Source organism: Lepisosteus platostomus, chromosome 16, assembly GCF_059453375.1.
Source record: "Lepisosteus platostomus isolate fLepPlt1 chromosome 16, fLepPlt1.hap1, whole genome shotgun sequence".
NCBI lineage: Eukaryota > Metazoa > Chordata > Actinopteri > Semionotiformes > Lepisosteidae > Lepisosteus > Lepisosteus platostomus.
The window spans coordinates 14,228,499-14,292,250 of NC_142626.1; the positions used below are offsets into that span (position 1 = coordinate 14,228,499).

Consider the following 63,752-nt stretch of genomic DNA (forward strand, 5'->3'; position numbering starts at 1 on the left):
GACTTTTATATTTCTAAATATCACAACATGTTCGAATCCAAGTCATTTTTAATAACAATGGGTAAACTGGGTAAACTACCACAAAGCTTTAGAGAACTTAACATTTTTATTATCAACAAATTGTAAATACGACGTTTACATTGGCTTAATTAATTTTTCACTTGAGTGTATGGAGGATTGTCACTGAGAGCAGACCCCCCCTCTTAGGCTGGGCAAATGATTGTTTACATTTTTATTAAGAAATGGAGGCTGTATGTGTCACAATATAAACATTTACTTTCAAACTTTAAATCAACAATTGATTTAAAGACGATCTGTCAAAGTGCAATGAAATACAATTTAAACTGTATTACAGCAGCACAATGTGCTTTTTCATCGTGTGTCTCTCTCTGGTCGGGGCGCGGGAGAGCTCGCTGGCAGGTGGTGACGGAAAGAAATAAAATAAAGGCAGCTTTTAACTCCACAAGTCACACACCAATACTCCATTTCTCCCTAAACATTTTAAACACCAAAGTCTTTCATGTGTTTTTCATCACTCTCTGCAGGAGTGCTGGCTGTGACCAATTAAACCGGTTTCACAGGTATTTTCAAGTGGTCCAGTCTTCAGCGGGAGGGGGGAACAAGCTGCCCAGCGGTGTGGAATGCTACAGAACCCTAAACAGACAATACACACTAGCCAAATATTTGACCAAGATATCCAGACACAGCTGTATGAGCTTCACCAGTAAAACTCAAAGTATTACGCTGATCCACACTATTTGCAACCGCTGGTCCACACTATTCGCAACAGACTTTATTTTTTCATCGACAAAAAGTAACACCCACCACAGCATTTTGTTGATCTAACTAACAAGGATGGGACATTAGCTAGCCAATATGATAAAGGAATAACTTTTTTATTTCTTTAGCACATTTATTTGAACATTTCCATCAATTGTACAAGCACTGAAAAACTGTTCAATCCCTAGTTCGTCGGGCATTTTCTTTAACTATAACAGATAGAAAAACTCCCTTGGTTTTAACAGAGCGTTTCATAATTTCTAACAACGAAAATTATTTAAACTGCGACACTTTTATCATTCAACGAGAGCTCAAAATATCACAAGGATCCTCAAGAGATCAACAAAGACAATAGAAAAAGATATGTGTATAAGATACTGTCCATGGGAGTCCAAGCTTTTTTATCTGTGCTAAGTAGTCTTTCATATTTCTTCTTTACACAGTCAAGTCAAAATTCCGGGATGTGCCTATATTAGTACACTGGGCAAACGTTCTGAGGTCAAATTCTTCCAGCACGGGGGTACCTTTAAAGCGGAGACGACGGCACCGAAAATTGGTTTACATAAAACACATTTTTACAAGAAAGTTTCGCCTTTGTCACTAATGAAACCACTAAATAAAGACATAAATATATAAATCTTAAGATTTTAAAAATACATGACTTTGCTAAAATGTATTTAAAAATAAAAATGATTACAAACGCCAGGGAAGCGAGAGAGTGCTTACTTTGTCAGCACCCAGACAAAAATACAATGCTTTTATTCATTCTTAATCAGATGGTGAGAGTAAAGGGGGAGCGATAAGGTTGAAGGTGAGGAAAAAGATTCCCTTCCCCCCATGGAAAGACAGACACATGTTTTCACAGTTTAGAAGTCCCCTAGATAAAACATCAACTTTATTTAAACTCCAATGAAAGTATTAATGGTTTTTAATTACCGTACTCTTATGGAACATGTCACCAGCCATCTGCATGAAAATTAATTAAAAGTCTAAACAGTATCAGCTTATTTATGGGTTGTAATTTAAAAAAAAAGACCAAAACCAAGAGGAGACACCCAAATTAATAATGTAACATGCTACTGTTTGTGCATGAACATAGTTACTGTATACTGTTATTTCTTTAGATACGGGATTCCATGTTTTTTTTTTTTAATCCCTGGCGGGACCGGGAGTCCATAAGAATAGAGTAATAGGTTTCATTTTGTGGTGTTGCGGTCGCTCCGTGGGGCAGTTCTCCAAGCGGTGCACTGCCAGCCAGAAGCCGCCAAGCAGTGACCTCGCCGCTGTAGGGCACCTGCCACCCCCGGCGCAGCACCCTGTGTTGGACACCAGGCCTGGCAGGGTGATGGTCGAACCGGTGTCGACGAGGGCTTGGCAGGGTCTGCCCTCGATGAGGCAGGGAAGAAATAAGCCCCGGCTGTGGCCAACCCTTCCCACGGCAGCAGGCGGGGTGAAGCTCTCCTTCTGGCTTTCCGGAGTGCGGGTAGCGTCACTCAAGGGCGGCCTTCTCCCCTTTAGGCCGCCCTGCTCCTGTTTCCCGTCGACCTCCGGAGTCCCTGGGGCTCCAGCGCCCGGCACTCCCATGCAATGTGCCCCCTCTCCCCAAAGCGGTGGCAGATGACCAGCCATCGTTGTTCCCCCAGCATCGCCGTGCTGGCCCTCTCCTCCTCCCCATCTGATTCCCTGTGCACCCTTCCGTTGGTGCCCACCGGTCTCCTCGAATACGGCATCAGCCTGCTCAGCCAGAGCCAGGACCTGCTCCAAGGGGACTGGCATAGCCAGCATCAAGTGGCGCTGCACCTCAGTCGGCGCCAGGGCCCAGAGGAACGCCTGGAGCGTTATCTCCCGGTGGGCCTCCTCCGGGAGAGTAGGGTAATCCTGGCGGGCTAAGTAGGCCATCTGCGGCTGTTACCTTCACTGTTACCTGGATACCTCTTTATTTAGAACTCACTCTTCCCCCTGCCTGTCTGGCTTCTTTTAATCCTTCTGTGCCTGGATTGCAGTGGGTAAGATGTTTTTCCAAGAAAAAAAGAGAAATTAAAAACCAGAGCCTTCTTCTCGAGTCTAATTTTTAGTTTAGAAGGATTCAAACAGGATTTTAGATGAAAGGCAGTGTCCTTAATCAAGCCCAAATCATAACTGAACCCATTCAGAGCCTACATTGCATTTTAGCGTTTAATTCTGAGCAGAAGACCGTCACACCTGAAGAAGGCTTGCGTTTTACCATCTTACTGGTTTCTTTTTTACTGTCCTGGTGGTAGATTTCGAAGATCGTTTCGCCCGTGCGGTGATTTCCTGAAGAACAGGCTACGAATAAATATTTATAATCTAATGTAAAATTCAAAACGGCAATAATACCTTGTAATATGCGCTATAATCGTGTATTTCAGATGAAGCCTGCTGTATTTGCTTACCCTTCACTCTTTGGAAGCTGGGCCTGCAGAAGCACATGTCTCTTCAAGTAAAAGGTCTTGGTCTCCATACTGTACTGTGGTCGCTGTAGTGCAGGCTCGCAGTTTTTTTTGTGATGGGAACTCACCCAATCCTTGGTGTATTTATGCTATATTCTCATGTACGGCTAGAATGTGTTCATTGTCTTCCAATGAAAGGCAGGTTCCTTTTGCTGAAGTCGGGAGACATTAGAGGCTTGCCACACCCGGACTGTTAAACCAACGCATTAGGACGTCAAAGCCCATTGAGGAGCCGAGCGCAATAATTGTTTTGTTCCTTGATTTTCTGATCTGCATTAATTACAGAAATCAAGTTCCTGCTCCATGCAGACGACCTGGTCCTGCTGTTGCCCACAGAACAGAGGCCGCGGCAGAACGTGGCACTTCTGGAGCAGCACTGTCAGACCTGGGTGCTGACAGTCAATCTGGACAAGACCAGAGTTGTGGTTTTCCAGAAAAAAAGCCAGACCTCAGGGAAACAGGTACAAATTCACACTTAACAACAACACATTAACACTTAACAATTGGTGCAGGGCTGAATTAGGCCAGTACCCACTATTGTTAAACATACAGAAAAGAATATTAAATTACTGGCTTTAATATTAGCCGTACAGAACATTAAAGTGCCTCTTTCCATTCAGCGGGTCTCTGAGCCGCTGTGTCCTATCTTCTGACAGTCGCTGTTGTGAATGTCTGTAGAGTGTATCTTATTTTTAGTACTATATTTTTATATTATATTCCCTATTAATCAAACTCTAAGAGTATGTATCGGCTTGTCCCCCCCCTCCCGCCCCTCTCTGTGTACAGTAGAGCCTCCTGTCCTGGATGGTGGAGCCCTTACAGCTGTGTCTGGAGAGAATCCAGGGTATCAGCTTCAACCACACAGCTGTGCAGCTTGTTCCCCCCTCCCGCCCCTCTCTGTGTACAGTAGAGCCTCCTGTCCAGCCAGCACAGGAGGCTCTACTGTACACAGAGAGGGGCGGGAGGGGGGAACAAGCTGTCCAGCCCTGTGGAATGCTACAGAACCCTAAACAGACAATACACACTAGCGGCATAATTGAGAGACCCTCTCCAGGTTCCTAGCACAGACTGTAGCCATGCACCAATGCCCCAATCATCTGGATTATAATTGTGATATATATTTTTCAAAGATGTGCTTTGCTAAGTCATTAATTTGCTAATAATTGTCTAGAATACAAGTACTGTTTAGTCTTTGCTTACCTAAACAGCTGTCTATCACCCTAATAGAGATAGGCCTAAAACTGTGATTATAGCGAGGAGCATACAGTTATTTCCATTTTAATAGATCTGAGTTACACTCAGACTAAAAGCAGGGCTATTTACCCATGCCAATAAACCTAAATAATCACCTCTATCAAAGGGGATTACTCCCATGAGCATCCTTTATAGCAATACAATCCCAACATGAGCTCTGATTATTATTTGTGGCTGACTGATAAAGTATTGATTCCATATCCCCATTTTATCAAAGTAAAACTCATTACACTTAACAGGTACACTGTCGCCCCCCCTCAGGAAGCTCAACAAACACAGAAACAGTTACAGTATAATAATTAATGTTCACTCAGTCTCTGGTGCAGTGGTTCGGTGTCGGCGCAATGCGTAGATCCAGCGATCTCGTCCTGTCACTCAGATGGCAGAGTCGGTAGTCAGTTGCACTTGATATGGTCCTTCCCAGCAGGGTTGCAACATCTGGCAGGGTATATCTTCCTCACCATACCCACTCGCCAGGTATCAGGTCGTGTCTTCCCTCTACTGGAGGTCTCCAAGTGTCCAGCACCTGTTCACCAGCCCCATGCACCACTTCAGTTAACAACCTACAATACTACAATAGAGAATTAGCAAATTCAACAATCCATTAGCCACATTCATCCCTCCAGGAAGTTTTGTTGATTGGCATGTGATGATATCAAACAGGCTCTATTACACAGTTCTGTTTGATCCAGCCCGCATTCCATGGCGTTCCTTCAGTCTGATGTCTAGTCGATCTTTTAGAGTTCTGTTCCTTCATTCCACTGTTCCAGCAGACTGAGGGTGATCTCAGTCCATCTCACCCCGAATAATCCAGCCACAGCCTGTCCCTTGATCATAATACAAGCGGTAGGTCAGTGCCTACCGAGGGCTTATCTCCATCATCAAGTGTTTGGTAGACACAGAGGCAGTGACAGCAACCCACTGGGAAAACAGATTATAAGAGCCAAGGTTTCCCTTTACAAATGTAAATTGTAAACATTTGCTACTGCATGAAAGGTTTCTCAGGAGCAGGCCTTTTGAGCTGTAGCACCTGCACCTGAACTGTAGTTGAGTTCCTTTGATAAGCATCACATTGAGATACCACATAAGTGGCTACTGCTTCAAACACGGTCCCCACCCAGGTGTCCGACAGAGTGCATTTGTCGAGCTATAAAGGGCATTAGGCTGTGAGGGCATGCAGAGCGTCCAGTGTGCTGGCAGCACCACACTCTTTTCTAACCATGTCCTTTTCTCTGCTTTAGAGGCCTCAGCCTGAATATCCTGTAGCTGTCCCCTTTTCACCAACAGAGGTCTCACAGGGGTCTCAGACTCCTGTTCTACAAGTACTGCTCACCTGACAGCTACATCTGCAAAGTTGTTCCCTCGAGTTACTGGAAACATTTATTATGTGATTTACACTTTACCACAGCTACTTCAGTCAGCAGCTGCAAAGCTTCTAACAGTTCAGAGACAAACCCAGCATTCTTAACTGGAGTCCCTGCCATGTTGGGGAAATCCCTATTCCTTCACTGCCATCCAAAATTGTGGCATACACCAAATGTATATATACAGTCTATATAAATTGCTACAATTTTCCATTTAGCATATTTACAAGTTTCAATTAAATCTTTTCATTCGGTCTGCTAGTTCTACACCAGATTATTCACAGTTTATACAGCCAGGCAGGTAGCCTGCACAACACATAAACACGGCCCCTTGACCACCGCATCAAGGGGTCCTGAATAATGATAACCCACCAGACGATGCCTATCTCCATGCCTCCTGCACCAGCACAACAGCTCACGATCCATTTCTTTCACTTACACACAGATTACATACAGATGATCCGTCTGAGGGAATCCAGTCCAGGGCCAGTGCCTGCAAGAAAGCTTGTTTCAAAACATCAAAAAACGGTTTCTGCTGCAGGGGTCAAGGCAATTTTGTCTTTAGACTGCACTACCCCCCTCAAACCAGTACGTCACTAGACAAGCTCGTTCTGAGAAGGCATTCACCCTGGCTTTATCATGTAGTTGGTTTTATACTCCTTTTTCTTCCTCTCAAGATCCAATACTTGGAGTAGCCCGGCCTTATGGATTCCCTCATTAGGTAAAACAATCACAATATCACATAACTCTATTGAGTTAGTTTACATAAATGCTATTTCATGCAGTAATTCCTTATAAAATGCTGCAGTCTGGGCCTAAAATAGGTCTGGGGTGTCCCCCACCCACATCAGTAGTTGAAACTGTACATCTTTACCCAAGCAGACTGTGACAGCTTATATTTGCTTTAAACACAACCCTTGCACTCCTTCTCCTGTAGCCTCCTGTTACCCGTTAGACAACTTTATATCACATCTTTATGCTGTTTTAGTCTAAAAACAGGACAGCTGTGCTCCTGTGCCCCACAGTTACTGCACACTGTAAGATTATTTCACTTTTATTTAAATCCTGAGATAAATTTAGGAAGGCTACAGAGGGGTTTACTAGATTAAAACTGTTAGTTCACACACGGCTCTCGTTTCAGCTTCTGACGTGTTCTTTAATTGTGAAATCAAGCGTCTTTCTTACAATTTCTCCAAAAAACACATTTTTTTAGTAACTGCACACCAGCTTATTAGTAGTTTTGTCTTTGAGGTTTTATATCTCGGTATAACATTCAAGTCGCACAATAATTTCGACAAACTGGCGGCTCCCTTTTCTCCTCCTTGGGAGTCTTTTTACCACCCATTTGCAGCGCTCGCACTTCTGCATGCATGCTTCGCGAGTTATTAAATCACATCTGTCTCTGTTTGTAATATCAGGAAAGCATAGTTGCACATTCTTGGCAACATCAGGTTTTAACCCACTCAAGTAAATTTGTTTTATTACTGTGGAAGTATCTTCATTCACTTCCTTCTCATCGGCTAACCCCGAGTATACTATCCATAAAGCTATAAACCTTTCTGTAAAATCTGAAAACATCCTCACTTCCTTCTGCTGACATGCTGTTACTTTTCTCTAATCAGTTTTCGGTGGGTAATGCTCTTTCAAAAATCTCCACACTAATTCCCACCCTTCTCCCAGATTCTCTCTTAAGGCGTTCTATTTCTTCTTTTGCTTTTTCTTTTTCTACATATACAACTTCGTTTCGTTCAGCCATTGCTTTTAGCTTTTCCATCAGGGATTTTTCCGTCTTATCTATGATATTCTGTTGAATTCTCATATATTCCTCTAAATATTTTTATCCAAAGGTTCATACACTTTTCTACATTCCTGTTCAGCCTAAATTCCGTCTGACAGTCAATATTTCTTTTAAGTTTCACTTTGGATTAATCAAACTTTTTTTTCCCTTCACACCAAACCATTTTCACGTCTCCCACGCGCCCCGCGGAATCCCCCAGTCGAGACAAACTGACGAACTATCACAATTCGGGAACACGGACCAGGTTCCAAATCCTGGCTTTAAACACACAGTTGAATCGAGTTACCATTTTCGGCTCTTCTGCGAGTACAGTTCTAGTTACTACCTTCAGCCGTACTGCAGTCGTGTACCAGGATGCAACACCTGGATTTTTTCGCACGGGCAGGGTGAGATGCTATTCCTTCAGCAATCCCTCCTTTTCTACCCCACCTTCACAAAACAGGCATCTAAAACACATACACCATTAACTCATTTTTCTGTTGTACTCGCTTCAGCTTCAGGAAAACCCTGAACCCACCACAGCAACATGGAGAGGACAAGGGACTTTTTAGAAAAGAGGAGTCCTTACCTCCTTTTAGAAGCGGCCGCCTAACTTTTCCTCTCCATGTCCGTGTGGTTTAATTTAGATGGATACTTCTTCATCATTTGGGTCACGTATCCGCCAATCTGCCTCCTCCTTTTTAGAGGACGTTGTAAACCTTTAGGAACAATATGATCTAGCAACAAGGTTATGTCACTGTAATTAGGCTTAAGACAATCAAGAACAAGGCGCTTGCCTTTCTTCTAAATTCTTTACGATCATCAGGCAATTAAGGAAAAGACTTAACTAATGCAAATAATTCACTAGGAGACCAATGTCAATGTACTGTACATATGCTGGAGTTCCTTCTGGACCTGGAAAAGTGCACATTGGTATTTCACAAACAAGTGGCTCCGGACCGCTTTCTAATTTCGGTGGAGACTTTTTCTTTTTAGTACGCATGGCCATGACTTTAGCTGCAGTTTGCTGTTCTTTAGTTTCAAGACTAGTCTTTTTTTAAGCTTCCCATTATTTCTGTGATTCCTCTTTCCATTAAATAAGTTTTCCAATTCATTTTCTTTCATTTCTTCTCCTTCTCTTCTAAGTTTCCCCTTCTTCAGGAAACTTCTTTTTCCTAATTCAACTTTCCTCTGTCCATTCTGATTCACTTACAAAGATCCTTCATAGTTATGGGCCCCTAATTATCATATATAAATTATGTGCAAGTTCCCTTACACCTTTTACCCTAGCTTTACAGTTCATGAACATAATTTTTTTCCCTAACCCAGGCTATAATTGTTTCTCCGAATTTGTCGTACATGTACTTTTGCTGGACTGCTCAGTCCCATTTTCGTCTTTGAATTTTAATTTCCCATTTTTACCGATCGGTGCCTTACTTAGAACCTTATCACATTAACTACTCAGCAGAGCAAAAACCACACGTCTGTGTTAAGATAAGTTCTTTATATGAGTCCCAGACTCATCAAACCCGCGTGAGAACACCCCTGTGGCTCGCTTCTCAAACTATTAATTTTTAAGGATCACTTACTGACGTCAGACAGCTGCCAATTCTCCAGACGCGTCTCTGGAAGGATAAACAGTTTATCCTCCGAGGTTCGTCCAATTTGCTAAAATTGTCCGGGTCCGGATGGAGTTTCAGCAGCCGTTCGCGTTCAGGTTTGTGATCCCGGACGAGCCCCCAAACTGTCATGGAAATATAACTATCAAGGAAGCCACAAGAGAGAGTTCTCACCTGAGTAAGGTCTTTATTTCAATATTGCAATATTGGAAGCCCTGCTGCCACTTCGCCAAGTGCAACCAGACACTCAATTTGTTACAAGCAGTACAGGGTTTTTATAAGACGTTGCGCTGTAAAAAAGTTCAGCACTTGGTCCCTTCTAAAACTTCCCCTTTCTCTAAAAGAAAACAAATTACATCATAGAGCGAGAGAAAAACACTAGATTTGTTATTCAAAGTTTATCAGTTACTTTCAGCTAATTCTAATGACCCAGACAGCATATATTGTTTTGGTACATTGTCTTCTAAACTAACCTAAACAGTGTACTTTGTTGACGAACTGTTTTCTAAAATTCTGCACGTACTGTAGCATAGCAGTTATATCCTTGAAATATTATCTAAAAGCACCAATATATTTTTTTGCAAAGCTCTCTACATTTTTAAGAATCAATTAACTCATTAGATTTCCACTACACAAGCAATGCAACCAATGTCGGGCAATGTGTTCTTTTTAATCCAACATTGACAGCCACATCTTAAATCTTGTCAGCCAGCTCTTTTTTCTCTATTTGAATTGTGGCGATTCAAACAACTTGGGATAACAAGTGGTCTCAAAGTCACTGAGCTCACAGAGCTTCAACAACAGATGACAATTCCCTTAGTCCTTCCTTAGTCTTCCTGAAATTGTCAGATTATGAGTGAATAAAAGTATTTTATTAAAAACACGTTTGCTTTTGTTTGGGAGCTATATTATGTATTTTTCATATGTAAGATATAATGATGTGTTCCTGCTTACACATCGCACGACTTTAAAAGTTAGAAAAACAGGTTTCGATTCACATTATCTGGCAAGCCTTGTTTTGTCTAAGGACAGCACATACAAGGGTTAATTGCACAATGGACCGCACAAAGAAATTTAAAATAGTCTTCTTTAGGTATAAGGGCAGGAGTGGATCGCAGCAGGCATAATCGGCAAATTAGGAAAACAGAGAACAGGACAGGTGAGACGTGTATCCAGAGAGCGAGTGATCAGAAAAAGGAACAGCTGTTACACCCAGGTTTTCGACGCAATTGTTTTAACTTGCTAATGCATCAGACACATTTCCTGGCGTATTGTGTTTTAAATAAAATAGGAGTGCCTTTCCCTGGTATTAGCTCATCGGTATGGTGTAAATTTTATCTGTACCATACTATACAGTATATTGGTACAGACTACAAGCTGCACCACTGTATCGGTTTGGTAAGGAGACGGACTATGGCCAAAATCACGAAGACTCTCTCACACCAAATAATGAAGATGAAAAAACACAGGAAGTCAACACGGGACATTGTACAGCATTTGGCTCCGATGGACATCTTCGTTTGTGAAAGCACAGTGAGATGACATTATATAGGGGAGAGGAGGCAAAGAAAATCTAAACTGAGGACGATTCAAAGGTAAATAACTTTCTAAAAATAATTTTCTTGCATGTAAATACAAGAAAATTACGCACATTATTTTTAAAAACTAACTGTTGATCTCTTTTTTTTCAAGTCCTATTGTGCGAGCTATCGACAGACTGATTGATGAAAATGATGAGCTACCGCCGATGCAAGTCCAAAGACGGCTATGGGCTGACCTCGGTGCGAGCGTTAGTCCGACATCGATAAGAAGAGTGCGCAGGAGGCTTGGATGGAGATACAGAAAAACCAACACATGCCCCATGATAAGGCTAAAAAACAAAGAGGAAAGATTCATACAAGCGCTCCAATGGATTGAACAGGGGGAGGCATTTCATGATGTACTTCTCACTGACGAAACAAATGTGGCTCTGGAACAGTTTGCAACAATGTCATTTTGCAAAAAGGGGAGATATGTGGACAAGCCAAAGCCCAAACATCCACTGAAGGTTCATGTCTGGGGGGTATATCTAGAAGAGGCCCGGGACCACTTCTTATTTTCGAAGGAATTATGGATCGTGAATTCTTCGAGGAAGTTGTGGTCAAACAGCATGCCGCCCCATATATCAGGGAGCACTTTGGATCAAGGCACCGTCTCTTTCAAAACAACGATCCGAAAAACACAGCAGTAAGGGCGAGGCTTATAGCAGAAGGAGTGAACTGGGTGAAAACTCCAGCCGAATCCCCAGATTTAAATCCGACAGAGATGGTTTGGCATTCGCTGAAAGACTATGTTTGGAAAACTTCTAAACCCAGCACAAAGCAAGAACTGTTCAATGCGATCTGCAAATTATGGGAGGAAGAACTGACCGAACAAAATTGCAACAATTTTATTAACAGGCTGTTTGGTGTTCTTCCTAGGATTGTTGAGCGGGGCGGGGGACATTGGGGAATGTGAGTCTGATTAAGAATGAATAAAAACATTTTATTAAAAACCCATTTGCGTTTGTCTGGGTGCTTACAAAGTAAAAAAACAATTACTTTTTGACAATGAAAAACTGTGTGTCTTTCTGTCTCTCTGCTGGCGTTTGTAATCGTTTTTATTTTAAAATACATTTTAGCAAAGTCATGTACCATAAAAGTATGGTAATTAAAAACCATTAATACTTTTGCTGTAGTTTAAATAAAGCCGATGTTTTCTCTTTTCTCTTTTTTGGCTAGACTTAACTATCTAGCCCTGAGATTAACAATAGTTTGTCATTAAACAACCTTATGTTTATTAATCTTCCTTGTTATTCACAGTGAGAATGATAATGTAATGAGAATTAATTTAATCAGAGTGCTCATAAATTGTGCTAGGAAGAAAAAAGATAGGTGTTGTGAAAGGTCACATATAAACAGGTTTTCGATGGACAGAATGAAAACACAAAAACTCAGACTTGAGGAGTTAAAAGCTGCCTTTATTTTCTTCTCCGTCACCCACCGCCTGCCTGCCGGCTCTCCCGCTCCCCAACCAGAGACATCTCTTTGATTAAATTAATTCCCATTACATTACCATTCCCACAGTGCATAACAAGGAAGATTAATAAACATAAGGTTGTTTAATGACAATCTATTGTATATCTCATGGCACAAAAGTCAAGTCTACCCTAAAAAAAGTCAAGTCTACTAATGTAACATGCTACTGTTTGTGCATGAACATAGTTATACTGTTATTTCTTTAGATACGCGATTGCATGTTTTTTTTAATCCCTGGCGGGACCGGGCGTCCATAAGAATCAAGTTATAGGTTTCATTGCGCTTTGACATAAACCAAATTTCCCAAATTTAATATGTGCTTTTTTATATTTATTGTCAATTCATTGTCCATAATATTGCTATTCTATTTTTTCAAAGAAATGTTTGTTAAAAAAAAAGGTCATGGCTCCAGCTAGATTTCAACACCCAACCTGTGATTTATAAATCGGGAACAGTAAAGACATTAAATACAGTACAGTTAGCATACAGTAATATGTTTATGTTCCTAAATCAATATATTTTATGAGCATGTGAAAGGCATGGTGAATCGGAGATTCTAAAAAATTACTGTACTTTGCATGATTGGAAACAAATGCGTGATTGGATCAACGAAATGCTGTGGTGTTACTCTTACAAAGACGGTCAATGAAAAAAAGAATGTGGACCAGGGCAATACTTTGAGTTTACAGTGTAAGAAAACCGGCTCAGGGACGCCAAATATGTAACGTTGCCATAGCAAAATTAAATGTAGTGGCTCTCTGAAGGCACCAGTTCTGTAGGGTTTGGGCATTTACTGAGACAATTATTAATTGTAGCAGTAAATCACAAAGTTGATTCTTTTGATGGCTTTAGAGTCCAACCATGCGACATAACTCAAACAACGCACACACACAGGTACTAATACACGAGGATACTGTCATGGAAATTTAACTATCAAGAAAGCCACAAGAGAGAGTTCTCACCTGAGTAAGGTCTTTATTTCAATATTGCAATATTGGGAGCCCTGCTGCCACTTCGCCAAGTGCAACCAGAGACTCAATTTGTTACAAGCAGTACAGGGTTTTTATAAGACGTTGCGCTGTAAAAAAGTTCAGCACTTGGTCCCTTCTAAAACTTCCCCTTTCTCTAAGAGAAAACAGATTACATCATAGAGCGAGAGAAGAAAAACTAGATTTGTTATTCAAAGCTTATCAGTTACTTTCAGCTAATTCTAATGACCCAGACAGCATATATTATTTTGGTACATTGTCTTCTAAACTAACCTAAACAGTGTACTTTGTTGACGAACTGTTTTCTAAAATTCTGCACGTACTGTAGCATAGCAGTTATATCCTTGAAATATTATCTAAAAGCACCAATATATTTTTTTGTAAAGCTCTCTACATTTTTAAGAATCAATTAACTCATTAGATTTCCACTACAATTCCCTCCTTTTTATTCTTGAAAATGATTAAAAGTTAGATTCTTCATATGGACTCCCAGGAGGCTCCCATACTTCGGATTCTTGCGTTCTTACCAGAACATACTGATGCGCAAACATATTCATTACCATATTTCAAAGCATTGGAATAATATATTTTGTACAGCAACACAAAAACAGAAAGACAATTATCACAGCTACTATAATCGGTGTTAGTAACTTAAAGGAAAACATTCCCCCTGGCCCAAACAGTGATTCTAACCAGGAGAGAAATGGGTGAGGCTGTAGAATGAGGCATTAAAGCACATACATAACAAGATGCATTAAATTTCTTTAACTTTACAGTATGATTTATAAATTTGTACCACAAATTACTCATATCTCCCTCATTATCAGTTTCATTCAGCCAGTTTGTATACAAAGAGGCTTCGCGTTTAGATTATTCCTCTTTCTGGGCTTCTGGGTGACAGGCTTCCACATAAAAAGGAAAAAGGCTGTGCACATCAGTCCCAAGCATGTGATCCCCATCTATCCCTGTGGAGACATCACTCCTGCCCTTTGCTCAGTTCGTTTGTGACCTTTTTACAGTGGGAAGCATGAATTCAGGGCACCTGGCACGACCCCCTCCACCTGAGCGAACACCACCTCTTTTTCCTGTCTTTCACCAGAATCCAGTCTCCTTATTCACGCATTAGTTCTTACAGCACAGGTAAATTCCTGTGGGCTGGAGCCCAGCATTTTTCTTAGGGTTTTTTTTTCACAAGATTGGTCAACAGCTGGGTAATAACTCTTAGAAAAATCTACACATTGTTCCACTGCCTCAGCTGTGCCGTTTTGCAGAACAATTCTAGCTGAAGTTGTAAAATTTCTCTTTGGTCCGTTCCTGCAAAACATCTTATTATAAACAAACAAACCATAATAATAATGTGCATCTATGGGAATCACTCCCAAGGGTAACTCCCCTTAAAACTATATTGTTCTACCCATCAAGTTCTGCCACTAGATAGGAGAACCTTTCTCTACATTTTTTTTTACCTTCATGATCCCTTCAGGGCGTACAATTAGCACAGAAGCAGCAGCTTTAGTCCACATGTTTTTCAAGCAGGATATTAACAGTATGATCATAACGAATAATACCAGACACACAAATATGTATTGAACCAGAGACCCTCTCCAGGTTCCTAGCACAGACTGTAGCCATGCACCAATGCTCCAATCATCTGGATTATAATTGTGATATATATTTTTCTTCATCATAGATGTGCTTTGCTAAGTCATTAATTTGCTAATAATTGTCTAGAATACAAGTACTGTTTAGTCTTTGCTCACCTAAACAGCTGTCTATCACCCCAATAGAGAATGGCCTAAAACTGTGATTATAGCGAGGAGCATACAGTTATTTCCATTTTAATATATCTGAGTTACACTCAGACTAAAAGCAGGGCTATTTACCCATGCCAATAAACCTAAATAATCACCTCTATCAAAGGGGATTACTCCCATGAGCATCTTTTATAGCAATACAATCCCAACATGAGCTCTGATTATTATTTGTGGCTGACTGATAAAGTATTGATTCCATATCCCCATTTTATCAAAGTAAAACTCATTACACTTAACAGGTACACTGTCGCCCCCCCTCAGGAAGCTCAACAAACACAGAAACAGTGACAATATAATAATTAATGTTCACTCAGTCTCTGGTGCAGTGGTTCGGTGTCGGCGCAATGCGTAGATCCAGCGATCTCGTCCTGTCACTCAGATGGCAGAGTCGGTAGTCAGTTGCACTTGATATGGTCCTTCCCAGCAGGGTTGCAACATCTGGCAGGGTATATCTTCCTCACCACACCCACTCGCCAGGTATCAGGTCATGTCTTCCCTCTACTGGAGGTCTCCAAGTGTCCAGCACCTGTTCACCAGCCCCATGCACCACTTCAATTAACAACCTACAATACTACAATAGAGAATTAGCAAATTCAACAATCCATTAGCCAAATTCATCCCTCCAGGAAGTTTTGTTGATTGGCTTGTGATGATATCAAACAGGCTCTATTACACAGTTCTGTTTGATCCAGCCCGCATTCCATGGCGTTCCTTCAGTCTGCTGTCTAGTCGATCTTTTAGAGTTCTGTTCCTTCATTCCACTGTTCCAGCAGACTGAGGGTGATCTCAGTCCATCTCACCCCGAATAATCCAGCCACAGCCTGTCCCTTGATCATAATACAAGCGGTAGGTCAGTGCCCACCGAGGGCTTATCTCCATCATCAAGTGTGTGGTAGACACAGAGGCAGTGACAGCAACCCACAGGGAAAACAGATTATAAGAGCCAAGGTTTCCCTTTACAAATGTAAATTGTAAACATTTGCTACTGCATGAAAGGTTTCTCAGGAGCAGGCCTTTTGAGCTGTAGCAACTGCACCTGAACTGTAGTTGAGTTCCTTTGATAAGCATCACATTGAGATACCACATAAGTGGCTACTGCTTCAAACACGGTCCCCACCCAGGTGTCCGACAGAGTGCATTTGTCGAGCTATAAAGGGCATTAAGCTGTGAGGGCATGCAGAGCGTCCAGTGTGCTGGCAGCACCACACTCTTTTCTAACCATGTCCTTTTCTCTGCTTTAGAGGCCTCAGCCTGAATATCCTGTAGCTGTCCCCTTTTCACCAACAGAGGTCTCACAGGGGTCTCAGACTGCTGTTCTACAAGTACTGCTCACCTGACAGCTACATCTGCAAAGTTGTTCCCTCGAGTTCCTGGAAACATTTCTTTATTATGTGATTTACACTTTACCACAGCTACTTCAGTCAGCAGCTGCAAAGCTTCTAACAGTTCAGAGACAAAGCCAGCATTCTTAACTGGAGTCCCTGCCATGTTGGGGAAATCCCTATTCCTTCACTGCCATCCAAAATTGTGGCATACACCAAATGTATATATACAGTCTATATAAATTGCTACAATTTTCCATTTAGCATATTTACACGTTTCAATTCAATCTTTTCATTCGGTCTGCTGGTTCTACACCAGATTATTCACAGTTTATACAGCCAGGCAGGTAGCCTGCACAACACATAAACACGGCCCCTTGGCCACCGCATCAAGGGGTCCTGAATAATAATAACCCACCAGACAATGCCTATCTCCATGCCTCCTGCACCAGCACAACAGCTCACAATCCATTTCTTTCACTTACAGTACACACAGATTACATACAGATGATCCATCTGAGGGAATCCTGTCCAGGGCCAGTGTCTGCAAGAAAGCTTGTTTCAAAACATCAAAAACAGTTTCTGCTGCAGGGGTCAAGGCAATTTTGTCTTTAGACTGCACTACCCCCCTTAAACCAATACGTCACTAGACAAGCTCGTTCTGAGAAGGCATTCACCCTGGCTTTATCATGTAGATGGTTTTATACTCCTTTTTCTTCCTCTCAAGATCCAATACTTGGAGTAGCCCGGCCTTATGGATTCCCTCATTAGGTAAAACAATCACAATATCACATAACTCTTTCGAGGTAGTTCACATAAATGCTATTTCATACAGAAATTCCTTATAAAATGCTGCAGTCTGGGCCTAAAATAGGTCTGGGGTGTCCCCCACCCACATCAGTAGTTGAAACTGTACATATTTTCCCAAGCAGACTGTGACAGCTTATATTTGCTTTAAACACAACCCTTACACCCCTTCTCCTGTAGCCTCCTGTTACCCGTTAGAAAACGTTATATCACATCTTTATGCTGTTTTAGTCTAAAAACAGGACAGCTGTGCTCCTGTGTCCCCCAGTTACTGCACACTGTAAGATTATTTCACTTTTATTTAAATCCTGAGATAAATTTAGGAAGGCTACAGAGGGGTTTACTAGATTAAAACTGTTAGTTCACACACGGCTCTCGTTTCAGCTTCTGACAAGTTCTTTAATTGTGAAATCAAGCCTCTTTCTTACAATTTCTCCAAAAAACACATTTTTTAGTAACTGCACACCAGCTTATTAGTAGTTTTGTCTTTGAGGTTTTATATCTCGGTATAACATTAAAGTCGCACAATAATTTCGACAAACTGGCGGCTCCCTTTTCTCCTCCTTGGGAGTCTTTTTACCACCCATTTGCAGCGCTCGCACTTCTGCATGCATGCTTCGCGAGTTATTAAATCACATCTGTCTCCGCTGTCCGTAATATCAGGAAAGCATAGTTGCACTATAGTTGGCAACATCAGGTTTTAACCCACTCAAGTAAATTTGTTTTATTACTGTGGAAGTATCTTCATTCACTCCCTTCTCATCGGCTAACCCCGAGTATACTATCCATAAAGCTATAAACCTTTCTGTAAAATCTGAAAACATCCTCACTTCCTTCTGCTGACATGCTGTTACTTTTCTCTAATCAGTTTTCGGTGGGTAATGCTCTTTCAAAAATCTCCACACTTATTCCCACCCTTCTCCCAGATTCTCTCTTAAGGCGTTCTATTTCTTCTTTTGCTTTTTCTTTTTCTACATATACAACTTCGTTTCGTTCAGCCATTGCTTTTAGCTTTTCCATCAGGGATTTTTGCGTCTCATCTATGATATTCTGTTGAATTCTCAAATATTCCTCTAAATATTTTTATCCAAAGGTTCATACACTTTTCTACATTCCTGTTCAGCCTAAAGTCCGTCTGACAGTCAATATTTCTTTTAAATTTCACTTTGGATTAATCAAACTTTTTTTTCCCTTCACACCAAACCATTTTCACGTCTCCCACGCGCCCCGCGGAATCCCCCAGTCGAGACAAACTGACGAACTATCACAATAAGGGAACACGGACCAGGTTCCAAATCCTGGCTTTAAACACACAGTTGAATCCAGTTACCATTTTCGGCTCTTCTGCGAGTACAGTTCTAGTTACTACCTTCAGCCGTACTGCAGTCGTGTACCAGGATGCAACACCTGGATTTTTCGCACGGGCAGGGCGAGATGCTATTCCTTCAGCAATCCCTCCTTTTCTACCCCACCTTCACAAAACAGGCATCTAAAACACATACACCATTAACTCATTTTCCTGTTGTACTCGCTTCAGCTTCAGGAAAACCCTGAACCCACCACAGCAACATGGAGAGGACAAGGGACTTTTTAGAAAAGAGGAGTCCTTACCTCTTTTTAGAAGCGGCCGCCTAACTTTTCCTCTCCATGTCCGTGTGGTTTAATTTAGATGGATACTTCTTCATCATTTGGGTCACGTATCCGCCAATCTGCCTCCTCCTTTTTAGAGGACGTTGTAAACCTTTAGGAACAATATGATCTAGCAACAAGGTTATGTCACTGTAATTAGGCTTAAGACAATCAAGAACAAGGCGCTTGCCTTTCTTCTAAATTCTTTACGATCATCAGGCAATTAAGGAAAAGACTTAACTAATGCAAATAATTCACTAGGAGACCAATGTCAATGTACTGTACAAATGCTGGAGTTCCTTCTGGACCTGGAAAAGTGCACATTGGTATTTCACAGACAAGTGGCTCCGGACCGCTTTCTAATTTCGGTGGAGACTTTTTCTTTTTAGTACACATGGCCATGACTTTAGCTGCAGCTTGCTGTTCTTTAGTTTCAAGACTAGTCTTTTTTTAAGCTTCCCATTATTTCTGTGATTCCTCTTTCCATTAAATAAGTTTTCCAATTCATTTTCTTTCATTTCTTCTCCTTCTCTTCTAAGTTTCCCGTTCTTCAGGAAACTTCTTTTTCCTAATTCAACTTTCCTCTGTCCATTCTGATTCACTTACAAAGATCCTTCATAGTTATGGGCCCCTAATTATCATATATAAATTATGTGCAAGTTCCCTTACACCTATTACCCTAGCTTTACAGTTCATGAACATAATTTTTTTCCCTAACCCAGGCTATAATTGTTTCTCCGAATTTGTCGTACATGTACTTTTGCTGGACTGCTCGGTCCCATTTTCGTCTTTGAATTTTAATTTCCCATTTTTACCGATCGGTTCCTTACTTAGAACCTTATCACATTAACTACTCCGCAGAGCAAAAACCACACGTCTGTGTTAAGATAAGTTCTTTATATGAGTCCCAGACTCATCAAACCCGCGTGAGAACACCCCTGTGGCTCGCTTCTCAAACTATTAATTTTAAAGGATCACTTACTGACGTCAGACAGCTGCCAATTCTCCAGACGCGTCTCTGGAAGGATAAACAGTTTATCCTCCGAGGTTCGTCCAATTTGCTAAAATTGTCCGGGTCCGGATGGAGTTTCAGCAGCCGTTCGCGTTCAGGTTTGTGATCCCGGACGAGCCCCCAAACTGTCATGGAAATTTAACTATCAAGAAAGCCACAAGAGAGAGTTCTCACCTGAGTAAGGTCTTTATTTCAATATTGCAATATTGGGAGCCCTGCTGCCACTTTGCCAAGTGCAACCAGAGACTCAATTTGTTACAAGCAGTACAGGGTTTTTATAAGACGTTGCGCTGTAAAAAAGTTCAGCACTTGGTCCCTTCTAAAACTTCCCCTTTCTCTAAGAGAAAACAGATTACATCATAGAGCGAGAGAAGAAAAACTAGATTTGTCATTCAAAGCTTATCAGTTACTTTCAGCTAATTCTAATGACCCAGACAGCATATATTATTTTGGTACATTGTCTTCTAAACTAACCTAAACAGTGTACTTTGTTGACGAACTGTTTTCTAAAATTCTGCACGTACTGTAGCATAGCAGTTATATCCTTGAAATATTATCTAAAAGCACCAATATATTTTTTTGTAAAGCTCTCTACATTTTTAAGAATCAATTAACTCATTAGATTTCCACTACAATTCATTTATTAATACATAAAATATGCATGTAAACCTAACAGATCTTATCGAGAGGGTTATCAGAATACAAAAAGTATATATTCAGTCAGTTACAAAGTGTTACACATATCAAGAGGACATACGTTCAGTATATCATTCATTAAGACCGTTTCGTAACTGAACTTGGTTATAACTTCTACATTAGATACTCAAAACAAGTATATAACTCTTAGGAATTAAATTGATATCGACTGGTTGGGATAACAATTGAATTCTCGAGCTGTAATGCATTGAAGTTGAATACTCATCCAATCTCTGGGGATTCAGATCTCCTGCGGGCACAAAGAAACAGTTGCAGGCTGTTGCTGTCCAATCCGCGCTCTCTGGCTGTGTGCCAGGCTGTGCTGTGCGGCTTGCGACGGTGCGCTGCTGATGCTCACTGTCCGGCTAGTTACTGTTGGCTTTAACTAGTAAAGTTTGTGCACAGGAGAAAAGATGACTGTGGGTCCCAGCAAGTCAGGAAGAGGACCGGTTTGTTCCTGGTGAAGAGCTAGTTCTGAATAGTGATTCAGCTGTCCACAGTTCCGACCTGTCCACGAGGCCTGCTGCTGGTTACTCCTCGGGTGGATCCTCTGGTTACTCTCTGGCACCCTCCGCTCTAGACTCTTAGAACAAAGCAAAGTTCTGGCACTCGGACACACTGGCCGTTCCGTGGTTGTCCGGGCTGAGTCTCAGGATGGTCAGGAGGCGCTCTGCGAGAATGTCCTGCCCTTGGGAGCCTTCTGCTCCTGAGCCGTCCTGCCCTGGAATTCTCCTTTGAATTCCCTTTAGGAAAAGTCCACAGAATTCTCCACTGAATCTTACTGAATCTCTCTGAATCTCTCAGGCTCTCTGTGTTGCCTGTTTTTACCTGGAGGAACTTCAGCTCATTGATTGGCTGAAAGTTCCATGGGCATCAGAGTCCCACGTGGGTTACTCGGCCCTACCAGTCCCTGATTGGTTGATCAAGGTGAGATATGAGTCACTTACTCCTGACACTTAGGAATGCAGTCCAGATGTCCATCTGGCACTCCCTAGACAAATAGGCGCAAATGGATGACCATTGATCATGATAGCCAGGCTTAGCTAAGTGCATCCCCCTTTGGGAGCTGTCCTTATCAGGAACCTTAAATCAGCCTGCATGAATAGTTTCTCTGTGGCTGCACCACAGAGATGAACAGAGAAATGGGGCCTCATTTGGGAAGGCTCAGAACACTTAATTCTTTCTTATTAATAAGCCTCGCCGCTACAACAGCTTGTCCAAGGTCATTCATTATAAATACTACTAGTAATTATCTTCGGTAAAGACTTAGATGGCGACAGCTCAAACATGAGAGGTTGAGCTTTATTAACTCCACCTTGCGGAAATTCCGGATACTATCATTTTACCTGCGGTAAAGACATTTAAATCTTTCTATGACTGACCAACGCACCACTAGTGCCCCTGTCGGTCAACCAATCACGTACCGCGGCGTGATGACGTAGCCAATTACCCGCGGTACGTGTCTGTGCCGCGCACTTTGAATGGCTGCATCTGTATGTAACACAATAATATATATTTTCCTGAATAGAATCAGATTTCACAGCATATATCATGTAAAATAATGAAATTCAATCTCTAGTTTTTTCTATTCTTCAAATGTATTTATTTTTTTCCAACATACCTGCACCTGCCACACAGGGCATGTTCTTAAGAACTATTTCATAATCTGCATTCTTTCACTGTTTAAAAACATTTCTGTGGAATAAGGAAACAATTTCCAGTTATTTATCGACATGCCTGCAGTTTTAAGAGCAATGAACAATGAACCCAAAACACATTTTCTCTTCTCTTCATGTTATGCTCAGCTACTAAATTTTCCCTACTAAATTAGTTGTAAAATTCCCCAGAAATATTCAATACTAAGTAGATTAAAACATGCACAGTAAAGAGATTCAATGATTAAATCTTTTCACTAACAACCAATGCACCACAAGTGCCCCTGTCGGTCGTTTTGGCCAGCCAATCAAGTACCGTAGTACAACGCAGTGACTTGTGGGTAATTGCATGCAGTTCGGGTTTCTACTATGCATTTTGAATGGCTGAATCTGTACCTTTCCAACAATGCTCAGGAGGGACATTCCTCGATAGCTACTGCAGTCACTACGGTCTCCTTTCTTCTCATACGGGGTGATTATGTTGGTGACGCACATGTCTTGTGGGACCATCCTTCTTCCCAACACTGGCACAGGAGTTTGTGGAGATGCTTTAACTGTCCGTTAACCTGCCTTTATGACCTCAGGTGGGATGCCATCCTTTCTTGGGGCTTTGTCGTAGGAATGGGAGACAATGACCTTACCAATCTCGTCTACTGTTGGTAGGCCATCAAGGTCTTCCATGATAGACAGGTTCTCAATGCTTTTGATTGCTTCCTCTGTCAGTATTTTCTCCTGGTCATAGAGTGATTGATAGTTCTCAGCCCATCTAGCCATTTGTTTATTCCTATCTGAGATGGGTTCACCAGTAGATGACTTCAGTGGTGCCATCTTAAATTTTGAAGGGCCCCAATGCTGCCTTGATTCCGTGGTGAATGCCATGGATGTTTCCACTGTCTGTGCACAACTGAATGTTCTCGGAGAGCTTCAGCCAATAGTCGTTGGCACAGCGCCTAGCAGTAGGTTGAGCTTTGATCTGTGTTTTCCTGCTGTGAGGGTCCCTCTTGTTGTTGACGAGGGCTGTCCACTTTGCCTCAATAACTGGTTTCAGCTCAGCAAATCCAGCTTCGAACCAGTCTGGACTTCCGTCACGGATGTTGTTCCATCTCTTCTCGGTTTCGTCTATAGTGCAATTCTGAAGTGCTTTTTCGATGGAGTCTGCAAAACTTCAGGGATTGCTGTCTTTGCAGTATTGGTGCAAGGGCGACCTTTCTACTTTGAGGCTGGGCTGGGGTTGCATCTTACAGCAAACCAGGGAATGGTCAGTGTCACAGTCAGCGCTGTGGTAAATGCAAGTGTTTAGGATGTTGTTTAGTGATGTCTTCCTTGTAATGACCATGTCCAACTGGTGCCAGTGACCAGACCTGGGATGTCTCCAGGACACTCTGTTTTGCGGCTTGTTGGAGAATGTGTTCGTTATGCAGAGGTTGTGGTAAGAACATAGTTTCAGAAGCCTTTGCCCAATCTCATTCATGTTGCCCATGCCAAAATGCCCAATGCTGGTGGCCCAGGAGTCCTGGTTGGATCCTACTAGGGGGTTGAAGTCACCAAGTAGGTACAGCTGCTCCATGACAGATACATCTCTGATTACAGTGTCAAGCTCCTCGTAAAACTGGTCCTTGGCCCCAGCAGGGGAGCAAAGTGTTGGTGCATAGACGCTCAGGATGTTCACTGGGCCTTGAGAGCTTGAAAGACGAAGCGAGAGGATGCGTTCTTAGCCTCTAGTTGGAAGGATAGAGTTTTTCACTGCAAACCCGACACCATGCTGTCGTGGTTCATATGGGCCCCTTCCCTGCCAGTAGAAAGTGTAGTCCTATTCCCTGAGGTTGCCATCTGAAGGGAACCTAGTCTCCTGGAGGGCAGCAATGTTAATACTCAGCCTCTTGAGTTCTAGGTTGATAATGGCTGTCTTTCTAGAGTCGTTGATTTGACCTTGGGCATCAGAAAGGCCTGGACACATGGTCCTGATGTTCCAATTGCTAAGCGCAAGACTGGTGATCATTTAGTGCTTCTGTGTTTGCTTGGTGCAGTGTTTTCAGTCTGCTTGTCAAGTTGATTCTCTAAGCTCCATGCACCCAATGAAGCAAACAGACTGTGGCAGGTCAACACCTTACTAGGTGGGGGCTGCCCAGCTTCAGATGGGCGGTAGCTGACCAGTGGGATACGATGATCCCTCCCACCGGTGGAGGCAACCCGTAACGTCATTTGCTACGCCAATTGTTGTGGGCTTATCACTTGTAACTGCTGCCTACCATGTTGTTCTGTCGCTGTCATCAGAGTCCCCCTCTTGTCCTCGTCAGTGTGGTTCAAAGGAGTGCAGAGCATAACATTTTCCATACTTTTTTGTTCTTAATAAATAACTGTATCTTGAGAGGCCAACAAGAGTAATGTCCTACTGCATATACAAGAGTTCTACCCAAGACTAAATATCCCTTCCTACAACAAAGATGCCCAAAAGTGCATGAGTATCTATCCACCTATTCAAAAAATACATCCCCAAATTAGGAGAGTACATTTTTAGCTTGAGGATTCCGCAATAAATGAAATAATAATTTCCTAAAATAAATAGAATAGCACTTTCTGACTAATCATGTTCAATTTATTTAGCCAGAATGAATCTGGTCTGTAAGACTGATCAGAGAAAGGTCCTCTTGCACTACCAAACCAAAGGAAGAAAAGGCTGATACTTTTATTTCTTCTCTCTGTGTCTTCTGTTTCTGTGTTTCCTTCTGTGTCACACCTCTCTGTTTTTTTCTGTGTTTTTGTGCGTCCTCTCATTCACTCAGAGAGATGTTAATTACCAGAAAATCCCCTTTGATCATCTGTGTTTACTTGTCTCTCTTGCAGACAGACATCTCAAATGAAAAATATTTATCCCAGACTCTTTATTTAGGACTAGAGTAGTGCGACACAATATTATATATACTGTACAGTATATGTTTATTTATGCAAAGGAACAAGCAATAGGTTTATTCCATGCTGAAAAAAAGAAGAAAGAGAACACAACGTTTCGGCCGTGGAGCCTTTTCGGCTGTGTGAGAGAGACAGGGCAGTAGGCAAAGGTAAAGTAGCGGGAGAACAAAGGTTGGGAGGGAGGAGGAGTGAGAGGCGGGAGCAGGGGACAGAAAGAGAGGCCAATCAAGAGGTGTGAAGTCAGAATGGGTGCAGAGAGGTGTGAAATGAAACTTCCAATGAATGGAGAAAATTTAAAAGAACAGTAGTCTGTCGTTAAGGGAAGGGAGAATGTGTGATCCTAGCTGCAGAATAATTTTAGTTTCGGTGGTCTTTCTGATGTATGAGTTTGGAAAACCGTCTTTGAGAACACAGACGGAGAGATTAGAGTGGTCGTGGCCGTCAGAGGTGAAATGAGAAACAATGGGCTTGGAGAGATCTTTAATCTTCACAGCCCTGACGTGTTCTCTGAAGCGGTCTCCGAGTCTCCTTCCTGTTTCTCCAATGTAGATGGCTGGGCATTTACTGCAAGAGATACAGTAAATAAGGTTGCTGGAGGTATAAGATGCTGTCTGGGTGATCCAGAATTGTCCTGAGGGGCCTTGAATGAGTGTGGTGGTGGCTGTGTATTTGCAGGTGATACAGCGAGCTCTGTTGCAAGGGAAAGTGCCTGGTGTGGATGGTTTTTGAGGGCGGTCAAGGGAGCTGTGAACAAGTAGGTTACGCAGATTAGGTGGTCGGCGATATGAGATGATAGGGCGTTCAGAAAAGAGGGCCCTAATGGAGGGATCATCCTGTAGGATGGAAAAGTTGTGGTTAATGGTCCTGGGGATAGGATGTGTGTTAGGGTGGTAAGGAAGCACCAAAGGAATGCGGTTGTTACGGTGGGAGTTCCTGATCGGGTTGATGGTCCGGGGGGTGTTTTTGGCTCGGGCAAGGGCCCTGTCAATCACACTGCTGGGGTATCCTCTGTTGATGAAAAATGAGTACATTTCGAGGGCTTGGTTCTCGAAGTCGATGTCGTCGCTGCATAATCGTCGTAACCTAAGGAACTGTGAAAAAGGAAGAGAGTTTTTAGTGTGGTTGGGGTGAAATGAGCTGTACAGGAGGTAGCTGTGTGAGTCCGTGGGTTTGTAATAAACTGAAGTGGACAGTCGGGGGTAGTTGATAGAGAAGTTGATGTCTAGAAACGGAAGAGTAGTGGAAGATATGTTAACCGTATATTTGAGGGACGGGTGGAAGTTGGTGAAATGGTGCAGGAAGAACTCAAGCTGATCGTTGGAGCATGTGGCGGCACCGATGCAGTCATCAAGATATCGTTTGTAGAGGTCAGGGACATAGCCAGTGTAGGAAGCGAAGAAGCGTGTTTATTTATAAATTTATATATAAACATATATACTTATATGTTTATTTATGTTCTATAACAAGTGTACAGATATTGATGAGCCACAAAATTAGTTTAATGATCTCTCCCTGTGTGCAGTAATAATGTCTCATATGATTTCAGAATACACTATTGCCTCAAACCCCTACAGTGCATAAACTAGTTATCACCATCATTACTGTCAAGCATGGTGGTGACAACACAATGTTAAGGATCTGCTTCTGATCACCAGGGATGGTTGTCAAAATTGAATGGGAAATGAAAAGTACAAGGGTGGCAAGCTAGCACAATGGTTAACATTGCTGCCTCAGAGAGCTGGGGCGTTTAATTCAATTTCTGGGATGCAATATTCATGGATGTCTAAAGACATGCTGGGAGGCTATGGGAAAATTGGCTCTGGAGTATGTGTGTCTGTGTTTGTGTCTGCGTGTGCCCTGTGAAGGAATGGTGTCCCATACAGGGTGATTCCAACCTTGCTCCCGGTGCTTCCTGGGATAGTCTCCAAGCCACCATGCCCCTGAATTAGTAAGAGGTTACTGAAAATGAGTGAATGAATGGTACATAGTATTGACAAATCATAAAGAAAAACCCTTTTCAGGTTTTTAGCTGATTACCTAAAACTGGGATGAAAAGTCACCTTTTAGAAGGAGAATGCCTTAAAAGACACAGGAAAACACTGGAGTGATTTAAGAATAAGAAAGTATATGTCTTTGAGTGACCTAGACCCTGAGTTTGAATGAAAATTGGTGGCAAGAACTGATAATTTTAGTTGAATAACTTGACAGAGCTAAAATTCAGTAAGTTAATAAATAAGAATGCATTCTTTCACTCTTGCAGACCTCTTCCATGGAATAAGGAAACATTTTTCAATCATGTCTCCCCATGCTGCCTTTGTAGTTTGCTTCTGATTTATTCTGGGAATAGGTGTGTACAGGCGAAATAATTTCAAAAATGGAAGACATGTTTTCTCATGAGCAAAACATATTTGGCAGGAACAGGAAAAATGGGTGAAAATTGCATTATCCCATTGAACAAAGCTGGTAGGCACTTATCCAAACCAGATAACAGTAGTAACTGTGGCTAAAGGTGTTTCCACCAAATATTGATTCAGGATGCTGAATACATATGCACAACATATTTTCACTTTTGCAGAATTTGTCAGTTTGAGTATTCATGGTTTGTTTAAATATATTCACTTTAAAAATGTGTACACATTATCTGTAATTGAACAAAACAGGACATTATAGGAAAGAGATGAATGTTATTTTAAGACACTGCATGCTAGGTTTTCTTAGTCACCAACAAGTAAAAGCTCAGTTCTGACAGGTGTACAGTTGCTCTTCACCGCCTCCATTAAGATTCAATCATGATGGCTTGTGGTTCTGGGAACCACACAGTGCTGCTTCTTACACAAACTCCCCTATGCTAAAGACTGTGTCTCTTCCTGTGGGAGAATTCTACTCTGTCTAGATTTCACACAGAATGCTGACTTTCTGTAACATGTATAATGTCACGGAGCCCTGTCACACAATTAAGGGATTTAGTGTGTTTCTCTCGTAGCTGTCATGTCCTATATTCTAAAAACTAGGCGTGGGGTGGAGGGAATGTTTTGTTGCCTAAAGTTCCATAAAGTAAAGCTGTAGGATTATATTTTTATTTATATTTGTATTTTTATACTATAGTTCTGGTTAATAGTATAGTCTGCCACATCTTTTTTAGGTATATTGCATATTAAAATGTTGACATGTGTTGACATTTCTGGTATAAGACATTTTTACAGGAAGAACAGCCAGCTAGACCTTATGTGCTCCTGTGGCACAGCAAAGCATAATTTTGTTTTTCTCTTAAAGTTCTGCTGTAAGCCCAATGTTATTTTCCTTTTTTCTATCCTTTCACGGCTGCGCGAGACTGCAATTTCGGCTCCTCTATAAGAATTCTTCATGCTGCCACAAGGTGTACATTCGCCCAACCTCACTAAGAGCTCCAGAGCTAAGGCACATTTTTCTCTGCTCTCTCAAAGCGCCTGTAATTCAAATACTCCAAGCGTGCATTTTTGTTTCTTCTCTCCCTTTGCTTTGGAGCACATTTAAAAGAAGCCCTTTCAAAATTGCCAAGCTGATCTCACACCACTTCCTCTGTTCTCCTCTCAAGGGCATTGACTCAAGCCGCTGTTCATATTTCTTTTTAAAGAAAACATAACCTGTAAGTGAGATCAAAGAGCAAACAGCTCTTATTTGCCCTGAGGACATTTATCTTTTGGAATTTTAATTATTCTTCCTGGGAAGTACTGTAGCTCTTTAGCAGTTAGTATTGTTACAAATGGGGAGTTACGAAACTGGTGAAAATCAGCAATTGACCGAGCAGTTTAGTCAATCAGTGAAATAATTATTCATAACCCCTGACTTTTAAGTGATTTCTAGCAATAAACCCAAGTGGCTGGTATAATTAGAGGCACATGAATTATTTGTTCTCCAGCACACCTTTGTTCAGAGGAGTGATAATCCCTGCACACTTGGTTAAAAAAAAAATATTTATTATAATTGCAAAATACAAGCTACACTACACAGAACATACAACAAACAAAGTTACTTTATGTAGAGTATTTACAAACAAGGCGTTTCAGAGGCCTAACATTCTGGTCACCCAGAAAACCCCAGACTGTTACTATGCATTAAGCAAAAGAGAATCTTCTAATTTTCTTTAAAAATATATTAATTTCAGCATTCTTTGCATTTTTTATTTACAAAAAGGGTAACTAGAGTAGACTGTTAAGATTAAAAAACACAAAGTCCAATGCATCATGATTTCAATCTTGGACAAAACAAAATGCACAGACATTGCATTAGGATGAATCATTTTGCAAGGCAAATTTGTGCTACAAATAGAAACTACTTGAAGATAAATATTAAAGTTACACACTTATAAATACTATGTTATATAATATATACTACGTTATATTATATATTTAAATGGTTGTTTGAAAATAAATTATACATAAAATCCATTTCTGGATGCACATCCATACTAACAATAAACATCTGCAGAGTTCATTTGGTGTTCTATGTATCTGTGCTTCAGCTAAAAATGGAAAGAAATAAACTGAATAACACTACAGATTTACCTACAATACTATCTATTCTATAGCAGTGTTAGGAAATGTTTACACTATGAGTTGGTTAAGGTGCTCTTTCAATAACTTTTAACCCTACCAGTATGGAATCATTAATGAACTGGAAATGTATTACCAAAGTAGGAGAGAACATTGTTAGCCTGAGGACCCCACAATAAACAAATTCAAAATTTTCTAAAATAAATAGGGGACAGGCAGCACTTTGAGTGATGATGTTTCACTGACTTTACTGCCCGGCTTTGGGGTACTGTCTGGGGTCACTACTGAACTACTGTGTATAACTAGTCTGACTTAACTCCATCTGCTTATTGAGCACCAGTCCTTATTGAGGATGCCATTTGAGTGTTTACTGAGGAATCCTGGTCACAGCTGGTAATGACACAACTGATCAAGGTCTGAGGAAGTGATATGAGGGGTACAGGGCTCAGTTTGTGCTTTGACAAAATGCCTTTAGAGTTTCAGCAGTTAAATCTTAAACACATAACAAAATTTTATTTCTTTTTATATTGCTGATATTCAGTGAAACTGCCACTGCTGTGATTCTTGTATCTGCAGCAGAAGACCATGAACACTGTGGAACCCCTATGCTATTTGTTGTCATCCTGTTTGTGAGCCCTAAAGAGACCCAGACAGCTAATTATCAGAGGGTGAAGTGGCTCTGAACAGGCTCTCAGGTGTTTGGGACATTGCAGTGGTCACAGTTGTGTGGACAGCTGAGGACACCACTGGACAGTTTGGAGCTGAAAACATGGCTATTGGTTCGGCCAGTTTTAATCGTATATTGTTTTAATTAGCTAACTGCTGTCACAATCAAGATACTGGCAACTTTTTACTGATATGAACAAAGGTTGGGGAAATGTGGTCCAAGTCAGAAGACTCAGACTTAATTCCTTTAAAACCTACTGAGTTCTATTTTTTTGTGCCACCTGGGCTCTCAGTTACATATTTGGACTGTTTAATCAACAGCATCATTGTAATCCCTATGTGTACAATTAGGTTGTGTTCTGTTTTATCAGTAACTGTACCTTTAATTAAGTTAATATTTAGAAGAATCATCTGTAAAAGATTTTTAAAATACATATTTATCTGGGATAACAATGAGGTTAATCTTTAATTGACAGTTTGGAACAGAGAAAAATAAAAGACTGCAGGAAACTGTGATGATAAGGACTGTTCAGGTAGATGAAACAGGAAATACTTCTCAAACTAGGCTTGTCTTTTTTGTCACATATTTCGGTGGAATCAAGGTTATGTTTCAAATGAAATGCTGGCTTCCAGCCACGGACCTTGGCCTTTTATCTTGCCATCAACTGTAGACGTGAGCATTGTATGTAAATGTGGAGAGCACTGCAGCCTCCAGATGTATAAATACTCTGTGTGGAACAGTTGGACTACTGTACATCTCCACACTGAGGTACATCTGAGACAGGTGAGTATGTACAGGACACATTATGGTAAACTGCTAGTGTAAAAGGCCTAAATATGAACTTACTTTAGCAATATTATTGACGTTCTAGTATGTACTAGTATGCACTGTGGCTAAGGATCTGTCCCTGTGGCTGGAAGGTTGCTGGTTCAAATCCACAGTTGGCAGAGAAATCCTACTCTGTTGGGCCCCTGAGCAAGGCCCTTAACCCCAACTACTCCAGGGGTGCTGTACTGTACAATGGCTAACCTGGTGCTCTAACCCCAAGTTTCTCTCCCTGTCTGTGTTTCATGGAGAGCAAGCTGGGGTATGCAAGAAGATGAATTCCTAATGCAGGAAATTGTATATGGCCAATAAAGTGATCTTATCTTATCTATCACTGTATTTGATAATATACACAACTAGACTATCTATACTTATTCTATAAACTTGTGCATGAAATCTTTTATAAATAATGTTCTGGGATAAATATAATGCTCAACACTGTCTGTATTTTTTTGCATATTGCAATTTTTAATATCAGTTACTGTGTTGCATGCAATCGTAATAGAGAATTATAAAAATATTCCTTTGTTTAACCCTTGGATCACATTTCTTCCAGTATTGCACAGGATTTTAGGGAAGTCGATTTAGAAGAAATCTTTAAGGTGAGGCACACATTGCTTTAAAACAGAACAAAAAAATAATGTCTTTAAATATACTAATAATAAATTTAAATGATAGAATTGTTAACAAAATTGTTAATTTCAGGAAGACATTCCCTTCTGTCATTTCTGTGTTATTTTAGATCCAGGTATCGGTTGTGGGAAAATAATCTTTTTACAATCTGACTCAGGAAATTAAGCAGTACCTGTACTGTATATTCCAAAAGTGAATGCATCTGGCGATTTTACATAGTAGTTTTTCGTTATCTGATAATTACACTTTAGAGACATAAAATAATGTCAGTTTTTCATGTGAAAGTAAAAGACTCAGGCTGCCAGAAGACACTTTTCCTGCTCCAGTGAGCCATCTTGAATGAAAGTTAAAGGACATGACAGGGAAGCCCATCTTGTAAATAACTGGTCCTTGCTCATTTCAGGTGATATGTCAGGATAAATTGGGAACTATGTGGCTGAGAATCACTCTCAGGAGGCCTGTGCCTCTCTTTAGTCTGGACTAGTACAACCTATTCTTGGATGTCTTCTTAATGTGAAGAGTTTTCTTCTGACATATTGTTTCTTTGACAGATCCACTGAAGCAAGTGAATTCTTCACAAAAAAGACAGCATGAACCCCCACAAGGTAGATGAATGCTTATCATCTTAATACTGATAAGGCTTAGAAGGTGATAATTAAATTATGACTTGCAGCTTCTGCCTTACACTGGTATATGTTTTACTAGTAATCTCCAGCAGTGCTCTTTAATTATGTGTTGCACTCATGTGTTATTTGTTTCTGAAAATTGAGTATTACGACACAGTTCAAGCCTGCAGGTAGATCAGTGTGTGTAAGTACTCCATCAGAGGACTTTTTATTCTTGGAGAGTTCAGTAAAAGCAAACACGCAAGCAATTCTGAAAAGCAGAACACTACATTCCTAAAACACTCAGACACTGTATTGGGTAGCAGTTTGACAGAACATAGGTACCTGTATTCTCATCAGAAGAACATAAAGTTTGAAACAGAGAGGAGTCCATTCAGCCATTCAACATGTTAATGTCTTTTTATGCAGTCATGTTAATAAGTCTTGTCAATGTTTATTTATTGATGTACCTTTACAGCCAAAGAGAAGGAGAACTGAGGAAACTGAAAAGTAAGTTTCTTTAAATCTCTTTATTAAGATATGGGAAACTGTTTCCTGGGAATAAGGCACTGTTCCTAAACTTCTTTATTGACACAGTGAACATTGGTATGTCAGGAGGGCTCTCTCTAAATACCTCTACTGAGACCCAGAGAAGTTTTGCCTCTCAGGACAGCTCACTTCAAACATCTATGACATAGATATTTAAAGAGAGCTCTAAATCACACATCGTTATTTAAGGAGTGTTCAAAATCTATGTCTAAATATCTGTGAGATATACATTTTTATTTTTTGACAAACTGTAGATTATCTGGCTGATAGGTGAGCACTGTATCTAAATACCTGTGTTGAGGCACAGAGAACACCAGTGTGACTGGACACTCTTTCTAAATACCCATACTGAAGCACAGATACAACACAGCTGGCTGTATGACCTCAACCAGTCATGTAGATGGGCTATAAAAAATCTGTAGTAGTTCAGGTAGGTAGCTGCGTCAGCATGCTCGGCTGCAAGGGAACAAGTAATAGGTTTATTCCATGCGGAAAAAAAAGAAGAGAGAAAAAACACAACATTTCAGCCGTGGAGCCTTCTTCAGGTGTGAATAAACAATCTGTATGAATACTAGAGCACAAAATGACCAGGAATTTCAGAGTTCCTTTTCTAAACACTCCAACAAAAAACAACAAAACTAGCATACTGTAAATCTGGTTATGAAAGATGTAAATTGCAGATTTCGGAAAATAGCCTTGATACCAAACTGAAAAGAACACAAAAACACCCATAAAACAAAAGCAAAAGAAGAATGGTTTGACACAGACTTCAAAAACACCAGAAAGGCACTGCGAGAACTTTCAAACCAAAGACACAGACAGCCACACAAAGGAAATCTGCACCTTGGATACTGAGAGATGGTACAACACCGCAAACACATGGTTTAGAAGAAATGCCCACAAACATTCTCCTGAGTATCCAGTCTTAAAAAGCAATTTCGAACATCTCTACAAGCTGAATTGCTGTATTCCTCTAGCCGAGTTTCTGACCAGGGTAAGAGATACCAAGGAAAAACAGACCCAGATCAAGTACAGGTTTAGTAACCACAGTCAGGCAATAGATACTGGCTGCCAGGAGAGGACAAGCTCCCACTGCCAGCAGGGATAAGCAGAGACAGATGTATTTTCTTCTCTACTGTGAGAAATACTCTCGAATTATACAAACATTCTTCCATGAAATAACACATCTAAAGCCAGAATTCCCACAGCTGCCAGAAACAGCACAACATCTAAACCTGCTAGGTAGGTAGGTAGGTTCTCTTTTCAGGTCACGAAGGCCTACAGGGGAATGGGGAGGTAAGGGCCACCATTTTCTTGACCATCTGACACAGGAGGTGGCCTATTACCTCCTGGTACTCATTTGGAAAGCAGGCTAAGTGGACCTGGGAGCCACCTGGAAGTTATTAGAGCAAGTTACATCGCTTTCCCCTACCTGCGATTGAACCCAGGACCTTCCAGTCAGGAGGGGGACACCCTTGCCGTCTGAGCTACCATGGCTCCAATCCTGTTAGAGGAGGAAATTAAATAGATCCTAGTATGTGATCCTGTCAGACAAGGGATGTAATGTCACATACTGTATAGTACTGTAAATATATATACTGACACATAGAAGATATGTCTAAGATGAGTGCACTCTTCCTAGATGCCTACACTGCAGCACAGAGAATGTCTATCTGACATTAGATAATTTTAAGCTCCTTTACTGAAAATACCACTGAATTCCCCTGTATTAAAAGAAAAGGTTGTGCCATACAGTTAAGCAGGATCAGTAAAATGAAGCACAGAAAATGACTTTTCAGCATGAAGAATGAGCCAGGTTTGTTGTTATCAATGTGCTATCATGTCTGTGTGTGCAGTACATCAGACTCATGTCACTGTGTGTGTGTGGTATATCACAGTGAAGTGAAGGGAAGTTTGTGTGTCACACATGTGATAGTTAGGCATCCCCAATATCTTCTCAGTCACTTCACTCTTTCTTTCAGGGCTTCTTACATCCGAGTTGCTCACACTCTTTGTGAGGGGGAGAACAAGGACATTCAAAAGAGAAAAATCAAAATTCAGAATGCCCTGAGGAGCCTCCAAATTCCCTGTGATGCGGTACAAGTTCTGATAAAACAATATAATGTGTAAAATTGGAATATCTGATATGTACAGTATAGTCTTGTGGTTATTGATATGTGTTATAGATAATGAAGTGTAGTGATTTGATATAATCTCTTGGAAACATATTTAGTCTCACAGTATCTTGAAGCCCAACATCAGAAGGTGTTTTTTTTGTTATTTTCAGTGTGGAATTCATCTCTACTTATACTATATTCTTATATAGTGTTCAGTTGAAATTAGACAGCCTGACAGTTTATATTTGAGTTCATTGTCCTGAAATATGATAGTGAAAATTGTGGCAGTGAAGTAGGTCAGGAAGGATGCAAAAGAATTGCTGTGAATATGCATGTAACATACAGATTGCTAATTTATTTGAATGTGAAATTGCCGTTGGACTTAAGAATTTGTGAGAGTCATGATGATAAATATACACTTTAATGTCAAAGACCTCAAGGTCTAACAACAGCAATTATATGTAATGCTTTACAGCTACAGCTATAAACCGCAATAATACTACACCAACTTTATTCATATTAGTCCAAATATAATAGGCACTTACTGCAACTACATTCTTTTTTTAATTAAACGGAGCCCAAATAGAATACTACCTTAAATCCACTGACAATCCACATTGCTGCATCTATAAAATACATATACGATTGTAAATAGAAACAAAACACTAGTAAAGACTCGTGAAAGACTCATTTTTATCATTATCACAGGGATTGGTGTGAGAGTTGTAATTGTGGAAGATTAAAAAATCTTACCACCAGTTTTAATGATTTAATCTGAAATGTCCCAGTGCATACGTCTGCCACATTTGGAATTAATTGGCTAAACAGATTTCAGCAGCAGCTCAGTGGGCATGATCTCATCCTGGTTTCTAAAGTGTTAAGCAGACGAGAGACCACATGACTCCCCCAGGATGTGATGCTGGTCTGTCACAAGGCATTTCCCCAGCAGTGCTCATAAGTCTAACTGAACAGGAGCAGTGCTGGTGCCCACTTATACAGTTGGGTGAACCGGAAGAACTGGAGAGATGTACCTCATTCAAGGTGCAACAGCAGTGTCTGCAAGGGGCACTCAAACCCTCTACACTGCACCGCCCCAAGCTGTATGCAGTGATGTAAAGTCCACACTCTAGTCTAACAGCTGCTCAGGCTCAAACCCACGCTGCTGTCCAGACTGATGGAAGGTCTGAAGGTTCTCCTCCTGGATTGGAGGCCAGTCTGCCACAGGGTCACCCTCAGCAATGCTGCATTTGTACAGCTGGCAGGATTGGAGCAGTACAGAGGAAGTGTAGCAGGACAGCACAGCAATGGGACAACGATCCCACAACCCTCTGTTTGCAAGACCAGACACTTTACTACTGCACACCGTCTGTAAGAGAAATAGACAAAATTATCTTTCAGAACAATATGACTTTAGAAATAATCACAGGTTTTCTCCTGGTAGATGTTTTTTTTACAGAAAAATTACAAATGGTTTTATGGTTCAAAATTAATACTTTAAAATATCAGTATTTAACATAAACCCAGCATCTATGAGCATCACAAGGGAGTCCTTTCAATCAGTAAGTAAGAGCTCCATCCTCTTTGAGACAGAAGGAGAGGAAGATGAAAAGAAGATACTGTAAGGCCAAGTAACTATTAATGGTGTTTCTGAAGTCGCTGGGTCACTAGACCTGGCCTCCATGACCTCTGTGTTAGATTCTGTCTTCTCCTCTCTTCCTCAATCAGGACTGTGTTCCCCCCATTGCTGTGCTGGGCTCTGGGGGGGGTCTGCGCGCCATGGTGGCTCTCATGGGGACTTTAACTGAGCTGGGGGCTCAGAACCTGCTGGACACCATCATGTACCTGTGTGGAGTGTCAGGATCCACCTGGTGAGTCTGAGAGACTGGGCTCCAAGATCAGCTATGAGCCTGTGAATTCAGTTCCCATTTTGAATAATAATAATAATAATAATAATAATAATAATAATAATAATAATAATAATAATAATAATAATTAAAAAACTGTATTTTATAAAGCGCCTTTAAAGGTGGCTTCTCAAAGTGCTTGAAAGATTTGAAAGAGCAATAGATCTGTCAGGTGTGCATTGTAACCCTGCAAATTCAGAAGGTTCAGGATTCAGGCTGTGATTTCAGCTGTGCACAGTGCATACACTGGTGAAATGTTTTCTGTGTGTTTGTGTGTCTAACACTGCAGGTGTATGTCCTCTCTGTACCGTGACCCACAGTGGTCCTCTCAAGTGGAGGATGCAGAGACGAAAATGGTGGAAACTCTCAACAATGGAAAATCCAGCTATATAAAAAGTTTGCTGAAAATCATGAAGACAATAGAGGATGAGAACTTTTCTTGTACAGATATTTGGGCAGCAACATTTGTTTACATGACGGTGAAAGAGGTCAGCATTCTTGTCCTTCTTGTATGTGTGTTTGTACAGTATGTAACCAGTTGTATGTAAGTTAAGCTCTCTGTCTCATTCTGCAGTGTCTCTTTCTCCCTGTCTGGGTGTCGGTTTGAGAACTTGTCCTTTTTTCCATAAGATATAGTGTCAGATTTCTCAAAAGTGCCTGCGAAGAGAAAGGACAAATGGCAAGTGACAAAGGATTTATTTTCATGTTCAGATATAAATAGGAAAAAAATAAAATATTGGTGTTAATAATACCAATAACAGCAAAAATCATGGTGATTCTATAAAGCCCTCCAGGAGACAATGAAGTAGAAGGTGTTTAGTACACCTTTGGGAGCAGTTACATTAACTGGCCACTAGAGGTCAGGGTGACCCAGCTCTGTGTAGCATCTGTCTTTGGCAGTGTTCAACACCTGCACTCTCAATTGCGATTTACAGTAGCTGGGAGGGAAGCTGGACTGACAAATTGCAGCTCTGTGTTACTCATTTTCACCTTAAAGAGGTGACCTACTCCAGAGAGCGGGGTTCTCTCAAGATGAATTTGAAGTGAGAGTCCCAGCTCCCTTACAGATATCAGACATCTTCCATAGAAGATAATCATTCACTGAATCTGTAATGGAAAAGCAGCAAAAAGTTGAGTTTCTCATATAGATATTCTCATGAAAATGCTCATATCTGTTGCCCTAGTACACATAGATTGCAAATTACACAGTTGGAAATAGTGGTAGAAATGCTGAATCCCATTAATGTAGATCAACCATTACAAAGAAATTACAAAACAGTCTTTGTTAGAAACACTTATTTGTCAGGAAACTGATATATTTGCTAACAATATTAATATTTTAACAAACAACTAATATTTTCAAGCTGTAACATCCATCCATTCATACCACCCATTTTTTATACTTTTTATATTTATGTACATATATCAATATAAAATATATACATACTGTACTTTTTATATTTTATACATGACCAATCAAGTGCTCAACCTTGCTGTCCTCATCCTTCATCTCATTGAATCTGTGCTCAATCCAGGCCGACACCAGCAGCATCATGCTGTGAGAACTGGTTTAAATTTAAAATATGGACTTTCAGTGACAATGCAGAACAGAATGAGATAATTACATACTCAGTGATACAAATGGTGTAAAACAACATTTACTTTTGTGTTGTTTTTAGAACAAAACCTTCTTTAAATCTACACTGCTTTGTGAATACTTTACAGAGCAATAGCAGGATTGTAAAATATTAACGATTATATTTTTAAATAGAAAGACAAGAATGATTCAATTAACCCATAGACCAATGATTTTATAACAGTTACAAAAACAGATAGACCATTTGATAGTTAGTAACCTAACTTTATGCTGTAAGGCATATCTCTTTCTCCCCCACAAATATCTTGAATGGCTGGATACAAAATTGCACAAAATGCAAGTCGTGAGATTTCTTGAGACTTTTTTTTCAAATTGAGGCATGTGCAACTGAAGCAGCAGTGATTTTACACTAACCAATTGCTGTATTTGTCATTTGGTGAGTACAGAAACACAGCACAGTATTAGGCAAATGTCATCATGTCATATCATTTTCCAAACCACTTTATACTCTATGGTGTCACAGGAAGCCAGAGCCTACCAGGCAAGCAACAAGCACAAGGCAGGGTACACCGTGGAGGGGGTGCCAGACCATCATACATGGGGACAATTTGGAGGCCACAATAAAGGCTGAGGGGTGAAATTTGTCCCGGACACCAGGATAACTCCAAATCCAATTTTTCACTTTAATGACCACAGAGAGTCCGGACCTCGGTTTAATGTGTCATCTGAAAGACGGCTCCCACTACAGTAAAGCATCCCCGCCACTATACCGGAGCATTTGGACCCACACAGACCACAGGGTCCAACAAACACCACTTCCAGCAGCAATCATAGCTTCTGTGGCAGTACAGACCACCTCACCCAGCTCACACTGTGCATATCATTCTTCACCTTCATTTGCATATTAGTATTTGTGTCTCCTCTCATCTCTCACAATACAGAAAACGCTCAATTCAGATCTGTTGTGTTTGTTCTCTTTGTGCCTTCAGCCTTTCATCAGAACTGAATGTGTCCTGTGGCTCTTCTCTGGACTTTGATGGTTATTTATACACACTTGGTTCTTTCCAGATGGACGATCGCAAACTTTCGAAGGAGGAAGATGCAGAAATGACCAACCCTTACCCCATCTATGCTGCAGTGAATAAGTCACAGCTGGATGACAAGGAAAAATACAACAAAGGCAAGACTCCCACTTCATATACTGTATTTGCTCTAGAGGCCAACATTATAGGGATGAATTGGCTTAAAAAATATTCTAGGGAATTCTTGTAATATATAATATTACATATTAATGCTCGTAGCAACGACAGCAGTATCTCTCAAAGCAATGGCAGTAGTAGCACTACCAGCAGTTGTAAAAGTATCAACAGCTGCACCATGAAGCAGAATTAAGTAACAGCTAAATTAAATTACGTTCAACATCATTTATCCCTTACATCTTGCACTAATCAGGGCATCTTGTTAAAGCAAGCTGAGTTAAATTCCTTGCTTAAAAGCACAGCTGCTGTGTCTTGACTACAATCTGAACCCAAACCACAATGGTCCACAATGCTGCACCCATAGCAGCTGTAGTAGTGTTTGTAGCAAGTGCTTCAAAAGCAGCAACATTAAAATAAGCAGTTCTTGTGTTTGAGAGGAAGGTGGGTGTTTTTTATTAGAAACCAAACACCCTGCAGCTTCTAAAATCAGTGATCGGAGGCAGTGAGGTAATTTACATAAAGTGACAATATTGCAGTGGAAGTTGTTGGCTGGCAATGTGCTCTTCTTGATTTATTCAAGATTCTCAAATTCTGTCTTTTTGTCTTCCTTTCCTCCCTGTCTCTCCCTTTCCAGGGACTTGGTTTGAAATAACCCGTCATGAAGCAGGATACCCTGAGTATGGAGCCTTTGTAGACACCAGTGCCCTGGGGAGTCAATTCCATGGAGGAAACAAGATAAAACACAAAGATGAGATGGACATGCTGTGCTTGCAAGGTTTCTGTTCCTTCTTTTAGAAATTCATAGCAGTTTTGTACATCATCTGTTTTTAGAATGGTACTTGTTCAGGATGGCCAGTATATAATATCGATGTTATCTGACAATATAGTATTTATTTATAGTATTATTTATTATTTTAAAAATTTACTGCACCAAGGTGATAATTACTCTTGAATGACCAAGTGGAAATCCAGTGATTTATTAATTGATGATCCACATTTTTCCTGATTAATTATCGGTTTAAAACAGTCTGATGTGTTAGGAGAGGAGATGATAGGAATGTTTAACACTTTATAAACACTTAGTAATTAATAAATAAGTGACACACATCTCGTGGGAAAAAAAAGTGTATGTAATGATACAACTAATACTACCGAGAAGTGTGAAAAAGCCTTACAAAAAAATAATCAAACCACTGGTGGCCCAGGCATATTGCAGGGATTGCTGTGGGATGAAGAAGGACTTACCTCTTCTGTAGTTTAGTTCAACACTGAACCAGCTTTCCTGTTCAATTCATACTCTTCTGTGTTTCTTCAGGACTGTGTGGAAGTGCCATAGGCGATATGAAGGAGAACATAAAATTCTTAATAGGTATTTTACCTTTTGTGCATTTTTTAAACAGAAATTAGTATTTGTTTTTATTTTTTGCCCACCTAATTCATTATTTTCACATACTGTTTTAGTCAGGCTGACACAATACTACAGTCCTTGTAGCAGTCCAGGGGAAAGAGGGTTGGTAGGCTTTCTTCTAACATCACCTACCAAGACAGACAGTTCAGCACTCATCACACTCCAGCGATGAATAGCGTGTGGCAGGAGGAATGGTGCTGCTCTCAATTAAAGGCACATGAACAGTTACAAACCAGAGGGAGAGTACCTGACCCCTCTTGCCTTTTTGGAAGTTAGTAATTACAGAATTTCATCCAAGGATCTCATCCAGCTTTCTCTTGTAAGAAGCCAGACACATGGTAGATTCCAGATGGATCAGTATTGCAGAGCATGCTGAGGCTACCTTGGTAAATTTACCCAGTCATTAAAGTACTAACCAGAGTTGACTGCTTAGCTTTTGATAACAGATGAGATCAGATGTTTGTGCAGGCTGGTGTCATAGTAAGTGTAAATTCACCTAGTCCTTCGGTACAGTATCTCTACTGATTTTTCAGTAATGCTCAAGGAATTCCTGGTCACAGATGGCAGATGACACTGACTTGATGTACAGTGCCTTGCAAAAGTATCCACCCCCTTGGACTTTTCACATTTTATTGTGTTACAGCATGGAACCATGATGTATTTAATTGAGAATTTTAGCCGCTCATCAACACAAAGTACTCTATAATGTCAAAGTGAAGAAAAAATGCAGACATTTTTAAATTAATTTCAAAAAAAGAAAATATTTGAATGCTGCCAGTTTCTTTCTAAGAAATAAACTCTGGGGATCCAGAATAACAATAAAACAGTATAGCTTCAGAAACAGTCTGAACCAGTTTTCTGATGCTGCTGGTTTCAAGTATGTATCAGGTCATTAACCATCTAATGGAGACCCACAACTGTCTGGACTACATGGAAGGGTATAGTTTAACAGGCCAGGACTATATGAGTTTTCTTGAAGCTTAAGTTGACATCAGACAGAGAGAACACTGCCTCAGATCTCTCTGCTGCTGCTTAAATAACACACATCTCTAACTGGGCATGTCAGAGCATTTCTCCCTGTCTTGTCGCAACCAATACAGGAACTGATGCCATAGAGCTGAGTTATATACAAATGGTGGTTCCAGACTTTTTAGTTCGTAGAAAATTAAACAGAAAATTCATCTTTCTTAAATGTACATGTGACTATTGTTAATTTCTTTTCATTTCAGAAAAGATAATTTCTTTTTTTAAAGATTTATTCCATCCTAAAAGAAAGTTACATAGAAACCTTCTCCAGAGTTCTGGCGGTAAGATGCTCTTATTTTATATTATATTATATATATTATATTATATATATATATATTATATATTATATTATATTATATTCTTTTCCACAAAATCAGGCATCTTCTTATGTACAGTACAGGTACACTACTTTTTACATATTGCAGCAGGTGTGATTATATGCAGCAAACACTAGTTGAATAATGAAATGATGGTGAATCAATTCTCACACAGAAGGATCAATTTTGTTACTGTTTTGAGTTGTTTATCCCAATAAACCATTTCTTCCTTACTGACAGTTGCCCAATAAATTGATTCTGCTGGTTGTTAGTGGAGTACAAGCTCCTTGGTTTGTCTCAGAAATTGTCATGGGCAATTTTATTTCAAAGTGTAAAGGATCTTGGAATAAATCCAACATCAATTAAACATTAAAGGGTGTTGTCATAGAAATAAATAAAAGACAAAATCTGGGAAATATGTGAGCATTTTCTGTATGTATTGTGCATTTACAGTGTATTTGAAAGATCTATTCAATTTAATTTATAATCATCACTGATTTATTTCTATTTTTGTACTTCACCTGATAGGAACTCAAATTGTTCATTTGCTTCTGCATTACATAAAATTGCTATACTACAAAGCTGATTATTGAGAGGACTACTCTACAGTATGTGGTCCAATTGGATGCTGAAATTGTATTATTTTCATGAATGAAGGCACACCTGTAGCTTCAGTGACATGGTTCTAGAGTTTCACATTTTAAAGACGTGATTCTTCTCTCTGTTGAAGGCCTTGTAATTACTTTTTCTCCCTCCACCAGCAGCAAGAACGGGGCAGTCCTGACTCACATCTACAATATCTGCCACTTTTCACACTGCAAGCTCTTCCATGATTGTACTGAGATACACTGTTGAAATTTAACATAGTGCTCATTGGATTCAGGGCAAGCATAAGGGACCAAGGTGTAACAGAAAGCCTTAAACCCTTTAGTCTTCCTTTAAATACTGACTGCACCAACATATAGACCAGCACATTTATCATAAGTATCTTCATGATTCTATGTTTCCCATTTATTAATCTAAATTATTTCCCTTTCATCTTTTGCACTGTTTGCTAATCTATTCATAAAGGTATGTGCAAATTTCCCCAGATTCCTAATGCTATGCATACATTTGATTTCCTAGTGCAGTTCCAATTATCATTTGTATATCCTTACATGCTATAGACTCCAAACGTACTGGTCTGAAAGAACGAATTTACCGACAGGCTATTTATCACCCATTGTCACCCATTGTCTAATTGTGGCTACTAACCATGTTTTGACAGGCCTTTGAAAAAGGTTAGTTAACATTCTATGTGGCATGTCTTGTACAGGATCTTTCTGTGGAATAGATTTAATGCTATCAAGACTGACAGGCTTGTTTAACTTAAGGATTTCTAGTACCTGTAATAGCTCTGCATGTCTTTAAACTGTTGCCATCCTTTCTGCACTGATTCCATACCTATCCTGCTCCATTCTACTGTTCTTCAGCTCTTTTTTCTTTAATGCAATAAGAAATAAAACTATACAGAAGACTTAAATAAAAGTTCTGTCTGCTTTATTTAAATCTGGAATCTACCTGTGTAATTTCAATGCATACAGCACTTCAGGACAACACCATATTATGACAATTCTGTTCTAATGGTTTTCTCACCCCTGTTTCCTCACTCTATCTTGACTTTTTTTAAAAGATCTGTACAAGTATTCCGTCTCGTATCTGCTCTGACTAAGGAAGTAGTCATTAGGCATGTCTACCATTTGAGTGTCAGCTTCTGACATTCATATTGGATTTACAAATCTGCATGAGGAGAGGTCCAATCTCCAACAATATATAAGAAATATAAATATGAAAAGAAGTATGTTTTTCTGAACTTGGTGGTCTGTAACATCATGCACTGTGGTTTTATGTTTCAGCCATAAAGGTTGAGACCTTGGCTTTATCTGGCTGAAGTTCTGTGCAAGAAAGTTGTTTTTGCAGTATAGAGCTAGTCCTTCTCCTCTCCCATCTTCCCATCTCTCCTCAATGCAATGTCCACATGAATGTCTCTAGCACTTATATTTTAGTTCATCCAATTCCCAAAAAATCTAAATATTGTTTTCTCCTGTTTTTCCCTTGGAGATTTTATTAAGACCCACTTTCTTTCCACTTAACATGTTTTTGCATTTCTCTGTAGATCCTTGTCAAAAGCTTATTGGTAATTAATCATCTGGAAATAAACACACAGTGGGTTATCAAAAAAACAGAAGGTATCTCTGTCAGAATTAAACCACAGAATAACAGACCCTCTCTTCTTTTCACAGGTAGTCCCCCCTCTGAAGATGTGTTCTCTTTTTACAATGATGTGGAGGAAGATGAGGAAGACCTCAGTTTAGGTAATGGTAAAGCAGGTTGAGTCACATGCACTCAATGTAGGTTTGAGAGTTTAGGGGTAGTCTTAATATACCCACAATAATCCATTGCCAGGTAACTGTCTTGCAAGCCAAGACTCTTCCCACTCTGACCTGTCTTGCAGGTGACAATACCACCCAATAATGGCTGAATGCCAAGACTAGTACAAGAAATATCCCTTCCGAAGACTTATCCCCCCAATCTCAGTTCCAGGCAATCTCATGTTGACTGTATCTTGTTCAAGCTAAGGTTCACCCAATCCCAATTAATATCCCCTTTTCTCTGTTTTTCTGCACTGAGCTCCCACGTTGTCTAATGTCTTCACAGCTAGAACAGCTACTGATCAAACCTGCTAGTGTGGAGAACAAGACCCTCTATTTACATTGTTAGACCAGGAAGAAAAACAGTCTAGGACTGGAAAAGATTATTAAAGCTATTCTGTATCATAGCCTTAGAACTTCAGCAGTCCAGGAGTGAAGAAAATGCTTTTGCTGATGTGGTGCTGGTGTGGTGGGGTATTTAGAATAAGCTGCTGTGTTTTCTTTTCTCTGCCCAATTTGGGGAAAAAATGATAAATTACACTAGGAGCTAAAGTAACTTTCTCTATTAAAACCAGCAGTTTACAAGTTTCCACAGTTACCACAGTTCTTTAGCTGAAACTTTTTTAGAAAAGGTAAGTTTGAACTTTTTTAGAAAACACTCTACTGGTAAAGAAGCCACTGCAGGGGTTTGCAGAGGTATACTCTAAACACCCCAGTATACAACTGTGAACAAATTAATATTCTCTTTTCTCTGGGATATGTCTGTACTTCATAACTTACAGACCCTCACCTGTTCCAAAACCTTTGCAGTAATTTTTCCATTTCAAGGCTAATTTAGTTTAGAACTTTTCTTCTGTGTGTGGGATGAGCTGTATCCCAAACTAGCGGTTACTATGGAATATCCTTGTTAGGACTGTAGTTCTCTTGAAGTGAACATTTTGGCCTGCCTACTCTTTCCAGTAAGGGAACCAAAACATTCCCTTATCTGATTTCTTTCTAAACTTGTACTCAAAGTGTGGGTCTCATTCACAGGTGATGAATGTGAAAAGAGAGCTACAGATGCAGCCATTCAAAATGGGTGAGGTATTTCGCGGCATACCCCGGTGGGCGTGTCACAGTATCACGCGGTATCACGCATTTCACGTGTGTCACGTGACTAACTATCCGGCGTCGCCTTGTAAAACCGCCAGGGGGAGCTTAACCTCTCATGTACAGCATTTGAGCCTTTAATTTTGAACTGTGTATTACAGCATGTTAATCATCAGTCATTAAAATGTTGGTATATATTATGAAAGCAAGATTGCTCAGTTGGACAGAAGTACACAACCTACCTTTATCAGAAATATTTATGCATCAAAGCCTTTACTGAAGATATTACTAATAGTATTAATAATGGATGACTTTGGACAAGCTGTATACTCAAAGTATAATTTCTTTAGCACATTTGTACAAGCACTTGGAATCTGTCCAAGCCATACTTTGTCAGGCATTTTGTTTTACTTCAACGGGGCATAAAAACTTCCTTGCTTTTAACAGGGCGTTTCATAATTTCTAGCTACGAAAATGATTTAAAATGCGACACCTATCATTCAACTAGAGCTTAAAATATCACAAGGAAAAATACACACCGGTATTCCATTTCTCCCTAAACATTGTAAGCTTCGAAGTCTTTAACTAACGTGATACCGGAGTCAACAAGCATACTTTTAGAATTTGATTAAAAGGGAATATAATATGGAATCGCGTATCTAAAGAATTTAATAACGGTATGATTATATCCGTGTACTGCGGCAGGACTGTGTAAGGCTGTTTCGCCTACCTGAACATGCGAGCTGTCTTGTAGCCTACTGGTCTAGGTGCGTGACTTCCAACTGGTAGGTTGTGTGTTCGAATCCAGCTGGTGCTGGACTTTTATTTTAACAAACATTTCTTCGAAAAAATAGGTAAGCGATATTATGGACAATCAATTGACTTTTATATTTCAAAATATCGCAACATGATCGATATTTGCGATATTTTGAATATATCTTCCCTTCTGACAGTGGTTCCTGCTTCTATTGTGTGTGTGTGTGCAACAGTAAATTTTTATAGAGAAATGGAGGCGGGACAGTATGCGTTACAATATAAACATTTATATTGATTTAAATCGTGTTCTGATTTAAATCGCAAACGCGTGTTTAATTATGTGTTTTTTAATCATGATCAGGCTAATGCATTTCTACATTTTCTGTATGAACCAGCTTAGAGGTTCATACAGAAAGACAGCTTGTGTTTAAATTGAGTGTAAGGTAATTTATGCTTCTAAAGTCATGGTCAGTATTGTTGTACTGTGCTGTACTGTGTCACATTATTTTATAGCGTTTTTATTGCGTTATTAAATCCGGTGGCGCTGTGTTAGTTTCCTGACTCACATTATTTAAACTGCGACACTGATCATTCATCTCTAAATAAACTTTATTTTATATAGCATTTTAAGCGAATAGGTAATTAGATTGCTCATAAACCTAATCACTTTTTCTTCATAAACACAGCGTGATTGCTCTCTGAAAATGCTTTTCCTTTATTTTTAAAGTAGGCTCAGATTTCAACTATAGATCGTATTATTATAAACTTTCTTGGAAAAATGTATTTTATGTAAACCATGTTTGCTATTAATTCATTTAGGGCTAAAATACGTTCATTGTCTTCTAATCGAGTCGAGTTGACATTGGAAGCCTGCCACACCCGGACCGTTAACGCATTAGCACGTCAAAGCCCATTGAGCCAGTATTGGCTTTAGTATCCCCCCCTTCTCCCCTCAATTCAATTCAATTCAAGGTGTTTTATTTACATGACAGATGGGTACAAGCAGTGTTGGGTACTGTATGTATATTGTAACGCTTACGGCAGACAGGCACTGTGTAGGAGCCGACGCACCAGAGCAGCGCCTGCAATTTTTATATTTATAACTTAGTTTTTAAAATTAGTCAAGCAATACGAAGCATCTCCTTTTACTTAGTGCCTGAGCATACTGCAACGCGTGTGAAGCCCATAAACGATATTAATTTTGGAACTTAAACATACAGTATATGGCTGGTCTCGGTACTTTAAAGAAAACATACACACCAGTATTCCATTTCTCCCTAAACATTTTAAGCATCGAAGTCTTTAACTAACGCGATACCGGAGTCAACAAGCATACTTTTAGAATTTGATTAAAAGGGAATATAATATGGAATCGCGTATCTACAGAATTTAAAGACCAGACAATCGCAAACTCGTTTTCAATAAAATTATTTTATTCATTCAGCAGTTTGTGAGAGGGACATCCAGCAGGGAGAGACACACACACCGGTTTTCATTGACAACATTGTTTTTTTTTCAATTCCTCTTGTCTAACAGGAATGTTTTGTTTGTGGACAGACTGTTAGACAAGAGGAAAAGACTGCCTCCTCCTACGAAGCATTTCGTTGATCCGATCACGAATTCTTTTCCAGTCGTACGCAGCAAGGGTTGAGAATCTCCGATTCACCATCGTACTAATGGTTTCCCGGAGATTGGGTTAAAAAAAAACAAAAAACATACTAACAACTGTGCCATCCTACTCCTTAGTTAATACATTTTATTATTCATAAACAGTTAACATTGTTAGCAAAATATTTTGAATTATATTTAACCCTATTTTTTCTTTAGTTTTGTATTTAACTTATTATATGATAGTCAGACTTAATGTATATTTGAACAATGAAAATATATTTTTACAAGATTTTACATTAAGCACTTAAAATTAATATGGTTAATAATAGTAAACTGTAACATGCTGTAACAAGATCGGTTACAAGAAGAAAATGCTTTCAGAGAAAATGTTTCAACCAAACTTATTCCCACACACCCCGCCCCCACTACCATTAGAATATACACAAACATTTTAGCGTTTCATTCTGAGCAGAAGACCCTCACACCTGAAGAGTGCTGGCTGTGACGAATTAAACCGGTTTTACAGGTTTCAATCACAGACCATGTGACATGGGACTCAGTAAACTACAGTAACACCGTATTTGATAACGCTTTAAAAACGCTATAAAATAATGTGACTTGGCACAGAACAAGTTTACAACACAGTACAAAGATAAATGCTGACCATGACTTTAGAAGCATAAATTGCCTTACACTCAATTTAAACACAAGCTGTCTTTAGCCCTCTAAGCTGGTTCATACAGAAATGTAGAGATCTAGGCTCAGAACACACAGCTTCATTAGCGAATACATATGCAGGACAACTAGAGAAGACGTTTTACAGAGGGTGGATTTTTAGAAACATCCCATCAGACATCCCATCATATTCACAACGTGAAATCTAGAAAATAATATTACGTAACCAAAATCCGCAATATGGAAACAGAACCTGTGTAATTGTTGATAGATGATGTACTCGTAACATTTTTTCAAGACGAACTACAACATTTAAAAAATGACTTGTATGTACTTGATATCTCTAATCAATCCACGGGTCCCAGCACAAAACGAAAGTAAAACGCATACCGTTTCTCGCTTCTTATTGCTCAAAAGTAATTTGACCGTATGAAATGCATAATATAAACCTAGAAACATATACGTGAGCAGTACTTAAGCACTGTAGTATCGGTGTTAAGACATACCTCTCAAATACTGTAAATCAAGTTAAAAATATCTCAAGACCGATTCTGGTCGTAATGAAACCATGCAAGGGAGTTTTTATGTCCGTTGCAGTTCTTTTGCAACATGAATATAATTATATCGTTATTAATTTCTTGAGATACGCGATTCCATATTATATTCCCTTTTAATCAAATTCTAAAAGTATGCTTGTTGACTCCGGTATCACGTTAGTTAAAGACTTCGAAGCTTACAATGTTTAGGGAGAAATGGAATACCGGTGTGTATTTTTTTCTTTAAAGTACCGAGACCAGCCATATACTGTATGTTTATGTTAAGATTTCCCTTCAGTGGTAAAATTAGATATGAATATTCAATACTTAAACGGGCACAGTTAAGACATTAAATATACATGTACATATTGTATACAGTACAGTTTGCATACGGTAATATGTTTATGTTACGCGATTAAAAAATAAATAAATAAAACTGGAAGGTCCAGCACCACCATTATGTTTATATGGTTGTTTTTGTTGGTTGGTTGTTATTATGGTTATTAATAATTCGATCTATAGTTGTAATCTGAGCCTAAATAAAAAGAAAAAGCAAGTGATTAGGTTTATGAGCAATCTAATTACTTATTCGTTTAAAACGCTATATAAAATAAAGTTTATTATTAATTTGCTGGACAGAGCGGTGAACATTATTATGCATAAGACAAAGATAACGATCCTGATCAGTTTAGAAATCTGTGTACGCTGTAAGGTTTTTACTTCTTAAACTTTTAAAATACACGTTTAGAATTGAAAGAAATTCTCTTCCTGGTATAGCAAACCAGCACGTCTTTTTTCTCCAATCAGAGGGGTGTCAGATGGTGTCAACCAATCACCATTCTGCGTTGGGTAGCAACGGGTGACTGTTCTCAGGCGGAAGATGTAAACAGCTTAATGTTCGTGTTAAATATTTTTTTTTAATTAAAATTCATTCTATACAGCAATCGCATATTTGGGTACCGTTTCATAAAACTTTCATGCTTAAAATGTTTAGGGAGAAATGGAAGACTGGTGTGTATTTTTTCTTTAAACTACCAAGACCAGCCATACACAGTACAGTTTACATACATACAGTAATGTTTTAAATTAATATCGTTTATGACCTTCAGATGCGTTATGCTCCTCTTCTTTTTATGCTCAGCTACTAAAATTTCCCTTTAGTGGTAAAATCCATATAAATATTCAAAACTAAGCGGATTAAAATGTGCACAGTAAAGACATTAAATGATTCAATCTTTGCACTACCAACCAATGCACCACGAGTGCCCCTGTCGGTCGTTTTGGCCAGCCAATCACTTGCCCTGCGGTATGCTCCGGTAGCCCGCGGTGGCTTGTGGGTAGGTTACCGTACCGCGGGTTTTTACCGCGCATTTTGAATGGCTGCATCTGTATGATCTTTTGCCTGCTTAAGCTCCACTGGAACGTCCTCTGTGGCAAAGACTGCAAACACATCCTCAACTCTATGAAGAACATTGTCAAAGGTACACTTCTCTTACATGTAAATTTCCAATTACTTCAGAATGCAAGGAGGGTTACAACCGAAAGGAAACCTCTTCCCCCATCTGCCTCTTACCATGTGTGAGACTCTTTTATCCTCTTTTCTCTGTCCACCAGATGAAAAGGTGATATATGAGTTGGTCTCACTGATGTATGATACGTGGGACGTCGTCGGCAAGGACATCCAGCACAGGATGATATCAGCTCTTTCCATGGTTGTCCTTAAGCATTTTGAAGGCAAGTGTGTCTCACCTGAAATAAGAGTGTCAGTGATGCTGTAAGATCTGGGAATCAGTATTTTGCAGAAATTGCCCATAAGTCATGACAAAAACCTTGTCACACTGCATCCATAAAGCATGAGCTTACCGAAACTCCTCCAACAGAAAAATCAACTGAATCATACCCTTCCATACCTTATACAGTAATACATTTCAATTTCCTCTGGAATTCTTAATGATTTAAAGTAAATTCTTATTTCATTATTTTTACATTTCCTATTCTAGACATTTTATCTATTTTCACTTGTGTAAAAATAGCAATGAGTTCTCCAGCGTACTGTATGATTCTGTACACAGCAGCTCTTCTCACTGTCTGCTGAGTGTCAGAAGTGACACATATAAATGCTTGTATTCTTTTGAGCACCGAATCAATGCAGATACAATACTAAACATGGATCTTCCTTTTGCTTCACAATTCAGTTTACCACATTGCTTTACTGTTAAATAACAGGAGTATAGTCTGGTCTTTTAAAGGTGCTGTATCAGATGATCACAAAATTTAATACAAGGGGAATTTGCTTGGGAGCCTTTTCTAATTTAATGTTCGGTTTCACGTACATTTCAGAAGCAAATGAACAGCTCATGGTCACCACGCAAGCAACAGAGAATGCAGGTAAGTTGGTTTTGGAAATTATACAGTAGTATGATTAAGATGTACAGGCACCCATCACTTTATATGATAGCTTTTACACACCTGAAGCACTATCCAGCTAAATCATACTCAGAAATAGGAGAAACTAATTAATACTACAATATAACTATGGCTATAATACAGTTTAGATTATGGATAAATAATACTGAATTATTCATGAGGGGGAGAGAGAAAAAAAACGCTACAGAGGCATAGAGAGAGACAGGGGCAGTTAATATTGAATTGATTGCTCTTAGTGTTATATAAAGAGTAGTTGTAAGAGAATGGAAGTCATTGGGCCTGCTTAGACAGATTGATGGTTAGATAAATAGCTTATACTGTAGTTTCATGAAACTCCATTATACAAAGCCAGAGAAGCAGGAGAGGAACAAAAAACACCACTGACACAAATACAACTGGGTTTTCACTATTGCTTTTACAGACATCTACTGGGTTGGCTCTTTGAGGGCTTTTAATACAGTATCAGGTTTCTTCACAGCTGTGTCTTTTCAAGATGACATAGGTCCACATCCTTCAGTTTATCAGTGCAGGACATTCCTTTAAGCCTTGGAGTATATCTGGTTGATCCTATCTGGTCTGATTTGAAAGTAGTAGTCTCTTGTAGTTTATTTCATTTCAGGAAATCTCTAGTTTTCTTGTCTAAGTCTTGCTTGTCTAAGTTTGCATCTTAGTCTTCACTGTTTTCAGTCTCACACATACACTTATGGATCAGCCTGTTTAGTTATTTTGTGAAAATCCTAGCTCATTGTTTATGTGCTGGCACATACAGTGTGGTGTGTATTGTAATTGTAATAATTAAAAAAATCATTAATTTGGTACATTCATTTATTATATCAAATAAATATAGACCTTTCCCTTGCAATATATGCTAAATCAACTTTCAGTTATATTGTATCAAGGGTATGAATACTTTTAGAGAAATTTGTTTTGTATGCACACACAGACCTTCTGTAGTTACTTTCAAAGTGACAATAGCATCTCAGTGAATTAGTTTGGATTCAAATACTGGATTTTTAGCTTGCCTAGATTTTCCAATTGGTGTTTTAAATCCATTTCTAGAATAAAAAAAAAACAATTGTATTCCTTCCTCCTCTTTTCTAGCAGCCACTGAAACAGAATTGAAGGACTGAGTTCTGACAAGTACAGTATTTCCACTAGACATTTTATTAGATAGATAGATAATACTTTATTAATCCCAAAGGGAAATTGATGTATTATGTGTACCTACTGAACTAAAGTGTACTGGAATTGCTTCAGTGTGCATCAGTACATTTGGAGGTTCAGGCTGGCAACAATGCTCTGATGATATTAATTTGGCACAATGGCAATTACTGTAAACAAGGAACAAACAGTTTAAACAGCAAGATAGGGTACCATCATATTGATTTTAATTTATGCCTATGTGGTATTTTGTGAGGTAGAATATAGTGTCTGTGAAGTGAAGTCTGTGTTTTGTTGTGTCCAGAAAAGAAATGCTAAAGGTTAAAGGTTACTGGTTCTTTTGGTTAGATTGACCTAACTTAACAGCAAAATACTGCTGTAACGTAAACACCAAAAGAATCCAGTTGATACAAGAATTCTGTCCAAGAATTAAATCTTTGGGAATAGTAATTGTTCAATACAGCCATATTGTCTACTGGATTGTAGCAATCTGACATGCTTGGAAATGTTTGAACTTCTCTTGCTCAGAAACAACAGGTCATGTTTATCTCTTCTTCCAGCTTCCTATGGGAATGTGACCATGAACTGCGACAAATCTGATGTGTTCCTTCTCACAAATTTTCATGAGATTCATAAAATGGTATCTTTCTGGATCTGGGGAACCAAGCACAACTTTCTGTATGAGTACCCCAACACAGGTGAGACTCCAATATAGCGCAGTAGCACAGAAAATAACTTTTAACAGTGCAATGTGCAATATATACTGTAGCAAAAGTGAACTGATTGGTCCCAAGACTGCAACAGGTCTGGACTTGTAACAGTGTAACAGTGTTCACTCAGTGGGCAGTGGGAGGCCCACAGTCTACTAGTCAGCTGTTCAGGATTAGGCAAACTGTAACTGAGGTTTCTCCAAGTAGCTAATAAAATCCAATAAAATTGGATGGACTTAGCTGGTTTGGGTCCTCATTTGACTTGACCTGCCTGGCACCTCACAGAGAGACACCCCACTCAGGCACTGTGGAAAACTAGATTTAACAAATTAGAAATGCACATGTTAAAAGAGCTTGTCCTCAAGTCTTTATTCTTCCCATTCTTAGGTTAGCCAGCAGCTGAAAGCTTGAAGTGATAAAGTAATAATTTCATTATATTTTTGTATAGTATCTCGTAAAATAGTACAGCATTGTGATTATTATAGTGGATTATGAAAAAGTAGTCAGATGATGCCTTTATCCAGGACTACTGTCAATCTGATACTTACCTTAAAAATTAATCTAGGAAACACTCTACATTATACTACTTTCTCTTGTGTTTAAATAATCCCTAGATAACAGACTCCCCAGGAACCTGGTCACTGAGGACAAAATCTACCTCATTGATGCTGGTCTGTCCATCAACAGTGCCTACCCACAGGTCCTGAGGAGAGACAGGGGAGTGCAGCTCATTCTGTCCTTTGATTTCAGCGAAGGAGACCCATTCATGGTAAAGTACATCATACAAGTCATCACGTTCATCTGGTTCTGCTGTCTTGAGTTCACACTTCAGTGGTCCAGGCTCAGGCTACTGTAGGAGCTCCTGTAGTCTAGGTGATTCCCTCAGTTACAGTGTAGGTGTGCCAATGCCAGATTTCTATTTCAAACTGCTCTACCATAAAACAGGGCTTCAACAAGCTGGTAGCCTAATATTGGACTAATACTAGGTTTCTGCGAAGATGCTGAAGTACCTACTGTATCTCATAGGTTTCACCAGGTACACATTTAAACATCAGTGCCTGTTAATTTGACTTTCTGTATTAAAGATCCATAAATGTATAATTTCCCAGCATTTTTTTCTAGTTTAAATCAGGTTACCTATGCAAAGGGCTTTCCTATTAATAATTGGAAAAGAATAGAATACTCTAGGAACAGAATAATAATATTAATATTCCTAATAATAATAAAGCTATTGGAGATTATCTGTGCACTCACACTGTAGTTTCTTATAACCAAATAATATATCCACAGTTTGCCTGGATAAAAAATTAGCTACTGTATGCTTTAGTTTTTCTGCAATTGTCTTTTTTTTCTTTTTATTACAATGTAATGACTGGATGACTGATCAGTTGATGACAGTGAGGGTGGACAGTGTGTTTTTTCTTCCTTCCAGACTGTCACCAATGCAGCTGAATACCGTGATAAAAACAAAATTCCCTTCCCACCCATTGCAGTGAGTGAGGAGGAGAAGAACTGTCCAGCAAGCGTCTACATCTTCAAGGGTACAAACACCCCCACTGTCATGCACTTCCCTCTCTTCAACAAGGACAACTGTGGAGGCAAGTGAACCAGCAGGCATTTTAGATTTCAGCTACAGGATTCATGTCACTGCTGTGAGAAATTCACCACTGGTTGGTGAAAGACAAGACTTATGGTTTCAAGCCAGCCCAGTGTTAATTTGATTATTAATATTTGATATATCTAATGCCTTACTTAAGTTGAATAAAATGTCTATTAGATATAATTGTATTTTAGCCATACTTGTAATTTTGATTTGGTCAACTAAAAATTAACTAAAGTTCACTTGCAGTACTTTTAGCCAACAAACTGAATTAGTTTCAGTCACATTTCAGTCATGCAGTTAAATTAAGTTTTAGTCTAATTCGTTAGTCTTTGGAATATTAAGTTTTGCAACATGGTGGCACATGGTGGCATTGCTGCCTTGTAGTACTGGCACCCTCTTTACTTCCAGACCTGGAGTGCTATCTGTGTGGAGATTCCTCCCACAGTCCAAAGACATAGTGGTAGGTTCACTGGCTTCAGTGAAAACTGGCCCTAAGTATACAGGTAAGTGTGTGTCTGCCCTGTAACACCCATCCAGGGTGTACCCCACGTTGTGTCTGTTGTTTGTTAGGATAGGGTAACAGGGACTCTGGTTCTCCTGTTACCCTGAATTGGAAAAAAGCAGTTTGAAAATAGATGGATTGTACTTTTTTTTACTTCATTGCAGTTTAAGAATTATAAATGGATGGAATGTGCTGAAGTACTGAGTAGATTGAATGTTGAGTTCAGCAGAGAGACCCCATTGTGTGAAGACCAAAGAAAACATATAGTAGTGTAAATCTGAAAATGATCACAGAAAGCAAAAATCATATCAGGCTATTACATCATAATGCCATTTTCATGAAAACTTTTGTACTTTCACTGTTGCAATGCAAAACGTGATTCCTACATGATTTCATACAATTGATAACATTCTACTAAAAAGCAAGAGTCTTTGTGTCTCCTGCCTTGAGCTCGTTGCTTGCTGGGACGAGCTACCCCACAACCCTGTGGTAGATAGGATGGTTGGAAACTGGATGAATGGATACATTTTCAGTTACTGTACATTGCTTCACTGGCATGAATATTTTTTGGGAAACTATACAGCCATTCAAAATGTGCATCAAAACTCATTCTCATGGACAGTTGGCTGCACCGTGTAGCAGTGTGATTCAGGAAGATGATCATCCTGCCAAAAGAATCTTCACTGGCCAAGATAGATCAATAAGTGGTGTGTTAGATGTTAATAAAAACATTAGCTCAATATATTCTGTTGTCCTACAGTATGCCTTTAAATCCTCTTAATATGGAATATTAATATGGAATCATAACTAAAGCCTTACTACAGGGGAATGTTGGTAGCTGAAAATATATTTCCTTGGTAGTGGTACAAGTAGATGAAAATAAAAAGTGTGCTACCTTTTATAAAAAATAATCAATCTACCACAAGTGCCATCTATCATATTTCTTTGACCAATAAAAATTCTCTGAGCTGTGTGATGTATCATTATGTAGCATTATGACAGAGTCATTTTACTGCAGTATTGAGTTTTGATGTGCAATCTGAGTGGCTGCCTCAGTAATTATACAGCTAAACGAACAACATCCAGCCTTTTGGGTTTCACTTCCTGGTTAAGTTCCCAAGGAAAAAGAGCCTCAGCTGTAAGCTGACTATTGTAAGTTTCTGCTAAGAATCAGGACTCCCATGGGTACTACTTACTGTAGTTCTGTTTTTCATCATTCACTGAAATAAACAATAGCTAATTGACAAATATTTTCTTCTTCATTTTGACAACTGAATTAATACTACAAGGTGTTCCATGACTTTAATATTCTTTCAAACAGCAATGCTGCCCAAATTTCTTTGAAATGACTGCAGAACTATTATGTGCTGACACACAGAGTAATTTTAAACCCAGTATATCAGAGATCATTCTCTGCAGGCTCTTAGGCAACCTCCTCCTGTTTCACCAAAACTCCAGGCCATCAGCTCTCCTATCTATCCCCATATGCTCCGGTCTAATCAAACAGGAAGCACTAAGTCTTTTGAGACTACCCCAAACTTGCCACTTATCAGACACATGCAATACAATAACACAACGCAAAATTCCCAGGGCACAGCTTTGAACAGAACACTACTCTAAGAGTCAAACATTTATAAGCAAAAAAAAAATAATACAGCATTACCATGTTCCTTAATGTCTTCACCAATATTGTGTTGTACAGTATTTCACAACATTAATACAACAAAAGCCACTCATGCAGTATGAAACCCAAATCTTTGATTTTGTCTTAATAACCTCCCATTGTTTTAGGAACAGCTTTACAGAGTCTAGACTTTAATAATTCATGCAATGTTTAGATATGCTCAATATTTTCTGTATTTTGTGGCATCTGTTTTCTTAGTTTTCTGTCAGACTCATCCCAGAAATGTACATTCATATATAGAAACAGACTTCAGAGAAAACAAGACCTGCAATGTAGCTGAGTCCTCCAGCTGGATGCTGTCCTGTCTTGCACCCTGTGATTCCTGGGTTGATATACCTGTAGCCCTTACCAGGAATAATTGGCTTTCTAGTAATAGGTGATCAAATGGAATGTTTTAAAAATGCTAAAATCTGTTTTCTGGAGAATCGCATAGAGTAACACTTTGAAAAAAAAAGATTGATTGGGACCCTTTTAGTAGTTTTTATGTCCAGTAGTAATAATAATAATAATAATAATAATAATAATAATAATAATAATAATAATAATAATAATAATAATAATAATAATAATAAAAATAATAACAACAATAATTTAATCCTGAATGATTTGTGCTATTGAAAATTATTTGTTCGTTAAGGGATTACCAGGTGAAGTGCTGTCAGTATTTCTCTATTGTATTTCTCTATAGTATTTCTGCTGCTGGTCAGAATGGCTGATTCAGGTGAGCAGTTCACTGGTGGATAAACAGCATCTCCACCTACAGTACTAATATAAAGTACTTTGGTATCTTTCTGAATAATAACTAACAAGAAACAAGCTGATTAAATAACCATGGACAATAAATGACAAAGTAAAACAAGGTTAAGGTTTACTTTCAGGTAGACCTAAAAGGGGAGCAGCCACAGAGCTGGAGAAGCAGGGAAACGAACTTGTCAGAACTAACCTTCTGATGGACTCAAATTCTTCTGAAATTGGTCACAATAACAATGAGCACAACAGGCCAGTGCGGTCTATTCTTAAATTCTGGGTCAAAATCCAACATCGTTCCACTGACCATCATCATTCTTTCCTCAGGTGAAGAAAAGATTGAAGCGATGAGGAACACCTACAAAACTCGCAAAATGTTCTACAGTGAAAATGAGCTTCAGGATCTCCTGAAAGCAGCTAAGAAGAATGTTGAGATCAATAGAAATAAGATCGTCGCTGAGATTCAAAATGCTGTGGATGCAAAAAGGAAAAAGAAACATCAGTAGAATCAAAATATGACAACAGAAGAGTTCAGTGATTCACTTGAGTTAGTAGTATAGAGGAGCCGAGGGGCTGGGGATGTTCACTGTTTGTTTTGTGTCCTAACTGGTCAATCACTCAACTTTTTAAAGATTTTTATACTTTTTCCAGCAATAAATACAACACTGTCAGAACAAAGCAAATGGTGCTTCAGTAATTGCAATATAGTGTAGTATAATGGACAGTTTATTTCCTTGTAAAGCAGGTTAAAAGTGATTCCATCTGTAAGTCTGCATTATATTGCATTATGATTGAGAATAATTTAATCTCCTTTATTTCTTTAATAATTTCAGGCCAGTGTTTTTAAGACAATGCCATATGATCAATATTTTAAAACTTTTGATTCATTTTTAATCGCTATCGCTTTCAGAGTCTCTGCTGTGCAGTGTCAAACCACAGTTTAAAAAAAAAAGTTCAGATTTTTATAAGAAAAATCAAAGAAACAGTTTTAACTCACCTAAGGTAAGTGGACCTGCGCTGGAGGAAGGTCCTGGCTGTTCCTCTTTTTGTTTCTAATCTGAGCAGTCAATTAAACAATTAACCTCATTATTTTATCCTTCAGACATATGCAGGATGTTGCTTATGTTTTTTTTACATTTAACTCAACGCAGTGACTTCTGAAACACCTCAGAGACAAGTTAAAAGTAATATACTTAATGAGTTTCATTATTTAACTCACCATGTTACTGCGAGCTCAGGCTGGAACAGAAAGCAGAGGACACTGGGGCTGAAGGTACCAAGACAGACACCACTATTTACACAGCCACTGTCACAACTCTCAGACCATGAAGTCACACAGTGTATAGTCAAGTGAAAGTTAGCAGAAAGAACAATCAAGTGACCATGCAAATGTTTACTGGCTCTTTAGTTCTAGAGGGTAATTTCCACATAATAGTCTCAGACAAATAGCCCCGATAAACTTTTATTTCTATAGCTTGCAAATATAGAGAACGATCTTATAATCGATATGATACATAACCTTTGAAGATAATCTAACCCATGAACAAAGTTATGTTTTTGGACAAAATTTTAAAGGTATTATCAGTCACCTGTACATTGAGAACACCTGTATAATGTTTAATTTGTATTGTTTAATTTAATGAATTACAGAAAAGGAAAGGTACAACTGTCCTTTAAGGAGTGAAATGTTTGCAAAATGCTCTATAATTTACTTAGAGTAACAATCACCTGTTTAATAATGACCTGATCAGGACATTTTGAAAATAAACATTGAAAATAAAGAACTCTTTACTATAGGCATTATTAAGTGTTAATTATGTTGTCTTAGATTGAATTTTATGTTTTAAATGTAATAGGGTTTATGGAAATATTGAGAAGAATGCATCTTACTGGGCAGAATTACCTTCTTTAACAGAAGAAATAATATCCTTCAAAATACTGTGAAGTGTAAGAACTGACTTTACAGTATGTTTCACAAAATGGAGAGTAACCAAGAAACTAAAAAAATGGCAACACTAATTTAAAATGGAATCGAAACAATTAAATGAAATTTCCAGCACCTCCTCAGGCTATCCTGTGTCTTTATCTTCACTCTCAGCTTCTGCAGGAGGTCCCAGATGCAGCAGTTCAGTCATTGTACAGTCCTGTTGAGGGAGATGTTTGTAAGGGTGTGTAGCACAGTGTTTGTACCAACATTCTTTTGGGCAACTGTAAACTCTGACAGCAATAATCTGCTGCATCTTCAGCCTGGACTCCTGTGATGGTCAGAGTAATGTCAGTCCCAGATCTACTGTCACTGAAATGCTCAAGGATCGCAGTCTAATGGGTTGTTTCCTGATAGATCAGGAGATAAGGAGCTTCTCCAGCCTTTGTACCAGGCTAGGCAGTGCTTGAAAAAAAATGAAAAGGAAAATAATAATAAATGTGTCAGAAAAATATTGAAAACACTAATTCATTAATGGATTTGATTTCAATATATTTTCTATTAATGTATTATTTTCACATGAAATTAAACTAAAATATTTAAGTCCCATTTCTACTGTTACACTGTGGGGCAGTGATTAGCAAAGGGATGGACCCTATGCGGGCAGGATATCACAAAACACTGAAGCAACAGAAAATCCAGGGTCATGGTCAAAGACTAGAAAAATGGTCAAGAGCCAAAAATCTAGGAGAAACTTAGCAAAAGGTTTCCAAGATGAATTCCAAAAATCGTGTTCAAGAGGGTAACCAAAAGTCCAAAAACCAAGAAGGATTCCAGAGAAGATAACACAATATAACGCCTGTAGCTCAAGAGGTCTGCACCAATACTGAGCACTTAATGAACAGGGAGAGTGTGGTTAACCTAAGCCTCTCCCGAGTGGATGAAGTACTTGGTTGGAGTGTTCTCTGGTGGCGGGATGTTGGAACTATAACATTACCCCCCCCTTAAGGGAGGTTCCTGACACCCTCCCGGGATGGTTTGGGAATCAGCAATGGAAATCATGAATTAATGTGCGGTCAAGAATGTCTTTCTCAGATACCCATGAACGCTCCTCTGGTCCATAGTCTTCCGTCAACTAGATATTGCAATCTCCCATCACGCCAGCTGGAGTCCAGGATTTCATTTACTGTGTAGGCTGGTATACCATCAATTATTCAAGGTGGGGGAGGACGAGGCTGAGGTCGCAACAATGGAGATTTATGGTAGGGTTTGAGTAGTGAAAAGTGAAAGGGTGAATCCTGAGAGCGGGTGGAATGACCAAACAGTAGGTAACTGGCATGACTTGGGAAACGAAGCGGAAGGGTCCGATGTATCTATGGCCCAATTTGCGGGAACACTGCCGAAGTGGTAAATTACGGGTAGATGACCACACAAATTGTCCACGTCTGAGCTTGGGTACCGTACGGCGATAGTGGTTGATGGTTTTCTTTTGCTGGTCCACTGTACGCAACAGGGTAGTTTTTGCCAATTTCCAAAAATCCTGCAAGTTGGATATATTCTCCTGGACTGAAGGGACAAGTGATTCTGGGGAGGATTCTGGTATGAGAGGTGGTTGATATCCCAAAGAGCATTGAAACAAACATACCTGTTGAGGATGTTGAGAGGGAATTGTGTGCGTATTCAGCCCAAGGTAGGAGACGTACTGTAGTTACACTGCTATTTCCTTAGACACGTGATTCCATGTTTTATTTTGAATCCCTGGCAGAACCGGGCATCCAAAAGAATCAAGTACTGTAATAGGTTTATTCCATGCTGAAAAAAAAGAAGAAAGAAAACACATTCCATAAGAATCAGTGCCTTTATATAGAGCCTTTAAAGGTGGCTTCTCAAAACGCTTTACAGGATAAAAACAACAATAACAACAACAACAATATTGTGTTTCATTGCACTTTGACAGATCATCTTAAAATCAACTGTTGATTTAAAGTTTGACAGTAAATGTTTATATTGTAACGCATACAGCCTCCATTTCTTAATAAAAATGTAGCCTAAGAGGGGGGGTCTGCTCTCACAATATACTCCATATACTCAAGTGAAAAATTAATAACGCCAATGTAAATGTCGTATTTACAATTTGTTGATAATAAAAATGTTAAGTTCTCTAAAGCTTTGTGATAGTTTACCCAGTTTTCCCATTGTTATTAAAAATGACTTGGATTTGAACATGTTGTGATATTTAGAAAGATAAAAGTCAATTAATTGTTCATTTCTATATTTATGTCTTTATTAAGTGGTGTCATTAGTGACAAAGGCTAAACTTTCTTGGAAAAATGTCTTTGCTGTTTTCGCCCTGTTTCGTTGGTTAAACGCAATGATCACAAGTACCACCATGGTAACTGGGATGTGTAGTTTTTAATTCAGTATGAATTATAATTGTACGTACTGTCTTCATATTTGGCCAGGGCTTTAAATAGAGGGCGCACCAAAAATATTCGGTGCCGTCATCTCCGCTTTAAAGGTACCCCCGTGCTGGAAGAATTTCATCTAGGAATGTTTGCCCAGTGTACTAATATAGGCACATCCCGGAATTTTGACTTCACTGTCTAATGAAGAAATTTTAAAGACTACTTAGCACAGATAAAAAAGCTTGGACTCCCATGGACAGTATCTTATACACATATCTTTTTCTGTTGTCTTTGTTGATCTCGTGAGGATCCTTGTGATATTTTGAGCTCTCGTTGAATGATAAAAGTGTCGCAGTTTAAATAATTTTCGTTGTTAGAAATTATGAAACGCTCTGTTAAAAGCAAGGGAGTTTTTATATCTGTTATAGTAAAAGAAAATGCCTGATGAACTAGGGATTGAACAGTTTTTCAGTGCTTGTACAATCAATGGAAATGTTCAAATAAATGTGCTGAAGAAATAAACAAAAAAGTCATTCCTTTATCATATTGGCTAGCTAATGTCCCATCCTTGTTAGTTACAGAAGCAGCCATTCAAAATGCGCGGGCGATACCGCATTATTTTCCTGTACGCTGTACGCAGTCTACCGCGAGTTACCGGTAAATACCGCTAGCAAAATAATAGTATTCCTTAATTTCCGCAAGGTGGAGCTAATAAAGCTCAACCTCTCATGTTCTTTTTTTCATTGACCGTCTTTGTAAAAGTAACACCACAGCATTTCGCAATCACGCATTTTTTTCCAATCATGCAAAGTACAGTAATTTTTGAGAATCGATTCACCATGCCTTTCACATGCTCATAAAAGAGATTGATTTAGGAACATAAACATATTACCATATGCAAACTGTACTGTATACAGTATGTATATGTATATTTAATGTCTTACCTGTGCCCGTTTAAGTATTGAATATTTATATGG

The 63,752-nt window shown here is 39.4% G+C and overlaps 1 protein-coding gene across 1 annotated transcript; it reads left to right on the plus strand.

Moving 5' to 3' along the window:
* The first annotated feature begins 31,732 nt into the window (after positions 1–31,732).
* LOC148646928 (cytosolic phospholipase A2 gamma-like) lies at positions 31,733–60,474 on the plus strand. The gene is made up of 16 exons (XM_088609472.1): positions 31,733–31,781; positions 32,364–32,417; positions 32,896–32,927; positions 34,949–35,063; positions 36,809–36,951; positions 37,277–37,475; positions 39,653–39,764; positions 40,418–40,558; positions 41,099–41,152; positions 42,421–42,498; positions 44,817–44,888; positions 51,953–52,000; positions 53,761–53,898; positions 54,525–54,679; positions 55,343–55,508; positions 58,774–60,474. Exons 2-16 carry the CDS (start codon positions 32,403–32,405, stop codon positions 58,950–58,952), a joined length of 1,647 nt encoding a protein of 548 aa, XP_088465598.1. The 5' UTR covers positions 31,733–31,781; positions 32,364–32,402; the 3' UTR covers positions 58,953–60,474.
* The last annotated feature ends 3,278 nt before the right edge of the window (positions 60,475–63,752 follow it).

Excerpts from the sequence above, each read along its gene's own strand:
- LOC148646928 (XM_088609472.1), top strand. Across the intron at positions 36,952-37,276 it reads GGAGTGTCAGGATCCACCTG|GTGTATGTCCTCTCTGTACC; the intron begins GTGAGTCTGAGA and ends CTAACACTGCAG. Across the intron at positions 39,765-40,417 it reads CAAGGAAAAATACAACAAAG|GGACTTGGTTTGAAATAACC; the intron begins GCAAGACTCCCA and ends CTCCCTTTCCAG.